Source organism: Rosa chinensis, chromosome 6, assembly GCF_002994745.2.
Source record: "Rosa chinensis cultivar Old Blush chromosome 6, RchiOBHm-V2, whole genome shotgun sequence".
Lineage (NCBI taxonomy): Eukaryota > Viridiplantae > Streptophyta > Magnoliopsida > Rosales > Rosaceae > Rosa > Rosa chinensis.
In genome coordinates this window covers 45,758,988-45,818,472 of record NC_037093.1, presented here as the reverse complement: position 1 = coordinate 45,818,472, position 59,485 = coordinate 45,758,988, and the positions used below count along the sequence as shown (strand labels likewise).

Sequence of the window (59,485 nt, the reverse complement as noted above, 5' to 3'; positions counted from 1 at the left end):
GTGACACTTTTTCTCTTCAAAGGACTTAGAAATCAACCATTTGTCCTTCCATTTTAAAAACTAAATCATAATAAAAGGAAAAAATACAAATAGTAAGTCAAGTTATAATAGTTATGATATGAGATCCGATCTAGGATGGCGCAACGGAGCAGCTCTTTCTTGGCTTGGATCCGATTTGGGATGGCATCTCTCCATGGCGTGATGGAGATGGTAAATCGATGTTGGCAGTCCAGCAAAGGTGGCGGGAGGCGTAGTGGAGATCCAGCGGCAATGGCTTATGTGTTCCTCTGTCCTGGGTGGAGGTTTGGGCCCACCTCTTTGTGGGCCCTATTTGGGCTTGTTTTTTCATTTTCGTTGTTAGTTTTATTGCGCCTTTAGTGTGTAATAAGTCTCTACATATTTCTTTTACGACTAATCGGGCTTAATGCTTCTGTGAGCACTCTAAGTGTCTTGTTTGGCCTAGTGAGGCGACGATCCACTGTTAAATTGTCGCTACTGTGGCAAGATGAAACAAAGTGTCGACAGATTATTCTCCGGTGGCAACATAGTAGGAAAACTATGAGTTTGGTAATTATAGTTCATTGTAATCAAGTTATATTTCCAGTATATCATCGCTTTGTCGAAGCAAATGGAGTAACATGTCGAGCACTCTTTGCTAATTGGTGCTTGTTATAATACATATATTTTATATAGACTCCTAATATCAATTTGAGATGTTCTCTAGATACTTATTGTAGTTAGGGGTTTAGACTCAATGCTGCCCCCTCCCCCCAAGCCGCGCTTCCTCTCTCTTGTATTCAACAATTTTATTAATCAAAACTTGAGAGTAGCTGCACCAACCCTTTATTAAAAAAAAAAAAGTTGTGACAATTACGAGAGCGTCATTTTTGTGCATAACCTCTATCTGGTTGTATTTTGAAGTTTCTAAACTGAAATCACACAACTAAGATAGTATTTTCATAAACTAAATTAAGTACCAGCTAATTTGTATATTTTCAAAGAATAAAAAAGTTATTTTAGATGTCCAATACCATTTATAGCTAGTTTAGGATTGCTGTGACTTTGAAAAAAAATTGTTGCTGCCTGTGTTATGAGAATAATCAGCTGTGAATTAAAACAGTTTCATGTTTGGTAAATAATACTTAAAGTGCTGCCAGTATATAAAACAACTTCCAAGTGTATAATCTAAAGTGACTTCTAAAAGTAACATTTAAGTTGCTTTTAAGATATGCTAACAGTGACATATAATTTTCAATTAAAATTATTTTTTATTTATTTACAAAACATATTGTGTTCTAAAATTTTAGACAAAAGTTGATTTTTTTTTTAAAGCGAAACAATCCCAAATGAGATCTTAGTCTAGTAACATAAGGGAAATTCTAGTGTAGTGGTGGGTATCTCATACCCACATTTACAAAAGTGAGAACAAATTTTGTTGTCAAAGTTGTAATTTGAGTCATACTTTGTGTAATCTTAGTTCTAATAATGGTAATTACACCTCTTACGACATTTTACAAGTTTTTGAACAAATTCGTTGTCAATGTTGTAATCTTAGTTCTAATAATGGTAAGAATGCGGCTATTGCCACCCTACAATTTTCTTTGTTCACCCTACCTACTCATTACACCCTACATTTTAATTTTAATTATTAAACTTACTTATTTAACCCATTTCTCTTTCCAAGAATACCTTTTATAGAAAATTACAAAGAAATGTCACTTTGAGACTTATATGACTCATAAGACCACCTAAATTGTTTTGTACACATAAGGCCATTTTAGGGCCCAAAACTATCAGCTCCTTTTTATGCTATACCTATTTTACCCTCACCTATCTATTATTTAAATTTCTGTTTCAGATTCAGTTACTCATTCTCTCTCTCTCTCTCTCTCTCTCTCTCTCTCTCTCTCTCTCTCTCTCTCTCTCTCTCTCTCTCTCTCTCTCTCTCTCTCTCTCTACCGCGATGAAACTCTCTCTCTCTAGCAAACCGTGAAGCTCTCTCTGTCTCTCTCTCTAGCTCGCTCAGGAAGACAAAGCTCTCTATCTCTCTAGCTCGCTCAAGAACTCTTTCTCTCTCTAGCAAACCATGAAGCTCTCTCTCTCTCTCTCTCTCTCTCTCTCTCTCTCTCTCTCTCTCTCTCTAGCTCCGAAACGAAGATGAAGCTCTCCCTCTAGTTCGCAACAGTCTAATCGATCATTGAGGTTTAATTCCATATCTCTGCACTCTGTTTAGCTTGATTTTTACTTCGATTTCATCACTGTAATTTCATTTTTGTTTTGATTTGATCTCAACCTTCTCTCTCTACAATTTGTTTAGCTTGATTTGTATTTCAAATTTCATCAATGCGATTTCATTTTTGTTTTGCTAAACCTAAATTGTGCGTAGCTTATAGTTAAATTAGCTGTTAAATCATGCGTAGTTGTTCTGATTTCATCACTGTATCAATCATGTGTTTTTGTTGAAAGTTGATTGCACAATGAAACTGTTGTGCAAGTTGATTGTTCATAGCTATCTCTGTTAACTAATGCAGGTTTTAGCTGATTTGTACAGTCAAAGTTACGAATGCAGTTTGTAAATGCTACTGATACAGTTCAGAAAAGCAACTAACAGAATGAAATAATTCTACATTTGCTGTTTTGTTATATATTCTTTGGTTTTTCCTCTTGCCTTTTAATTCATATCAAAACTAGAAGCTGATTGCACAATGAAACTGTTGTGCAAGTTGATTGTTCATAGCTATCTCTGTTAACTAATGCAGGTTTTAGCTGATTTGTACAGTCAAAGTTACGAATGCAGTTTGTAAATGCTACTGATACAGTTCAGAAAAGCAACTAACAGAATGAAATAATTCTACATTTGCTGTTTTGTTATATATTCTTTGGTTTTTCCTCTTGCCTTTTAATTTCATTTTTGTTTTGATTTGATCTCAACCTTCTCTCTCTACAATTTGTTTAGCTTGATTTGTATTTCAAATTTCATCAATGCGATTTCATTTTTGTTTTGCTAAACCTAAATTGTGCGTAGCTTATAGTTAAATTAGCTGTTAAATCATGCGTAGTTGTTCTGATTTCATCACTGTATCAATCATGTGTTTTTGTTGAAAGTTGATTGCACAATGAAACTGTTGTGCAAGTTGATTGTTCATAGCTATCTCTGTTAACTAATGCAGGTTTTAGCTGATTTGTACAGTCAAAGTTACGAATGCAGTTTGTAAATGCTACTGATACAGTTCAGAAAAGCAACTAACAGAATGAAATAATTCTACATTTGCTGTTTTGTTATATATTCTTTGGTTTTTCCTCTTGCCTTTTAATTCATATCAAAACTAGAAGCTGATTGCACAATGAAACTGTTGTGCAAGTTGATTGTTCATAGCTATCTCTGTTAACTAATGCAGGTTTTAGCTGATTTGTACAGTCAAAGTTACGAATGCAGTTTGTAAATGCTACTGATACAGTTCAGAAAAGCAACTAACAGAATGAAATAATTCTACATTTGCTGTTTTGTTATATATTCTTTGGTTTTTCCTCTTGCCTTTTAATTTCATTTTTGTTTTGATTTGATCTCAACCTTCTCTCTCTACAATTTGTTTAGCTTGATTTGTATTTCAAATTTCATCAATGCGATTTCATTTTTGTTTTGCTAAACCTAAATTGTGCGTAGCTTATAGTTAAATTAGCTGTTAAATCATGCGTAGTTGTTCTGATTTCATCACTGTATCAATCATGTGTTTTTGTTGAAAGTTGATTGCACAATGAAACTGTTGTGCAAGTTGATTGTTCATAGCTATCTCTGTTAACTAATGCAGGTTTTAGCTGATTTGTACAGTCAAAGTTACGAATGCAGTTTGTAAATGCTACTGATACAGTTCAGAAAAGCAACTAACAGAATGAAATAATTCTACATTTGCTGTTTTGTTATATATTCTTTGGTTTTTCCTCTTGCCTTTTAATTCATATCAAAACTAGAAGCTGATTGATAGACTGATAGGTTCGCGGTGCAGCGGCACGCTGCTGTCTTCATTTTTCATTATAATACCAATCTTTGTCATGTCTTCATTTTTCCTTTTTGATTACATATAGTAGCTTTGTATAACTGTTATAGTGCCTTTATCTTTCTGTGGTAGTAGCTTTCTTTTCCTCTGCTAGTATTCATTTTCAATCTGATTCCAGTAGCTTTTCTGTTTGATATTGCGAATAGAAGCTAATTATTCTTCCTCTAATGTGTAATTGCAGTAACTTAGCCATGGATGCAGAACCTTATGCGAGGTGCACGTATATGTTTGAGACGATCATGTTCGTTCTTGATATGAAGCATACGTTTAATGATATTGTGAGGGAGGTCTCTATGGGTTTTAATAATTTGAATCTTGGTTCATTCTACTTGAGGTATTCTTTCCCTGGATATAAAAGTTGTGTGTTATCAAGTGATATGGATGTGAAACTGATGTTTAGGTGTATGTTTGATTTTAAATTGAATTATGTTGATATTTTGGTGAGGGATTCTAATGGGAGCACCATTTTGGTGCCTTATTGTGGTGGGACTAGTAGTTTTACTTCTGCAACAACATCTTTGGATGATTTTTCATGTGCTTCTTCATGTTTGTCAGTGGGTTCAAGCAATATTATTGATGCAAGTGAATACTTGGGGTGTTATAGGCCAGAGGCTCCAAAGAGTTATCTCACTCATGAGTGGCAGGGCTTTATAAGGCATGAGGATCAAAAGTTCGAAGGGGGAGTGTTAGAAAGGGAAAAGTTGACCAAGTTTGCACTTGAAACTGGTTTTCTTTTCAAGTACACACGGAATACCTCAAGTCGTGTTATTGCAGAGTGTGCTAAGAGATATTCTGATGGTTGTCAATGGTCTATTCGCGCTTTGAAGAACAAGGTGAATGGCTTTTTCTACATAAAGAAGTTGAATAATGTTCACACATGCAAAGGAGTTCTTAGGCAGCAAAAGAGTAAGCTTTTGGGGTCTCATGTTGTGAAATCGGAGATTGCTAATGAGTTGAAGTCCAATCCTCAACTCAAGCCTAAAGAGATTGTGTCTCGTTTCAAGCATTCTTTTGGTTTAGATGTGTCTTATAGGACTGCTTGGTATGGGAAGGAGTTGGCTAGAAAAGTTGTCCATGGTCATGATGGTGACTCATATTCTCAGCTGCTTTGGTATCGTGATGCTATTTTATCTAGTAATCTAGGCTCTTATTGCATATTGGAAACTGATCCTTTAAGTAATCATTTCGAACGTTTCTTCATTTGTTTTTCTGGTTGCATTGAGGGTTTTAAGTCATGCATTCCGCTTCTGTTCGTGGATGCGGCTCATTTGAAGAGTAAGTATAAGGGATACATGCTCTGTGCTACTGGAAAGAATGGAAACCAAGGTATGTTTTATTTTGTGTCCTCTGCTCTGTGCTCAGTATCTTGGACAGTAGCTTTATATACCTGTGATAGTATATATCTATGCCTATGATAGCATCTTTCTGTACCTATATCAGTAGCTTTTAAAGGGTCAGTAGCTTCTGTTTCAGTTTCCATTTTCAAATACTAATTATTTGTTTTATCTTTTTTTGCAGAGTTCTTCCCCTTTGCATTTGCAGTTGTAGATTCTGAAAATCATGCGAATTGGGATTGGTTTTTTGATCATCTATATAACATCTTGTCTCCACAAGGTAGAAATGTGACTTTTGTTACTGATCGACACAACAGACTGTTGAATGTTGTTTCCAGGGTATTTCCAGATTCTCCTCATTCATACTGCTACTACCACCTTAAGGAGAATGTTAGAGGTGTGTAGCGAAAGCAATCTGAAAATTATTTTGTTGACAAGATTGTGGAGAAATTTATGAAAGTTGCTTATTCACCTACCTTAGCAAGCTATAACTTCAACTTGCACAACCTGAAGAAAGAAGGTGGTCCGCCTATTGAAGAGTTTCTGCGATCTTTGCCGTTGGAAAAGTGGTGCAATGCGTTTTTCAAAGGAAACAGGTATGGTGAAATGGCAAATAGTGTTGTCGAGTCATTTAACAATTGGACTAGAGATTTGCGTGAGCTTCCTATATTTGAGATGTTTGAAGGCTTAAGGGTTAAGGTTATGGAGAATATGTCTGAGAGGAAGGTTGCATGCAAGAGGTGGACCACTATTTTGTGTCCTCCAATGGAGGCTTTGTTGAAGAAATCAATGGATATTGGGCGGCATTGGGCTGTTAGTATGTCTAGTGAGACTGTTTTTGAAGTTCATTTTGATAAATCAGTGGCTGTTGATCTTGGGAACAGCACTTGCTCTTGCCGTCAATGGCAAATTAATTCATTCCCATATTCACATGCTCTTGCTGCAGTCCAAAAGGTTGGAGTGGAACCTGTGTATAGTTACATTGAGCCGTTTTACACCTGTCAAAGCTACATGGATTCCTACGCGCATGGTATTCATCCTATACCAAATATGGGGAAGTTTTATGAAGATGCATCTAGTTCAACTTCTGTTGTTAAGCCTCCATTGGTTAGGAGGCCATCCGACCGGCCAAAATCTGTTCGAATGAAGTCTGCAGCAGAAGGAGGCACGAGGAGGCGTATCAAGTGTGGCTGATGTGGTGAGTTAGGGCGCCACAACAAGATAACGTGTACTGCGCCAATCTGAAAGCTGGCAGTAGTACATGAACAGATGGTGTATCTTTTTACAACATTAACAATAGTTTTCTATAACAATTTGAGTGTCTTTCCATACCATTTGGAGTAGCTGTTACTATACTGTCATTCTTTTACAGAGCAGAGCTTTTACTTGTGTTGGCAACTGTAAATGAACAGAGTATCTTTATACAACATTAACAGTATCTTTTGATCACCTTTGCAGTATCTGTTTATATGATTGGGAGTGGCTTTTAGTGATGATGTAATAGCTTTTACTATATTGGCATTTTTTAACATTGAGAATAGCTTTTGAGATTGATGTGTAACTTATGAGTGTCAATCCATGAAACTTAAAAAATTTCTACATCCACAGAAACTTTGTCTAATGGTTTCGACATAACTTTCAAAACAAACCTGGAAATGGACATTAAAGAAGAAAATTAATGCTGAAAGTAACAAAATAGACATCAATTTCCATCCAACATTAAAGCTGAAAATTAAACATAAGGCTACTGTTAACAGTTCGTAAAGCCACTATCAGTACTTCAAAATACTACTGTCAGCCCGTCGTCATTTTCATAGCCTAAAAAAATCTGCTGTCAACATAAAGGTACTGTCCACATATGAAAATCTACTTTCATAGCCTAAAAAATCTACTTTCATAGCCTAAAAAATCTACTTTCATAGCCTAAAAAATCTACTGTCAGCACTGCATAAAGCTACTGTTTCCGATTATCATCTAATGCCTGTTGCCGCTCCTTGTTCTTTTAGTGGTATACGTGAACTCCTTGTCTTCAGTAGCCTTCCTTTTTTTGTTCTTGATTCGATCCACCATTGAATTTCTGTTTACAGCTTGCTTCTTCCCCTTCTTCAACTTTTTAATTGGTTCTGCTTCAGGTTCTGCTTCTTCAATAGCAGCTTCTTCTTTAGCAGCAGCTTTTTTCACCCGTTCCATTCTCCTTGATTGTTTCTTTGTTTCCTGTTTCTGAGAAGACCTGCCTTCTTTATCTTTTCTTATTGATGTGTGCTTCTTTCTGGTTGTTCTCACCTCAGGTTCTTCTTCTTTGTCTTCATCATCATCTCCACCATCTTCTCCATCAACTCCTTCTCCAGCCTCTTCCTCACCATCTTCACCATCGGCTCCTTCTCCACCTTCCTCACCATCTTCACCATCAGCTCCTTCTCCACCCTCTTCCTCACCATCCTCACCATCACTGTTACTGTTAATCCTCTTGAGAATCCAACATATCTTTCTCCAGTAGCTTTCTTTCCATTTCCAGCAATTCATTTTCCAGATTGTGTATCATTTCTCTCTGCTGCTCAATGACGTCCTCCAAGTTCTTTTTTTCCTTCTCAATGGTTGTAAAAACTTTTCACTTCTTCAACAATTTGTTCTGCAAGATCTGTATCTTCCTTGTTGCTATATTGTCTTCCTCAAAGGCTTTGTCCAACATCTCCCAATATCTATCATTCTGCCTTGCTAGCTTTTCATTCTCTTCGGTCAACTTCTTCAACAAGCCTTGAGTTTTCTGGTTTTCTTCTTGTGAGAGACTCATATGAGTTGTTGCTTCTTCCAACGAGCCTATTAAGTCCTTCATTCTCTTCTGACTTTCTGCTTCTTCTTTTCGCCGTTCTTGGGTGGTTTTCTGGTGCTGTATCAAAAAATAAAAATAAAAAATCACATTAAAAAGCTACTGAGGTGGTTATAAAAACCTACTAACATAGCTATACAAAGATACAAACTTGCTCAGAATTGATTAAACGAAACTGAAAGTTTGTTAGCTACTGATTTGAATACAAAAAGCTACTCAAAAATGGTTAAAGAAAGGGCTACTGACATAATCATACGAATCTACTCACTCATCCATGAAACTGAAAGCTTCTGAAATTTTTAAAAAGCTACTGATGAGCTTAAAAGAAGCTACTCAAACAGTTACAGAAAACTACTAAAATTTTCAAAGAAAATTAATTGGGTCTAGATCACATAGGCAGAGAAAGCTACTAATTAACCTAGGCAGAGAAAGCTAGTAACCTAGGCAAAGAAAGCTACTTACCCAATCTCCAAAAGTTGGAGTTACAAAGTCTTCCTCCCTCAGCTCTTTATCTGATGCTACTCCTCTGTTTCTTCCTCTGATGTTATTCATTGCCACTTCCAAGTCTTCCTCAGTCAGCTTTCGATCAAACATTTTCTATTTTTCATCAAACAAAGTACACACCATGTTAAAGACTAGAACAATATATTTCTAAACTGATTTCTTATTGCAAATTTATTCTTTATTTTTCTTTCTTTACCTCTATCTGCTCGTTGGTTAGTTTCTCCATTTCTTTGTGCAGCTCGACGAGTGACCATCTTATGAAATTTGGCGACCCTAATTCATTTCTCTTGATTGCTCCTCCCATCTTTGTCTTCTCAGCTAACCAATACTGTTACATAACAATAAGAAAAACATTAATTTTGAGGGCTAAATCTACTGATATGTTAATGAAACTAACAGTAGTCGTTACTTACCATGATTAGCGGCAAACAACCTAACAAATTGACATCTTTGTCTTCCTGCTTCTTACTTAGACCATTGTGCAGGTGGTCTAATACTAAGGTTGCCCATGAATATCGTCGCCAAGAATTCCATTCGGTGCAAATTTCTACCAACTTCCAGGACAATGTAGAACCTGAGGTGCAGAACAAGAAGGATACGAACAGACTCATGACGATTAGCTATGCCACCTCACTTGCGACTTGATTCCTTGTGTCTTTCAAAGATTCGGCAAGTGCACTATCGACCATCGCTTTTGTCACTTTCTTTGCATCTCCAAAATACTTGTCGATGATGCGATTCTTCGTTGGCTTCTGGTGATGCTTGTTTAGCTCGAATGTGACACCTTCCAATCGCATTCCAAGGCAGATAGCTACATCTTCACGGGTTATTTTCAGTATCCTTTCCCCAAGCAGAAACCCTTTCTGATTGACGTCGTATGTCTTGACCATTCTATGAATGTCCTCATCTACTTTTCTGCATTCATTGTCTTTTAAAAGCCCATGATGGAAGACATAAATGATCTCCCAGAATGGTGTCCTATTCAACCTCAACATTACATCTGGACTGATAATCCCTTTGTAGGTTTTCATCTTGTCATTGAATGACTGTAGACTTGCTCTATACTGTGGTGTTCGGTCTCTATGTTCAGCCATTTTTCCTTCTGCAAGTAGATACAAACAAAGCTACTGAGGCTACAAACAGAAAATTACAACACTACACCAATTTTTCAATCAGACGACAGTTTTTCACTGTCGTTTGAGTATAAGGTTTGATGTTGTCTATCTCAATGCCGTCTGATATATGAATCAGACAATACCAGAAAACTGTCGTCTGATAAAATTTAGTACAACAGCAGTTACTACCCAGTCTGTTGTCTGAATACCACAAAGAACAACAGCGGCTTATATACTTACTGTTGTCTGAATTATGCCAGACAACAGGGGCTTATATGCTTACTGTTGTCTGAATGCTGTGCCAGACAACAGGGGCTTATATTCTTGCTGTTGTCTGAAGGCTGTGCCAGACAACAGGGGCTTATATGCTTGCTGTTGTCTGAAGGCTTAGTCAGACAATATATACTTGTAAATCCCATTGTCCATCTATTGCTGATACTATAGATTTCTCTAAAAAACTGTTGTTTGTTGTTTTACTGGACAATGACTTTCTCGTTCTTTTAGTCCTTATAGTATTATAGTTAGATGGCTCATACAACAGTTTTTGTTAGGCATTTTGCGATTATCAATTTTGTTAAACATCATCTCAAACAAATAAGTTCAATATGCTTATTCCATATTTCCATACAACAAAAAATAAACCTGGTTGAAAATTGGAATAAAGTAGCACAAATCTGGACGGTATAATTTCAGAGATGCCAAAAGACTTGCACCATACAAGATATGGTATACAAGACATGGACTTGTATAAATATAACAATTGTTCCATATATGGGAAGCAGTAAGCTTGCAGGGCTTGCTTTTCCTCTATGACAAGCAGCTTGCTTCCTTGGAAGAAATCATCTGCCAACAACAATATCCAGAATTGTGTTATTCATGGAAACAAGAAAGTTCTACTCTGTTAACTTTTGCAATGAGAAAACTAAAAGAAAGAGTGTAACAGGGAGTGAAACATGAGCTGGATTTGACAAATGAAAGGTGTATCCAGTTATGTTTTTTCTAGTTTATTTGCAACTGACAATTCTTCTTGAGCAGAAACCAAAATGAGAATAAAAACCTATCTAAAGGAGAAACTTGCAAGTTACCACTAGAAGTAATTGTGTTCTTACCATTATTTTGTTCGAGGAAATGGCTCCAAGTTTATGTAATGCTTTCTTCAAGTCATGAGTGCCATTGATGGTGGGCAACTTCTGTTCTCCATCAGTAGCCACCAGAATTGTAAGCTGATCATCAAAATTCAACGAGAGAGAAAAGAATAACATTTCCAAGCCTATGTGCTGAACCATCCTAGAACTAGCCAACTCAAATCAAAACAATAGAAATGATGCAGACTTATCTGGATCTTACCACTATATATTCTTTGTGGATTGCATTAGGTGACTGGCTTTTTGAGCGCTTTTTGAAGTTGTTCACATTGGCAAGGGTCACTTCGTCAAATTTAGCCGCCTCTTCCAAAGAAAAAAGTTTGAAGCATTATCTCAGATTTTCGTATAACCTACAAACACGTGAGATAATTCATTTCATCAACATTTCTAAGATCTAGTTATATTTTCTGTTTTGATCCATACATATCAACGACGGTTTATTCTCAAACTCCAGGAGATGAATTGAACTTACAAATGAATAGCTTGAGATGCAATGATCAAGATTTCGAAGCAAAGCTGTCATTGCCCCTGAAACCAAAGGAGTAAAAATTGCATTAGGAAAGAAAAATAGAAGTAAAAAGAGTAGCTTACTGGCCTGACTTTTTGAGTATGGGACTCCTTATCAGAAACTAATCCTAAAAGCTCCTTGCAAATTGTATTATGTCAATTTTACAAGAAAGAGATCAGTAGAAGTATACTTCAGGGGTTCACATTTTATGGGACTTATCAGTTATCAACAGTGTGCGGTCATCAGATCCATGATATACGTGTCACTACAAATGAGTCAATAAGCTGAAACAGGAATAATGTAGACAGGGAGACAAAACCTTCTGGATCTTCCCACAAAGCAATGAACCAGCACACTGCCACCAGATCTTTTAGCTTCCTCAATGTAATCGAAACACTCATCAAAGTGCTGTTTTATGTTCGTACTTGGTCCGTCAGAAACTACCTCAATTTTGAAAAAGCATCATAAAGTAAAAAGAAATTTCAGTTCCAGAAGTCCACCTTTGCTTGAAACAATATCAAACTTATGTTTTAAAGGGTTCAGAAACTCTCATAGGTTCAAGGCATTAGATACTTATATGGAGTTCTGAGGGATTGTCATGATGTAAAGACTGGTGAGAACGGGCCATAATGAAGTGGGAAAAGTACTGCAGAATGCCTTCTCATGTGTGAGAACAGACTATACCAAAGGAGAACTATTTATATTTTATAGGAAAAGATATGATGCAAAAAAATTTAAAAGCTAAAGGATCATCCCAGCTATACAAAACAAATGGTTAGATAACACGAGTAGTAGACTGAGTGCAAGAAATAAGAAACTAGGAGACTAGACTAAAGGAAATTATCTCAAAAACGTAGACTCTGGTTTAAAAGCCAAAAGACATTCCCAGGAAATAAAAAACACGAAAAGAAGATAATTAACTTATTCACCACAGCACAGAAGAATGTTCCCATCTTTTAAAACCTTATAGACAAAATCATTTGGATATGCAGGAGGCATTGCACTACCCACTGTCAAAATGTGAGTAATGTTCAACCTGTTCAGTTCTTCCTCGTCATTTGCAGCTCCAAAAGAACCCAAGAAGAGACCCTACAAATTGAAAAGCAAGAAGAACAAATGATATCCTAGCTGCATAAAACAGTGCAAAAAAAAACAATGCAAAGCGGTATCAATACAAGTACTCTTTGTTGTGAAATTAAAATCTAATAACCTCTTCAATCTGGCAGGGGATATTGTCCTCTTTATAGTATCCCCCATTCATAGCTTGCAACTAAATAGACTACTGATCGATATCTGATTGCAGTTAAAGTAACTGATCACAATCTCTCACCCTGATTCCCAAACCTTCCTCACAATTTATCAAAGAAATGGGTTTGTGACAAAAAAAAAGGCATAGAAGCATCCCAAAATTTCGTCGCAGCTCACTAAAAAGAAGTAAGTTGTAAAAATTTATGTTGGCTCTTCTATCCTCCAATCAATCAATAGAGAGAGAGAGAGAGAGAGAGATAGAGAGAGAGAGAGAGAACCCTGAAAACAAGAGATTAGAGTTGATGAAACATTGCTTCACCACTGGGGCCTATAGAGAACAGTGACCAATAGCAAGGATCGAAAGCCTTCTGCTGGAAATCCTGCAAATATATTTACTGGAATGTCAGAAATGTTCACAAGTTAATATATTCAGTCCCCAAATCCTGAAAATTAAGTAGAAAAACCACCAGAAAAGTTCAATTCTTTTCTGTCCCCAATCATAGATATATCAAAATTATATGAAGCAAAACGAAATGAAAACAATCTAGATCTCCTTATCTTCTTTAAAAATGGAAAACATTCTTAGCAAAAACTCAGATATTACCCATCAACAATCTAAATCCAAAAATAAAACAGAGCAAAGTCACTGCAATATTCACAAAGTCACAACGAAATACAATTGAGGGAGAAAGAGTGTCAGTACCAGGCCTTCTGATTTATACAGCCAGAAACGAAAGCAAGGAAAGGTTCTTTACCCAATTTCTCACAAAGAGAAGCAATATGGCAAATTTCAAGCTTCAAATATTGAGAGTTTCCTCCTAGTTGAAGACCCAGGCATGACTCCATCTCCAAACCGTTTTCCATCTTCGAGTCCATCTCCAATTCGACTTGGCAAGAGTGCAAAGCCGAGCTCGTGTTCTAGCTGGTCTTCGATATGAAATTCTGGGTCTCCTAATTAAAAACCCCCAAATTACAAAACCCACATCAGAAATCTAGGGTTTGGAGATTTACTTACATTGGGAGTAGAGATCTTCAACCAGTTTGTTGGGCTTCTGTATTGACCCTTTCATCTGAAACATAAATTGATGGGGCGGCGGTGAGAGAAAGCTAGGGTTTTGTAGAAAGGGGCGAAGAGAAAGAGTAAGAGAAATTTGGGTTTCGATTTCTCAGTCATCGTCTATTTGGCGCTATATGTTTTCTTCTTCCCACTTTCTCTGATTTTTGTAAAGGCGAAGGAGAAAGATGGGAGCTGTGAGAAGAGAGAGGGAGTTTTGTTGAGTGGAAGAGAGAGAAAGCTGAGGGGGAGAGTGGAAGAGATAGATGGCTGGTGAGATCGGGAAAATGAAAAGTGATTTTGAGAGAGGGAAGCGCGAGCTCGGGTTTTGGTCGAGGGAAGTGAAAAATTGAAAATTTGGCCGAGTGTTAAAGTCAATTAAGAAGGGCGCCAAGCATATATTGAACCCTAAAACTCAGACAACATCAACTCAAGAACATTGTTTGAAAGAGAGTGGCACAATAGAAACCTAAAAACTGTTGTGTGAATTAAAACAATCAGACGACATCTTTCAATAGGCATTGACTTAAAAGATATCAGACAACAGACACCTAAAATAAAATAAAACAGTTGTGTGACTGAAAATAATCAGACAACAGCAAAAATCAACCATTGTATAAATGAACCTTGGACAACATCACATAATAACTGTTGTCTGAATTAATTCATTCAGACAACATCAAAAAAATCAACCATTGTCTGAAATGCTATTGCACAAGAGCCAATAAAAAACTGTTGTCTGATTCAAAAACTCAGACGACATAATATTTCTTGCTGTCGTCTGATTAAATCAGACGACAGTTAAAATGTTTGCTGTCGTCTGATATGTGTTGTCTGATTCCGAAATTGGTGTAGTGCAAACAACAAAAATGCTATGTTACTGCGAAAGACTATGAAACCTACTAGCAACGAACACAAAAGCTACTACCATAAACTATGAAACTTACTAGCAACAATCACAAAATCTACTACCAGAAACTATGAAACCTACTAGCAACAAACAAAGCTACTAAGGCTACAAAAGATACAATAACAACAAAAAAAGCTATGAAATGTTACTGCAAAAGCCCACTAGCAACAAACACAAAATCTACTATCATAAACTATGAATTCTACTAGCAACAATCACAGAATATACTACCATAAACTATGAAACCTACTAGCAACAATCACAAAATCTACTACCAGAAACTACGAAACCTACTAGCAACAAACAAAGCTACTAAGGCTACAGAGAGAAAAAAGCACAAGAAATGTTACTACCAGAGAGAAAGCGCCGACGGAGTTGAGATCGAGATAGAGAGAGAGGCGCCGATGGAGAAAGCTACTGAGAGAGAGAGGCGCCGAAGGAGAGAGCTACTGAGAGAGCGCCACCGACGGAGAGAGCGCCGCAGTGACAAGTCGAGTCGAGATCGGGATCGAGAGAGAGAGAGAGAGAGGCGGTTTCTGATTCCAAATGACCTATAATGTGAAATTGGCTCTGTTTAGATAGCAGCGGCAGAGCTGTAATTTCTTTTAATTTTAATGTTTAGAATTTAGCACCATTTCTAACCTAGTGGCCTTAAGAGAAAAAAAAATATTTGGTGGCCTTAAACATAAACAAACATTGAAATATTCACTTATCTGTAATTTTCTCTATCTTTTAATCCTTATATGACATATCCAATTAAAAAATAAATATTTTTAGCGAAAATCTCTCAAATAATTTATACTCATAAAAAAATTAAAATTTATTAAAGTTTCCTAATAAAATCATAATCTGATTTACTCCCATTTTTTTAATTTTTTCTTTCAATTTCAATGTTCTCTATTTCAATTTATGTAAAAAGATTAGTAAATTTACAACTATGATTAATGAAGAAGAGATTGATTTTTTTTTCATCGTGTTTTAAATTTTTACTTTCAGTATTCACAAAAAATATTGCAAAGATTTTGATGAAGTTAAAAGTAATGGTTTTGTGAATTGAATAACGAATTAACGATGAGGAGGCAACAAAAAGACAAAAAAACAATATAAAGATTTATGTTATCCAATGAGAAATTAAGTAGTTTTTGTGTTTAATTAATTACTTATATATTTATTTATTTTCTTACATATTTGGATTTTAGAAAATTAATGTACTTATTAGTCATTTTGCATTTGGGTAATATAGTCTTTCAATAATTCAAATGTTTGTAGGGTGAACTAAGAAAATGGTAGGGTGGCAATAGCCGCACCCTAATGGTAATTACACCTTTTACGACATTTTTACAAACTTTTGAACAAATTCGTTGTCAGTGTTGTAATTTTTGTTTAACTATATGTAAATAGTGTAAATGAATATGGTAACTTTTGTTCTCAATGTTGTAATTTTGGTTCAAATACTTGTAAATTTTTGTTCAAATAGTTGTAAATAAGAATATCTCATACCCACCAGTACACTAGCTTGTCTCGTAACATAAATCTTTTCTTCGTAAGTGAGATCTTCTGAGTCTGACCTGCACAAAATTAATCACTTTAATTCTCAGGGATTAATGTAATAAAATAAAAAAGGGAGTTTCTATTCATATCTCTTAAATTGGTATTTGGACCTCCCATTCTAAAATTTACACAAAACTTCCAATCATGCCCTTTTTTGTATCCACGCAATTTTTTTCAATACAAATCTACTAGTAATATCTTTTTTTTCATCACTTAAAACTTAGTTCATAGCCATGACTTAACATCATTCACCTTGTAAGCTTGGATACTCTTATGAACCTCCTTCTTTTTCTTAATAAATCGTGCAATTTACAATACCACAGGAGAACTATTATCAAAATCAATTTTCCTAAACCCAAATCAGGCTAGCAACATAGTCTACTCTAGCAAAAAAAAAAAAAAAACCATAAAAAGAGACCAATATAACAATTAACGACCAACTCCATGAAGTGAAGCAATTAAGCCAAACTAGAAAGAAACAAAAAGAATAGGAAATAGAAATTGTTTTTCGATCATTATTTTCTCGATTGTTCTTCTCTATATTTTTTGTCCTGTATTCCATTTTGCAATTTTTAACATTTTACCTTAATCAAAGTCGCCCAATAATCCTCATGTGTAGCCGTAAGAGAATGAGGGAGGGGGAAGGGGGGAGAAGAGAAGGTGCAGATTTTATTTAATTTTTTTATCATTCATTTTGTTCATTTTTTAGAAAGGCAAATTAAAACTTCTAAAAATTATTGGAGATCTAAATATCATTTTAAGAGGTATGAATAGAACTTCCAACTTCCCAATAAAAAAAATATTCTATCCCATCTTAAAAAAGAGAAATAATATTCTGCAGAGACCAGTGAGTAGAGTGACGCCTGGTCTTGGCCATATAGGATCATTCCCTTTATCTGCCACATTAACATCCTCTGAAGTCTGGAGTTTGAGCTCCGACCTCTCTCGAACTCTTCCAACCCCCATTAAAACCCAAAAAGGAAACACCTTTTTGCCCTTTCACCATTCTGTAACCTAAGCGAACTATTGGGTCCGGATCCCTCTGCCAACGAGTAAGTTTAACATTTTTAATCTCTGTAAATCTCTACTTGCTCTACTTTACAACAAGCTTCGGTTATGAAATTGGTTCTTCGTTTCACTTATGCTTTACTTTTTTCTTTTTTTTTTTGGAAGAAGTCCTCTCTGTTTTGACTGCTGAGAAATTCTTGAGAAACCCAATTCTAGCTTGTTCTTATATTTTCTCAGAAGCCAAACAGAACTTACTGTATACCCAGTATTTCTAACCATGATTAATTGAGTTTCTTTGACCTAAAATTTTGAGCTGATTACTGTATCATGTGTGAATTTTGGTAGAAAGGAATGCCCTTTTGAACAATTAGTTGGCCTTGGATTGTGGTGTCACTTCCCTGAATTCTGTTTTCAGTAGCAATTTTACATTTAGTGTTATTCAGCATACCATTTACATTTGTAAAATGAATTTGATAGGTTTTTGTTTATTTCTATAGAATATATTTCCTCAAAACCCAGAAACTAGTTGATTTATTAGTTTTTGCTATGAGCCTATGACATTGTAATGTGAGACTTTGTAGGCCAGTGTGTCACCTAAAACTAGTTTTGATACAGAAGAACGAATTTTAACTCTTGTAATTTGATTGCCTGAAATTGGCCCGAGTCTTATTAAAATGTGTGTTTGGCAGTGGATGAACAACCATCTACGAGCAAAGATGAAGATATGATAGAGAGTTCAAATGGGAAAGAGGCAGCCACATTTGAGGGGAGTTCAGATATGGAACCGTATGTGGGTATGGAGTTTGAAACGGAAGAGGCTGCCAAGGTGTTCTATGATGCATATGCAACACAGTTGGGATTCATTATGCGGGTTGATGCCTTTCGGAGATCATTGCGTGATGGTAAGGTAGTTTGGCGTAGACTTGTGTGCAATAAAGAAGGATTTCGTAAGACGAGGCCCAAAAGAAGTGAGAACAGGAAGCCTCGGGCAATCACAAGAGAAGGGTGTAAAGCAATGATAGTGGTAAAGAGAGAAAAATCAGGAAAATGGATTGTAACGAGATTTATAAAGGACCATAACCATTCACTGGTAGTTACACCTGCAAATGGTCGCCGGACTGTGATTCTATCTCAAACACCAGTGAGTCCTCATTGCTCAATAAGCTTTCTCATCCTAATTTGAATTTTCTTGTTGGTTTCCTTGTCTAGACTGCATTTGTGATACATAGCTAGGTTGATTTAGTGACATTGAGTATTAATATGCATTTTGCATTCTGTGGCTTAAGTTAGTGGATTATCTAGTTTTCGTCACTTCACTGTTAAAGATTTGAATTTGCACCAAATGGTCTACTATCAACCTAGGATTTGCTGCAGCACGCGGCCAAAGTCATTTGGAGCTTTGACAAGTTGGAAAGTTAGTTTTTCTTTGTTGGAATTTGGAAAGTTAGTTTGCCAATGCTTCTGATGTTCTAGAATAGTAGAATGAGCATAAGATTTGCTGCATCCTACAGCCTGTTGGTGATATGGTGCTTTTACAAGTTGGAAAATTACATCTTCATTTTCTGTTACAATTTGGACAGTTATGCTATAACATCAGATATTCTAGTATGAATGTAAAAACTTGCTGCAGCCTTTGTGATCGCTACAGGGCTTAACAGGTTAGAAAGTTAGTTTACTTTTCTTTGGCTACAATTTGAAAGTTAGTGTTGTTAATGCATCTTACATTATATTAGTAGGGGTTCTGGTTCAGCGGACGAAGTGTAGATCCCCTTGCTTCGAACCTTATGTTGGAGATTGGATTGTTTAGATTGTTCTAATAATCTAGTTCATATCTTCATATCATTCTCAAGGGTTCATCTTAAGCAACTCATGTTTATTCACTTCAAAATTGTGAAAATAAATTCAGGTGTTCAGTATAAAAATTCTTCTTTCAAACATCCGCCAGTAATAGTGAAGAAATGAATAATTAACTTCCCACTTCAGTAGTAAGCAGTAACTGGTATTAGAATTCTTGTGAGTCCCATCACGTGCCCTGTTTGCTTCTAGGTCTCCAGATTCTAGACAACCCACTTTAGTTAAAAATGTCTTTTATTTTGGTATGGATCCATGAGATTCTTCAAAATGCCTCTTTGAGCTGTGGTTTACAATAATTCTTTTCTGCTGACTAGAGTTTCTTTGTATTGTATTACCATAAACTTTCTGGTCACAATGGCTATTTACTATCTTATGGGTTTTCATTCTTTTTTCCCCTTTCGTGTACCTTCCAGGATGAAAAAGATATGAAAATTCGAGAGTTGACTGCTGAGCTACAGCGTGAGCGAAAGAGATCTGCAGCTTATCAAGAACAGCTTGACATGGTTTTGAGGGAGATGGAAGAGCATTCCAATCACCTCTCGAGAAACATTGCTGATATAGTTCAGAGTGTGAAAGAGATTGAATCAAAGAGGATAGCCTAGTACCCTCAAATACTCGAAGTCGCAACACTAGTACAGCTTATCATTTTTGTAAATTTCCTTCCGATTTGCTGCTGCTGTTGTTGTATTTTAGACTATCATTCACATCTTTAGCTTGAGCTGCAACTGAATTATCCTGTACTTATAAAATGTAACATAGCTAGAATTAGCGAGAAATTCCAGCTCCATTAACTCAGTCACCCCTCATTTTGTTCTTATGTTTCATCTTTACCATACTCCATCATGAACCATCAAATAAACACCCAGGTCTAAATTTTTATTTTATAAACACGGGTCCTGAATACAAATCATACAACATTCCAAAATACTTCAAGGAAAATGCTAGTCGCTTATTCTCACTGAATGCCCGGTCAAAATTGTTCTCTAGCCAATTAAGGTGCCGGAGAATCCAGAGGGCACAAATTCGGGTTCCAAATATGTTGGAGCACACCATCCCTGACCCTCGATGCCATCACGCCTCAGCTTCACAATCCCATTGCTGTTGCTCTTATCCTCTTGGCTCTTCCATAGATAGATTTACGTGTAGACAACTTATTTCTTTGCTTCTAGGTTTTCTGCCTTGAGCGTAATGCCTTCTTGCAAGTTGTAGTACTTCTGCCCCAGAAAATAATAGCACGAATAGTGTTCTACACTCAAAAAAAAAAAGAAAAAAAAAAGGGGCACAGAATAGTACTCTGTTTGGTCTGACCAATCCAAAGTATGTAGAACCAAGAACCCATAAACCCTGAACTGGGTATACAAATTTATGAGAATTGAACAAGAAACTGGGGTTTTGCTAGTGAAGAAAAGCATAGATAGCAGTAGAGAGATAGACCAAGAGCGCCGAAGAGACCAAAACGATAAGAGCCGCAACAGAGTGGACAGCAGATTTGCTCCCACAGGACAACATCCCCAACCGGATCTGGATCACATTGACCATCGACAACATGAGAAAGACGCAACCCATGACGGATCCGAAGGCCGACCCCAACATCCCGAACCTCAGCACCTTGATGTTGATGTGGGCCCGGAAGGCCTCGTCGACTTCCTTGCTGTTAAGCAAGTTGATGGCGAGCTTGAGGCCCTGGGCGACCAGGGACGAGAAGAGGAAGAAGCTGAAGGAGACAACCTCGAACACCAGAAGCTTCTTCGCCACGTCATTGCCGGCGTCGCAGGCTGTCCGGTTCTCGAGGCTCTTTTGTCCCGGTACGGTCAGGGACAGGCCCACGAAGACCGCGATGGTGAAGAGGGAGTTGACGTTGACCAGACCGTCCAGGGCGGTGACGTGGACGCTTGTGGTTGATGAGGACGACATGGATGTTTGGCCTCCGTAATGCTCTTTTGGGTACTCGTCAGATCTGAAAAATCAACGAACAGAGACAAGAAGATGGTCAATTTTGTGGGTTTGGAGGTTGTGGCTGAAACCCAGAAATGAAAAATGAGATGAGGCTTTGTGTGTAATAGTACTCATTCATGGTACGTGGTCTGAAATTGTCACGTTGCGCACTTGGGTTTCTCTGCTTCTTGTAATAAAAGGAGAGGGGTTTGGGGTTGTTGGCGACTGCGATTTTCTGTTACTGTTTTTTTTTTTGTTTGCTGGGAAGGGTTTTTGGGAGATAGAGAAGGAAAGCGGAGGCAAAAGAAGATGCTTTGCTTTTGTTGTTGTGGTCTGATACTGTGCCTTTTGAGATGGTTTTAAAGTTCCCAGATTCTCTCTTTGTTTTTTTTTTTTGGTGTGTGATGTGGGTGAGGGAGTAAAGACATTGAAAAGGGTATGGTTGTTTCAATTTATTGTCCCAAGTCCTAACCTAAACAAGATGCAATAAAGACATTGAAAAAATCTCAGAAAACGACGTTGTGTGTTCGGCTTAAAAAAAAATATCAATCTTGGGTTCGAAGTTTTAAACTGTTCACCAAAACAAAAAAAACTCTTGGGTTCAAACTAATTTTTTTTTATAAGCATAAAACGGCACTGCCAAATAACCATTTCTCAGAAAAATTGTAGAAGAACAAGTTTACCTATTCGGATGAATGTACAGCGTGAAAAGTTGCACACTCAAACTATATAGGGTTATTATCACAAATGGTACCTGAACTATACCTCAATTTCATTGATGGTACCTGAACTTCAATTTTGATCACAACTAGTACCCGAACTTTTCGATTTCATTTTAAATGGTACCTAGAGCCACCTCCGGTCACTATTCCGACTAAAAACGACATGGGAGGTGATCATAGTGATGATTTTTGATGATTTCGAGGGTTGCGATTATATATAGTGATGATTTTTTGGTAATAGACTTGCCTTGAACTTGTTTTTTTAATTTTTTGTTTTCTTAGATTTCATTTTTTTGGCCGGAATAGTGACTGAAGGTGGTCTTAGGTACCATTTAAAATAAAATCGAAAAGTTCAGGTACCGGTTGTGATCAAAATTGAAGTTCAGGTACCATCGATAAAATAGAGGATAAGTTCAGGTACCATTTGTGATAATAACCCAACTATATATACAGAGGTTCTGAAGAGGATGTCTGAAAAATGAGCAAGATGGCTAGCTCAACTTATATATTATGAGATTTTTGTTTACACGAAGTCATGGAATTTCCTCATATACTATAATTGAGTGCATTGAAGAAAAGAGATTCAAGAAATTTTATTTTATGTGGAATGACTTCATATAGTCATGTAGGCTTGAAATAATTGGGTGTCATTATAAGTGAATGAAAGAAAGTTGCTATAAATATCTTGCGCTGTTTTTATTTTTATTTTAATGAAATCTATTTTAACTAAAAAAATAAAATAAAATAAAAATAAAAACACACACAGCACCCCCCTACTCATAAGTGTGAATCATCTTCTTCCTTACTCGCGAAGGATCGCATAGCTACGAGAATGCCTTCAATTACTCCACATTCCATCTCATTATCTATCTAGGTATAGGAAAGAACTCGGAAGAAAGCAACTGGGAGAGAGCAAACATGTGATTCTCGAGTAAACAAAGCCATGATTAGAAAGAAGGTAGCTACTAGCTAATTTGATTGACTGGTAGCTAAAATCTGGCATTCAATCATTGATAACAAATTTTCCATGGCCTCTTGCCCAAAAATCCTTCTCATTGACCTCAGATATTATTTGTTGTTCTTGGACATGCGTCAAAGTTTCCATGCCTCAGACCCAAATTTCAATCACGCAATCTACAATGCTTTTATACAAGTGGCAAAAAGAGTTGAGAGACATAGAGAGAAGTAGTATACCCTACGGAAGATGAGGCTACTTGTCCAAAACCTTGTTTTGAGACATAAGACAACCTTAGGAATGATAGGATCACTGACTAAACAAACCAAGGAATAACAAACCAAGATTATCAACCATAAAAGAAGACTATGTAACTAATAACATATAAAGATTTTGTCAAGGCTTGATTATATCAAAGGGTGTGTCTCAATGAAGAAAAAATAACTTGTCAATGCTATGTTTTATTATTTCTTAGTTTTCATTTTTTGTTTTGGCTTTTGAGCTCTCTGTTTCACTTAAAAAATAAATAAATAAAACGTTTGTAGATACGTAAGATTTCTCTTTATATCATTTTTTTATTTATCTTTATTGTGAAGTCCATGCCTTCTTCTCTGTTTATTGAATTTTTATTATTTGCAATATTTGTGCTTTGATCTGCCGACACTAACAATTATGAATTATAAACTTATATTTTTCATATTTTGAAGGTAGTTATTCTATAAAAATATCATCTCTTCAAAATATCATGAACAATTTTGGCAACAACTAAATGAAGAGTCATCTATTTAATTTGGGGGACGGGTTAATGTCGGACGGAACCGACCCGCTGGGGTAGGGCTTTTTATTTTTGTCTGCCCCGACCCGGTTCAGGGCCCAACCCAAATTTGTTTAACGAACGCCATTCCAATTCAAAGAGGGAGAGAATCAATGTCTTGTTCGTGGACAAAAGAACCCTGAGCAACTGTGACCGCAGTCAACTAGCAAAAAAACTGTGGCCAGGCTAGGGTTTTAGGGCTCTGCCGTTGTAAAACCCTAGCTCCGGTAATGGAGGGCTTGAAGGTTTCCGATACCAATATGAAAGTGTTTCTGCACCCATCGAAGGGCGGCGACATCGACGGTGCAATTCATCACCAGCTGAGCTCCATGATTTTCAAGTACTTCTCCATCACTCTTTCTTTGGTTTATGTTAAATTTGATGATTCTAAGTTTTTGTAATCTTGGTCATATTTGTTTGGTTGGTTTAACTGTTGCTTACTTAAATTGCTCATAAAGATCCTTGCTTTCTGTATTGGTTTAGTTGAATTTCCTGAAAACAATGAGATTTTGGAGACTGTGTTTGCAGAAAAACGATAAACTATGCATGTGGAGAAGCAAAGGTTTTTCCTATATTTGGTTTTAGGGAGGTTTTGCCAATTTTTTGGAAAAAATGAAAAATTTCCTTGCAATGAACAAAAAATTTTCAGTGTTTCCACTGTAGGTATAGCCCTGGTTTGGTCTCTTTGCAACGAATAAGTTTTTTTTCAGTTAAAGATATCCGCTTTCTGTTGCTTTAGAGGCTGCAAGGTACAGAAATTAGTGAGCATTACTTTGGTAATCCACTGAATTCATCAGTTGGCTCTTGTATAACTCTGTCAGCCCGTTTATGGCCCTTGTTGGAATATCTGAGTGTTACGTATTGTGATGATTACAGTTAATCTTGGACAATGTAGTAGCTGCCAAGTATTTTTGCATTTAACAGTCTTTCTCTGCTGTCCAATACAGGTTTGATGATAATTTGGATGGTGTCTTAGTTGCTTATAAGTTTGACGTTTCATCCAAGGATGCAAAGATTCTGAATGGTGTTCATCCTTATTTTACTGTGAGCATAAGAGCGACTTTGTTACTTTTCTCTCCAAAGCCAAATATGCTTGTAGGTAGTATTTCTTGTCCTTTATGTTGACTAATGCAGCAACATAGATACAAAATTTTGTTCCTTTGAGGGTAATACTTTGAGTTGTTAAGTCTGAAATTGATTTGTACTGTCATTAAGGGGAAAAAAAGAAGAAAAAAAGACATCTTTTTCAGCATCTTGTTATTGTATCTGGCATACATGCGCTGCACTGTTCGTTGAACTTACTACTATTGATATTACCATTATTACTGATTTTTTTCTAATGTGATGTAACTTCAGAAGGCAAGGTGGTGAAAGTCACCCGAGGATCCATATCTGTCATTGTTCTTGGCTTTTCATGTGCCTTCATAAAAGATGAAGATATTCGCGAAGAGTTTAAGTATAAATATGTAAGAGGATTTCTTCATTACTGTGTTCAATGTTTATCTTCTTAACTGTACAAATTCATTTGGCCTCTCTGATATGTCAATACTCCTTAGAAACGTGGCAAGCAAGTATATATTAGCAGATATCAGAAGCGGCATGTGATAAAAGTTGGAACCATGATACGACTTTCAGTCAACAGGTGACCTACACTTACTTTTGCTTCTTTATTATTAAATACAAACATAGCTGTATATATCTGGTGGTGTCATCTTCATCTGATGGAGGAATGTTAATGGTTACCAGAGGACATGTCATGGGTATCTGGATCAGGCCTTTTGAAATCGATATTTCATATTTTAAACTGATTTACATGTGGCAGTTTTAGAGCTAAAGTAGGCGAATTGCCATTGGCTATTTGTTCTGCATATAAACTTTTAGGTGCTACCAACATTAAAGCAAAATTCACAAGCATTTCTGGTATATGTTTGTTACTCTGTTTTTGTTTTGGGGCTATTTTTTTTTTTTTTTTTTTTTTTTTTTTTTGGGGTTGGGGGTGGTGTGTGTGTGTGTGGGTGATCTTACTTTTTCAATTAATAATCAAGTAAAAGTAATGTTAAATGATTGTGTGTAGCTGTTAGATTTGATGAAATATTGGGAGGGTTTGAATAGTTGACTTAGTCTAATCTTCATCCTCACCACTTTGGCCTCCTGTTTTGAATTGTTAATGATTGTGAATGCCTGCGCATATGTTCATGACAGTGTTTCACCTTTGAATAGTTGACTTAGTCTAATCTTCATCCTCCCTCACCACTTTGGCTACCTATTTTGAATTTTTAATGCTGGAAAGTGCCTGCACATATGTTCATGGTACTATTTCACCTTTGCAGTTTGGATGTGGAGACACTGCACATATATGGTTCTTTGCGTCCAGCTCACACTGGGAGCATTCGCTTTTTAGATAAAAATGTGGAAGATGATGGACTTACAGACAGGTTTTTACTAATCTTGGAATTCTATAAGTTGAAAGAGTTCATTCTTTGTTTTTTTTTTTCTTTGATCAATAAGTTTAAACTTACTTTTCATTGAGGAACAAAAAAAGGTACCAAGTGGATTCTGCATTCTAATTGTTAAAAGAATTTGTAGGAGTAATAAGAGGAGAAGAGAAAATGAGGGGGAGTCAGTTATGCAAGAGCCCAGTACAACAGTTATTCAAGGGCTCAATACCAAAGTAAAGCCTAGTTCAATCGGTACTGAAGCATTTTCTTTCAATAATGACCACTATATCAAGAAGTCAAAGAAACACAAGACAAGGTAAAGAGACTTTATAAGAGTGCTGCGTGGTTTCTACATTCTTTTGTGGTTATTTTTTGATTTCCAGTAGCATCAATGTTGTATTTCTGCACAAGCCAAAGTCATGTTGGCTACACCCAGATTCTGAAGCCTCAAAGTCCCAAACAGAAAAAAGCGTTAATGCATATTAGCTATTTAGTTCATCCCAGATAGAGATGCATCTGAACTTTTATTGTAATGTTCATCCCAGATAGAGATGCATCTTAACTTTTATTGTAATTGGTTTTAGCTTTTTAGGACTAGTGTTCTGTGATGCTTGTAACTTTGTGATAAATTATCAGTCTTTGAGGTTATGTGTAATGCAACATTTTCCTTATAATGGAACTGAAGCTCAGTTGATCATTTTGCTGAGTCATGAGACCATTTTCATTTTTCAAACCTGAGGAATAAGCTTACTGAAACTGGGACATTTATTTTTGTTTGCCACTGCTATTAATTCGAATATTATTTTGGTGGAAATCTAATTTTCGAGACCAAAGAAAAGAAAAGAAAGAGCAGGGTGAACATACAAAATATACTTTCACGTTAGATATTTGCAGTATTTTTTCTTTTACCAGTAATCACCACAAGAACAAGCTCCATTCTCGAAATGATGGAACCTATGGCGATCCCTCATTATTATCTTTCTCTTAGTAATCTTAGCTATCAACTTGATCATTGAGTGGCAGTCATTGCAAACCCTCAAATTTTTCACAATCCTTAAAGTGGTACACGGTTTAGTAGAGATTAGTCCGTAGCATATGGCAAGCCTCTCACTATGTATTGCTAGAGCCCATTCCTTTTGCCTTTCCCCAATATCATGCAAAACTACCTCTGTCGCCGGCGAGTATCCTTCCCTTTTTAACACAGGGTTTAGCTCCTCTAACTTTCTGTAGATATTTTCTTTCTGTGGGTGTCTAATGTCTCCCAAAAGGAACTCATGGATCTCATTGTTCACTTCAATTAAACTACAACCAGGCTCCTTTGGAGTTCCAGCTTCCTTGGTCAAAGCTCTGACTCGTGCAGCCTCTTTCCACTTCCCTGATGCAGCATACACATTTGACAGTAAAGCGAAAGTCCCTGAATCTGCATCATCACAGTTTACCAACATTTCGGCCACCCTTTCTCCTAATTCGAGGTTTCGGTGGATTTTACAAGCACTTAGCAAAGCCCCCAACATGATATGATCTGGTGCCATTTTCGTTCTTTCAATGAAACTGTACGCCTCTTCAATCCGTCCTGAACGAGCTAGAAGATCAACCACGCATCCATAGTGTTCTATTTGCGGTTGAATGCCGTGACTATTAGTCATGGAATGAAATATCTCAAACCCCAACTCCACCAAACCCCCATGGCTACATGCATTTAATACTTTAACAAAAGTGATGCTATTTGGCTTAAGTCCTCGTTTCATCATTTCCCGGAACATTTCAATAGCCATGGTGCTCTTCCCATGCATAGCAAGCCCCTCAATCATGGAATTATAGGTACTGACATCTCTCTTTTTCATCCTGCTAAACACCTCTACTGCCCCATCAATATCACCACACCTTGAATACATATTAATCAGAGCACCACCCACAATGCAATTGCATTCAATGTTATTCTTATCTATATACGAGCAAACCCATCGTCCGAGCTCCAAAGCTCCCAAATGCGAACAAGCAGATAGAACACAAACCAATGTAACTTCATTAGGCCACACATTCTTCCTCTGCATATCCCTAAACACCTCCAAAGCCCTATTCATCTCCCCATTCTTAACCAACCCATCAATCATCGCAGTCCAGCAAACCGTATCCTTTTCCCTGAGCCCGTCAAAAACACCACTCGCCTCCTCAACTAGTCCATACTCAGCATAACAAGTTATCATGACGGTTGCCGCAACTGCATCTCCTTCAGGCATTTCATCAAACACCTGGCGTGCACTTTCAAATTCACCACACTTTCCATAAAGACCCATCAGCTTCATCCTTATTGATCTATTCGAGGACAACCCAAGCTTCAAAGCCTGGGCATGGACTTCTCTACCCTCCTCCAAAGCCAACCCAAAGCCACAAGCTTTCAACACAGAAGTGATGGCATATTTGTCCGGAAATATAAACTCATTGACCATCTGACAGTAAAGACGAATCGCATCAAGGTAATAGCCAGACGACACAAACCCATCAATGAGAGCAGTGTAGAGATACACGTTTGGGGATTGGGTGCGTCGGAAAACCTTGGAGGCATAGTCAATGGACTTGAGGTTGGAGCAGAGACGAAGAAGCTCGAAGACGACGAATGGATCTTGGTCCTGGCCATTTCTTATTATTTTAGCATGTATTTGTGGGATCTGATAGTGTTTGCATTTCTGCAACAGGGAGATGACTTCTCTCCGATTTTGGGAATTTCTGGATTTTGAGTTTGAATTTGGCGGGAATACTGAGTTCCCTATAGCCACCGTGGTTGAGCAACTCATATTATTGGCGGCCAATAATGTGGAAGAGTGGCACAACCCACTTTGCATAGACGTGCCTCAAGTTATGCCATGGCTATATACAGTTTGCCAAGAATATGATTAATGAGAAACACAATGTCAGCTGAAGTGGTGAACTGTGGCCCGTTAGGAATAGCCGATATCGTGGAGCTTACAAGTTCAAATCTCACTGACATTATGGAATGAAGATTAAAAAAAATAAAATAAAATGACACATAATGAGTCACATTCCTCAGTTTTATATTAGTCAAGTATGATTTTAGTTCTCTTTTAAGTTAGTAAACATAAAATTAATTAGGATTGAAAGTGATTATTCTCTTTCTTATTCTCATTCCATGTCAGTAAACAATACTAAGTCTACAAATAGTATGATCAGTAAGGAAAAGCATAATAAACACCGAAAATGTGATTATGTTTTGAGAGAATGTGATTCACAAATTTACAAGCTAAAAACTTCACAACGAAGTTGTAAGTTGTGGGAAATGCACTCACAATATAAGTCTTGTAATGCTTGAAATGCAAAGCCAATGACTGCGATTTACTGATGGTACGTAGTAAGAACCAAGTAAAAGTAAAGTGTTACAAGACTGATAGAATAAAAAATTGCTAAAGCATACTAGCATAGAAACACTGAAACACAAGAAATTCATGAACTTGTATTACTATAAAGTTCAATGAGGCTGCAAAAATTGAGTCACCAATCTAGCTCTACGATAATACTAGAAATTAGATAAGCATGGCAGAGAAATCCCAAATCCCACAACCAAGCTTGAAAGATCCAAGTCCCAGTCATGCGCGGACGATGTTTAATCGAACTGGAAGATCTAGTATGCTTGCTAGCTACCACAAGTATCTGAGCAATGAGTTCTGTATATGCACAGAGCTGATTCAGGAAATCCAATTCCCGGTAGGGTTGCTCAGGCAGAAGATGAATGGGAATGGAGAAAATGCAATACCAAGCAAGAGATAGTTGTGGATGGTGACATCGTAACTCCTAGCCTCGGCATACAAAGTTAGCTTAATCGTCTTAGCCAAGAAGATACCTGAGCACATGGATGTCCATATGACTATCAAGTAGTACGCATAGCTTAATGTAATTCTCCCTACAACAGCCACGCACAGCCCCGTGAATGTATACCCAGCATATGCTATCATGTCCAACAATGGTGCCTCTCCACCGCCTAGCGAAGTCAATGATGCCTTCAACAACATTGCTTGGAATAACCAGCTTGCCATTCCTTTCACAAACTGCCAATTTAAGGCTTCTGGACTAAATCTGGCATGGAATAGAAATTAAAAATGTTGAAACTATTTCATGATACTATGAAAGGATCTTAAGTGAGGCAATGGGTCATATTTGAAGGAAAACTTAAAAGGATGCTGCTTAGAAATTGGATTTAGAGGATGTCTGAGACTTACTTCCCAGAAAGGCCGAGAGAGATGCCAGCAAGAACCAAGTATGTTGCAAATGTCATGAATGGAATGTATAAATCTGGAGCATTTATATCATTAATTGGAGGATTATAGGAAAGCCTGCCTCCAATTGGCTCTGTTATCCTGGTCCAGTGTCCCTAAAGCAAAGGAGACATAGAATGTAAACAATGCTGTTAAAATTTATCATGAATTTGAATTTATTTGGACTTCATAAGCATCCTCTTAACTTCAGACTTCTACATACCCTGTGAAGAAATGGAAATAGAATTATCTTCAGTTTGTTCCTGACGTAGTGCGCATTCACTTGGAAGTAGTATTGAGGATCCGAGAAGCACTTAATTATCTGCTCATTTGAGAGTACATTTGAGCGTACATGGTAAAGAAGTGATAAAACTCGAAGCAAGAAAACAATGCAAGATCATGCCACTTTTCTAAATACATTGAATTGTATGGCGGATCATGCCTTTTTTGGGGCAACTTCAACATCATCACAACAGGATTAAAGTTGCCCCAAAAAACGGCTTCCAGGTGTGTCACATCCAAAATAGCAGAGTCTGAAGACAATAGCAAGAAAGATATTCATTCATACTTGCATTCTAGGCTGATCATCATAGAAACTGGAGTTGATTTACAATTAATTCATAGTTCACTCCTCAGTTTCGGATTAGCGCTACTTACATTGCTTTGCACATACTGTGAACTTGATCCACAAATTCTCTTCCCATAAGCACCCAATCCCTCTCGAATGAGTCCCGACCCAGCTCCACAAAATGCATTTCCAAACTGATTTGATGGAGGATTCAGTCCCGGTATGGGAACTCCAGACTGGAATCCTAGATTCTCATCCGTAGCTGCAGTATAACAGGTGAAAGTAATTTAATATAAACACACACATTTTTCTCCAATCTAATATAAAGGTGCTACGTACATGTGCAGTATTTTGGTTTTCTTTTTGGGTACGTGCATTGGTGTCAGACACTCAATGCTTGGATTGGTTGAGATTCATTCTAACAATGCATGATTTGGGTGAAAAGCATTTGTTTTAATTGAGAAATCCCATAAGAATGCAATTCAGGAACCTAAAAGTGGTGACAATTCAACTATTAAAGCCAATCCCTCAAATGGGGATCACATATATATTGCTTTGACCTCTGATTCTGAATGTGCGTAAGATCATGTATGTGAGAGAATAGAGATGGAGTGCCTAATGATAGCTTGAAACAGAGTAAGTAGATGAATTTAGATAGAGTCATCGAATTATACACCTGAAAAGTGTCCCATGGTAGCACACCAGCTCTGTGATCGTGTTGCTGTCTGGAAAAAGAGGAGAAAGAGCAATGATGCAGTAGCGTAACCTGTATTTTTTTTCTTTTTTTGACGTAGGCAGACAGACAGTAGCGTAACTAACTAATTCATTTTCATATATACCACGGACAAGGTAAAAACAGTAAAAAAAAGTAAATATACAGGTTTAGAAATAATAAAAATATATTTTTTCTTCATGGTATTGTTAGTGTCATATTTGTGTAATTGGCATTTCCTAGCTAAACAATCAAGAGTCATATGTATTATAATAGTTCTTAATTGTGGAACTCAGAAGCTTGGATCACATACAAGACTCGCTACTCAACTCATCTCAGCAACTTCAAATGGTAAGCATGCATTCATGTGTGTTTTGTTACTTTTAGGAGTGAACAAGCTCTTCTATCCTAGATTAGGATAGCATAGTTTTCTGTCTACTAAATTGTTGAGTCGGACGTGCTTCTTAGTATACAAAATGGGCTTGCTATAAAACATTGTTTATTATCCATGCATATTAAAAACGTTTTTAAAAGCCCATGCACAATAGAAACCCTAGTGTTGCTCCAGTGTCTCATAAGTATAAATACATGTTTATTGAGCAGTCTAGGGTTACGGCTTCTTTGGAGAGAACCTTGAGCTTAAACAGTTTGTTTCGATAATTCTTCATGAGTTGTTCCATGTTTAACTCTTGAAGGATTATCATCATCTCAAATACCTTCTTTCAAAGCCTTGGTTTTATGCTTCCGTGTGTGCTGCATTCATGCATGGTTCGTGCCTTGAGGTGATTGACAACCGAGTCTAGTGTTGTGCCATTTCAAGATTGACGAAGGTGATCAGATCCACTTTCCAGATTCAGTAGCAAAGACAAGATCAAGCTGCCTTTCTAGTAGGGTTCTAGTAAGTAGAGTTTGTGTGAATTCTTTATGTACTAATCTTTTATTAGTGGATCTTTTACCCGCATAGTGCCCGCAGTTGTTTACCTCTTAGGAGGGTTTTACTGCGTCAACATATCGTGTGTTGTTGATCTTATCTTTCTTGCTTTGTGTTGACTGTTGGCCTATTGACAACATCCCATTAGGCTGGGTAATTCTGTTCTTGTAATTACAGGTATCCGATTTGCTCTTCATGTTGGCTTCAGAAATTTAGAAATTGAAGGTGATGTCTTATATGTTATTAGTGCTTTGCAAGTTGAAAGTGATGATCTAAGTTCGGAGGGTCATATTTTAGACAAAGTCTTTAATTAAGTTTTTTCATATTTGTAGTTAGCACTTTGTGAGACATGATGATAATAAAGTTGTTCATCGTCTTATAAAAAAAAAAAGCCTTGAAGTTAGGTATTTTCTTTATTTGGAGTCAGAGCCTATGTGGCTTGGTGGCTCAATCGGTCTGTCAATATAGACTTTTTAATCTGAAGTCTAAAGTGAGCAAAAGATATTTCTATCTCTTTCTTATTGAAGAGTGGTGGTTATTCGTTTGCACCTTACTCACTGTAATACTTTATTACGAATGAAGTTATCTTTCACTTAAAAAAAAAAAAAAAAATTCAGCCATGCTCAGTTTCGTATATTCCCAAAATTAATTCAGTTTACTGTAAGAAAAGGTGAGTCTGGTGCGGCTAGTCAAATAGATTAACGGCGCGGTAAATTAAGTTGGTGCTGCAAAGAAAAAGGAGAGAAAGAAAGTCCCAGCCTCCCCGATCTCGTCATAATAAGCAGAGAGAAGAACTGGGCATTTGAAATTCAGAAACAACTCTCAATCTCTATTCTCTCCCTCCTCCTTTTAGGGCATAATGCGTTGCTGATCTGAGCCCATTGAGCAATCGTTTTCCGATCCATTCCGATCAATGTTGCGGTTAAGAGCTTTCCGGCCGACGAACGACAAGATCGTCAAGATTCAGTTGCATCCAACGCATCCATGGCTCGTCACCGCCGATGCCTCCGATCACGTCTCCGTTTGGAATTGGGAACATCGCCAGGTGCACAATCTCGCCCCTTTCGCTTTTCTATCCTCCTCTTCTTTTTGTTCCTTTATTCAACTCTGGTTGGCTTCTCAGGTGATTTACGAGCTCAAAGCTGGCGGTGTCGATCACCGGCGTTTGGTCGGAGCCAAGTTGGAGAAGCTCGCCGAGGGTGAAACAGGTACTGAATCAGTTAATTCAATTCCGAGTATTCAATTTCGGCGACTGCTTCTCATTTTCTAATACCTAATTATGGAAATTTAGCTCCGGGAGTAGTACCTAAAAGCTTTATGAAGAATCGTTAAGAATTTCTCTTTTGTTTCATTTCTGCAAGATTACATACATGATTCGTTACGATTCAGCTCAGAACTTCTGTACTATAATCAGCTTGGCCAGTTGTGTTTCCGTGGTTTCTAGTTTGAAAATTTCTGATAGACATATTTCATAACAGAACTTTGATGTAATTGAGACGATACACATGCCACAATATTTTGCTTGAAAATCAATGCTCAGTTTTACCAGTAGCTTTGAATGCTGCGCCATCGTTGACAATGTTTTGCTTTAGTGTGGCTCAGTAGGATTTCTAAACTTGCATCAGTAAACCAAAGAACTTCATAACATGTAATTATTTCTTATTAGTAATTTACTGGTACTAATTTTATTTTCTTAATTGTGTTGTTTGAATGTGGTTGATAGACTCCAAGGGGAAACCCACTGAAGCCATTCGTGGAGGGAGGTAATATACTGCAGCACTTGCATTGTTCTGTTTGTTTTCTTTTTGTTGAAACCTCAACACGCACTGAGGCCTGAGGGCATGTGGTGTCACAAAAGTGTTAAGCAGGTAAACTTCTATGATGATGACGTGCGCTTTTGGCAACTTTGGCGTAACCGTTCTGCAGCTGCTGAGGCTCCATCGGCTGTCAATAATGTAGCATCACCATTTAATTCTCCTGCTCCAACAACCAAAGGAAGACACTTTCTTGTCATCTGTTGTGAAAACAAAGCCATATTTTTGGACTTGGTGACAATGCGTGGCCGTGATGTACCAAAGCAGGAACTTGACAACAAATCACTTCTCTGGCAAGTTCACATTCTTTTTCACCTTATTTTTGTTCATGTTGTTATTCACCAAAAGAAGTAGCTTCCATAATTCCTTGAAATTGAATCTGGTGTGATTATGACATAATCTGCAAGCCATAACTTATGTACTTTTTGTTTTGTTTTTCTCTTCTTGGAAATAACATTTTTGGTGCTATCCATTTCTTTCTTTCTCCTCTGGTTCTTGTAGTATGGAATTTCTCTCTAGATCTGCTGTTGGTGATGTTCCTCTTGTTGCTTTTGGTGGATCAGATGGTGTTATTAGAGTACTTTCAATGATGACATGGAAGGTTTGCACTTTTCTAAATTTTCCATCATTGTTCGCTATGAAAAACCATTGCTTTGTCTGATATGCTTGTTTCATTCAGCTTGTAAGAAGATATACCGGAGGTCATAAAGGATCCATAGCTTGTTTGATGACATTTGTGTCCTCTTCTGGTGAGGTATGTTCTTAACTTATAATATGGGAAATCAAGTTACCTTCTTTTCTGTGTTTATGTCAGCTTTGTTTTCAAACATTTTTATCATCTTTCAATTCTTGTCTGATTCTGAATGTTTCTGTTGGGTTTCATGTATGATATTGATTGACCTCTGAAGGTTCATACAATTTTTACTGTTTCTTCATTCTTAAGATTCATTTTGATACCAAGTTCATGGAAGTGGTTCTTCACTCAATCATCTGTGATGAAGAAAAATTGAAATGGGGAAATTCAGGTTCTAGGAATATGCAGATATGAATGTTCATGTGTTAGAGATATAAGTACTGTATATACATACGCCTAATGTTTTTTAGTGCTTGTGTTTTCTTTTACGTTCTCTTTGTGCTAATTGAAATTTGATTGCAGGCTCTTTTGGTCTCGGGGGGTAATGATGGTTTGCTTGTAGTTTGGAGTGCAGATCATGCTCAAGATTCAAGAGAACTCGTACCCAAGCTCAGTATAAAGGCAACTATCTTCTTATTCTCTTGTACCAAGCCTTGTAGATGTTGTAATTTTATTAAAATATATTTAAGGACAATGTGACCGCATGTTCGGCCTGCATTTTCTGATATAGATCTAAAACACCCAATATTGTGATTTTGCACACCTTATCTTGTCCATCAGAGGAAATATTTGACTTTGGGATATTGGGTTTTGATGATTTTGTTTTGTTTTGTTTAGTTTAGTTTAGTTTATTGAATTAAACCGTTAGTTTCTCTTTGGGCATCTTTGTTGGACCATTTTTAAAATAATACTTCTAGTTTGTTCCTTCTTGATGGAAGGGGAAGTTTTGAATCGATAGTTAGTTTTTATCGTCTGGAGTTAAGCTGGATTTGATGGACTTCTTATCCATATTACTGATGTTTTCCACCCTTTTATAATAAAGTATCATTTAGAATAGACTGTATGTTTGTGGCTGAGGATATTATGCTGGATCTGATGGACGTGTCCACAGTACTTATGTTTTTGACCTTTTTTTAATGAAGTATGCAAATCGTTCTTCTAGTAATGTATGGATTGACATGTTATTTCCTTTTTCAAGTCATTCCTTTGTGTGCACATGAATGGTAGGAACTTTATACATCCACATTTTGTCTGTTGTATAAGTGCTGTACGAATTGTCTTTCATTGACCTGCAGAACTAACAGAGATGGTATATCATACAATTCTTTCCTGATACTTTTAGGCACATGATGGTGGGGTTGTCGCTGTTGAACTTTCTAGAGTGATCGGAGCAGCTCCTCAGCTTATCTCAATTGGTGCAGATAAGACATTAGCTATATGGGACACAATTTCTTTTAAGGTACTCAATATTTAAGACTATATCTGAGAAGTATTTTTCTTAACCAGAAATCTGTTGGAGCTTATAATTTTCCTATAACTGATGTCTTTTTTCCTTTTTTTCCTGCTTTTCTCTTTATTTATGTCTCAGGAGCTGCGGCGCATTAAACCTGTTCCAAAAATGGCTTGCCATAGTGTAGCATCCTGGTGCCACCCTCGTGCTCCAAACCTTGATATACTGACTTGCGTTAAAGATTCCAATATATGGTATGGACAAAATTTGTTTCTAGTGCTATGCCTTCAAATTTTCCATCCATTCATCATTCCTTTTAGTTCTCAAGTGTGCCTTTTTCTTTAATGAGAATCTGTGTTACTGACCAAGAAAAGTTAGGTATAGCTTGCTTATGAGAACTGTGATAAAATAATGTTTTCTTTGGTTCTTTGTGATGGATATCAACAAGAATTGTTTGGAAATATTCTCAGGGCCATCGAACACCCAACTTACTCTGCTCTGACAAGGCCGTTGTGTGAACTTTCTTCTCTGATCCCTCCACATGTGATCGCTCCCAATAAGAAAATTAGGGTAAGATTCTCTTTTATAAAAGTTATCAGGAGTTTATGTTTTTCTATATACAAAACCTTGAAGATTTACATCCAGGCTGTCATCTATTTAAAAAGTAAAATCTCAACCAATTGTTTGATGACCTGTTGACTTTCCCAATGTTAAAAAATATGATGGTGCCGTTATTATGGTGGATTTTTTTACGGACCATTTTGCAGAGGTTGTCCTTTTATCTTTACTCATTTTCTGTACTAAATATGACATTTCTATTGTTGCCTAAGAACTTTTGGGCATGGAGGGAACAATTGTCCGGAGTTCTTAACTTTCTTGTTGGGTAAACAGAACTGTTTTCATCAAATCAGAATCCTGTAATACGACACCTTAGACTTAGAGACAAAAATAAATGCAGACTCTTGACTCGTAAACCATCTTTATAAGACAGTTTGGGTCTGTTATAGTTGAATTTAGAAATTGATATTATTTCCTGCAACTCTACATATTGCCTGTGTTCAAATGACCAGATTTTTTGTTGTTAATCATTCTAGAGGGTAATGCTTCTCTTTTCTGCATTTTCTTTTGGAAAATCCAGGAAGCCCACCGTTCTTTTTTTTTCTTTTCTTGATCCATGCTTTTTCAACCTGCATGTACGATCAATTTGTCGAGGTGGAAGTCATGTTTTAATGCATTATTGTTTTTATGTAATAACTTCATAGGGAATCTAAAAGAAACACAAAATTTTGTTTCGTGTGAGACCTGCTTCAAAGTAGAAATGGTCAATTGTAAAATGAGAACATAGAAAGCTGGAATTCCAAAGAGAGATAAGCCAGTTGCCTTGTACCTAAAGAACATCATTCAGTTCTGATCTAAGTACTAAGCCATTCCTACATTCTTTCCCTTTTTTCAGCAGTTACGTTCATAACTTGTCAAATATATTTGTCAATGTTCCAACAAATGTTGTCAAGTTTCTATAATAGCCAATTTCACTCATCGGCTGTATTGCAGGTTTACTGTATGGTTGCACATCCTTTACAGCCTCACCTGGTTGCTACTGGATCCAATGTCGGTATCATTATCAGTGAATTTGACCCCAGATCTCTTCCAGCTGTAGCTCCCCTACTAACACCATCAGGAAGTCGAGAGCATTCTGCTGTGTATGTTATTGAAAGGGAACTGAAGCTGCTAAACTTTCAGTTATCCCAGACAGCAAATCCAACTCTTGGAAATAATGCTTCTTTGTCGGAGACTGGAAGGCTTAGGGGAGATTCACTTGAAACATTACATGTCAAACAGATTAAGAAGCACATTAGTACGCCTGTTCCACATGATTCATATTCAATTCTTTCTGTAAGCAGTTCGGGAAAGTAAGTTGCATCAGGCGCTATAGTTGTTTTATTTTAGCTACCTACATTTCATGTGCTGCACTGGTCACCTTGTTCAATTGATAGCACTATTAAGTTCAATTAGCAATTCATGGCCTGTTTATTGAACATTCATAGCAGCAACAAAAAATGCATCTTGTTTACGATGCCTGTGGTTAATCATTCATCTATATGTGTTTTGAATTTCCGATATGATACATGCCAGGTGAATGGAAATGTTACGTAATGAAGTGTGAGAACATATGCTCTTTTAGAAATAAATGGGTGTAGAGTGAGCCCATGTTTGAAATAAATGAAACACTGCCACTTCATTTGGTGACTATTGGCATGTCTCGGCTGAAATTTATTATGGTGTTAGTCCAACATGTTGTGGTTTGGAGCTTCAGTTCTAACTTGGTAATAAATATTTCTACATATGTTTTATTGCAGGTATCTTGCGATTGTGTGGCCAGATATCCCTTACTTCTCTATTTACAAAGTTAGTGACTGGTCCATCGTTGATTCAGGCAGTGCAAGGCTTTTGGCTTGGGATACATGCCGTGATAGATTTGCCATACTGGAATCGTCATTGCCTCCTCGAATTCCTGTAGTTCCGAAGGGCAGTTCATCGAGAAAAGCAAGAGAAGCAGCTGCAGCTGCAGCACAAGCTGCTGCTGCAGCTGCATCAGCTGCTTCTGCAGCCAATGTACAAGTTCGTATCTTGCTGGATGATGGCACCTCAAATATTTTAATGAGATCCATAGGTGGTCGCAGTGAACCGGTATGTATTATGTTCTGCCTGGTTTGTTGTTAAGAGTAGTTTAGTTCTAGCATGCGAATGTCTAATTAGATATAGAGGTTGATATTTTAATATTTTTTGGCAAATTGCTTCTGGGTTTCAATACAGAAGTGGCTCCTCATGGCATTGTTTTTACAATGATGGCAATTAGACAAACCTTACTTTCAGGTTAAGATACCTGTTGAATGTTATCACCCTCTTTGGTTCCTTTGTTTTTGTCTTCCCTCAATATTTATGCACACACACTTGTATCTATGACACATGTCCCATATCTATGACATGTGTGTCCCTAAACACATGAACATTTAAATGAAGCATGCTTCTTTTCTAGTAGGATGTGAATGCGATATGGTGCAGACCTGTTAATTTTACTTACATCAAGCTTCTTTCAGATTAAACAAGGGTGGATAAAACATGTTTCCCTTCTGTTTCATCTTATATTCAACTCCATAAAAAAACATTAAAAAAAGAAGAAGAAAAACTGAGAAACTATTGTCTGACGGAAGTTGGCCAACAATCCCTGATTCCTGTTAAGCATACCACATGGTAAATAATGTCCTAGATTAACCCAATCAATATATAGCAAGCATGGGCCTTGCTGTCGTACAGAAATGAACTAGCCAAAATGAGAACCCTAGGACTGGAAATGTTAATCTGCAGCACAAACTCTGTTAACTAGTTGGATATATTATGTGCCTGAACCCAATTAGTGCAAATGCATCAATGATGGACTCATCCATCAAAATATTGGTGTATAACATTTAGTAATTCCTATAACTCAAAATTATATTTTCCAGGTCATTGGCTTGCACGGAGGGGCACTTCTTGGTGTTGCATATCGAACATCTCGGAGAATTAGCCCAGTTGCTGCAACTGCTATTTCAACAATTCAATCTATGCCCCTGTCTGGATTTGGAAGTGCTGGTGTTTCTTCTTTTTCCACTTTTGACGATGGCTTTTCTTCTCACAAGTCTCCAGCTGAGGCTACACCCCAAAACTTTCAGCTATATAGGTAAGGATTTTTGTTATGTTACTTTTTCTGCCAGTACTATACAGGTGAAGATATGAATTTGCATGTTATTTGTTTCATTTCAATGAACTAGGAAATATTGTAGTCCTGTAGCATTTCTTCGCCCCTTTATAGTTTATAGCTTCTAAATTGTGTTTTAGATAATTTGACAATGTTTAAAACAAAAATAATGTTAGTCGAGCTTTTGCCAACTTCATCGATTTACCCTCGGTGTGTTCAGTACTCATACTCGGATAGGATGCTTGAACTTTCCTTCCAATAAGTTGTTGCCAAAATTGAGAAGCTACAGACTTCTAAATATTTTTGGCTACTCCAAACTTGTTCACATCCAGATATTTTCAATGTGGATTGCTAAAGCGTACTTTGTGATGTATTTGCATACATGTTTTTTATTTATTTTAAATAATAATAATAATAATAATAATAATAATAATATTAATATTATTATTATTATTATTATTATTATTATTATTAATTTTTTTTTTTGACTGTATGGCTATAAGATCTTGATAAGATTTCCCATTAACATTAAGTGGTTCTAACTATGCAGTTGGGAAACTTTTCAACCTGTTGGTGGTCTACTTCCTCAGCCAGAATGGACAGCATGGGATCAAACGGTTGAGTATTGCGCTTTTGCATATCAGAAATACATCGTCATATCTTCTTTGCGCCCACAATATAGATACCTGGGCGATGTTGCAATTCCTTATGCTACTGGTGCTGTATGGCATCGGCGACAGTTGTTTGTTGTTACCCCAACCACCATCGAGTAAGATACACTATTTGTCCCACAATTTCTATCTTTACACTAATGACAGCTTCTAGATTTATGTGATTTTATTGGTGGGTAAAGCATTGTTAGCTTTAGTCTTTTAAATCAATTACCCAATTTAGAAGAGCTAGATTTCTAGTACCTTAGACTTGTTCATATGATGTTACATATGGGTTGCTACAATGTCATAATTCTCAAAACTGAAGTCTTTGGGTCTGGTTCCGGTTCTTCATCTATAAAAGATCTCTTAGGCAGGCTACTTCCCGTATTCTTTCTTGACCCCTCCTCTTCCCGGACTTTCGGATCACATTGTACTTTGCATAACTCCCTTTACAACGGATACCGTTGGCTTTCTTGGTTCAGAACTAGCTGAGCTGGTGCATAAATAACTGAAAACTATTGAAAAAGAAAAGTTTAATCATTTCAAGCATCATCGTCCTTGGAGAAGACACAAACTCCGGTTTAAGTTATAACTGTAATGAATGTCAAGAACTTGGGAGCCAACTTAACTTTGCCCTTGCAAGCAACAGTACCATTTATCTGGAACTATGTACATAGAAGACTCATACTGGTTGGTAACACTGGTGTTAAAAAAAGTTATTGTTACTTTCAATTCCATCTGGCTTTTCATGCATACACTGGATTCATTTGTTTCAGCAACAATGCAGAATATGAATTGTAAACTGAATTGATAATATGCCTGTTAAAAATATCCTAACATATAAGCCTGCCTCTTTGGTTTGCTGCTTTTTGCAGATGTGTTTTTGTGGATGCTGGAGTTGCAGCGATTGATATCGAAACAAAAAAGAGGAAAGAGGAGATGATGCTGAAGGAGGTACAAGCAAAAGCCCTTGCTGAGCATGGTGATTTGGCACTAATTGCGGTTGATGGTCCTCAATCTGCTACCCAGGAAAGGATAGCATTGAGGCCCCCAATGCTACAGGTAAAAAGAGTTCCCCAAATGTATGACTTAGTGCCGACCTTTCATTTGCCATGATAAGTGATGGCATAAATACCATTGGGTATGCATAACCCTCTACCACGCTCTCTTCTCCCTCTGTTCCATCCTGTAGGAAGGGGAAGGGGGAGGTTGATCGTGACTGGCAGGTGTCCAGCTGGGTTTTTGTGTATCCATAATTGGCATAGAAATTAATCAAGTTTTCCTTCAGTTTCTTTGGAGTTGCTGCCTTTTTTTGGCATAAGCATCAGATGTTTATAACAAACACTTTTGGAAAACTTCTTCATTAGATATTTTTATTATTATTATTATTTTTTTTTTTTTATCTGATTGAACAAATACTGGTATACACTAAAATTGGGTTAACATGGTAGAATTCTGTTTCTGGATTCTGAGAATTGGATTACTCAAATTGCACACCGAACTATTAAGAAAATTCCAGTAAAATGTTTTCTTTATTGGTTACGAAAGATTGTCTCTATTAGAACCTGTAAGTTCTGTTGTTCCATCTTTCGAACTTTTAATCCAAGTAGTTGTCTTCATCTTAATATGCAGCTTGAAAACCTTTGATTTCAAGTCCTTTTTAACTACCTATTATGAAGAACTTCATAGAACTATAGTAGCTGGAAAATTTATCGAAGTTGCAGCCAAATGCTATATATTAAATTTGTATCACTGTTTTGATTGAAATGTTCGGAATTCTCTTAATTTTTTGTCCTGTTTTAGGTGGTGCGATTAGCCTCATTTCAGCATGCTCCATCTGTGCCCCCATTCTTAACCTTGTCAAAGCAATCTAGAGTTGATGGGGATGATTCTGGGATTGCAGAAGAAAGAAAGGTTAACGAGGTGGCTGTTGGTGGTGGAGGGGTCTCAGTTGCAGTTACTCGTTTTCCATTAGAGCAGAAACGACCTGTAGGACCTCTGGTTGTGGTGGGTGTCAAAGATGGTGTTCTTTGGCTAATTGATAGGTAATGGACCCCCTTTTCCTTCAAGGATCAGCTGCTAATACTTGTATGTTGTTAATATTCATGCCCATAAAACATATCATATCTAGTCTTTCAACAAGTACATGAATGTTAGCACAAGCAATTTCCTTTCTCTTGTTCCATTATTTATCATATACAATATTTAGTATGAACAAAAAAGGACTCCATGAATAGTAATGTTTGATGTTGCTTCATAGATTTGTGAGTTTTATCATAAAGTTTTATGAGTTTTTATTTGGATCCGAAAGAGGTTACGGACAGGAAACTTTAAAAGAAAGTATCCTTTGATTCACTGATATCTTTAAAACAACTTGGTCAGTTGGTTTGCCTGGTTTTCTATCCTCATTCCTCATTCCTCGGTGCTCTAGTGCAGTAATTTGCACTTTCTTTTTTTTGTTTTGACCGGCTACCGAGTACACTGGTCTGAGTCTGATTATTAGTGGATATAACGGAGTTACTTTCATTAGTCATTGTAGCTGAAGTTTTGATTGGAGAAGAAATTTATGATTGAATAACTGCTTGAAATCATTCTGGCAGATACATGAGTGCTCATGCCTTATCCCTCAGCCACCCCGGTATCCGCTGCCGGTGCCTTGCTGCTTATGGAGATGCTGTTAGTGCTGTGAAATGGTATCAGTCACTCTCTACAGTTTTAAATGAGAGATTTTTTTTTTCCTGGCCTAATGTTGTATATGAGATATAGCATTGATTATCTGACGCTACAAGTTATTCTTTTATGCAGGGCAAGTAGGCTTGGTAGAGAACATCATGATGATTTAGCCCAGTTTCTGCTAGGGATGGGTTATGCTACTGAGGCACTTCATTTGCCTGGAATCTCTAAGAGGTTTACTATGAATTAATTCAGGCGCTTTGCATATTTGATGTCACAGACTCTGTAGTTCTCTGTTTTGCATATTCATAAATTTCCATTTTGATAGGCTTCTTCTCTTTTGTTTCCAGTATAAAATATGTATTACCCTTTTGGTGCAATAACTGTGTAATAACCTGACCATATGTAGATACCTGCATACCAGTTTATAAGGTTGATTCAATGATTGATGGGTCTGTCAGACTGAAACATTATTTTTGTGTTGAATCGTTTTTCTGAATTATATGATAGAAAAGGCTTTTAAGCATCAAACAGCTTACATTTCATTTCATTTTGAAACTTACAATGCTATCCTCGTTTTGTAGGTTGGAGTTTGATTTGGCCATGCAGAGCAGTGATTTGAAAAGAGCTCTCCAGTGCCTTCTCACAATGAGCAACAGCAGGGACTTGGGGCAAGATAATTCAGGATTTGATTTGAAGGACATTCTTACTATAACAACTAAGAAAGAGAATATATTGGAAGCTGTCCAAGGAATAGTGAAATTTACAAAGGAGTTTTTGGATCTTATTGATGCCGCAGATGCTACTGGACAGGCTGAAATTGCTCGGGAGGCTCTTAAGAGGTTGGCTGCTGCGGCTTCTGTGAAAGGAGCTTTACAGGGTCATGAATTAAGAGGACAAGCTCTTCGGTTAGCCAATCATGGAGAGTTGACACGGCTTAGTGTATGCTATCTATATCTGAACATGCTTATTTTGCTTTCTGGTGCTTCCAATTATTTTGGTTTGCACGTAATAGTAATATCAGACAAAACCACACCTAAAAATTAATACATATGATATTGTTGTCCATATTCATAATTGAAACTGTGATTTCTGGGTGTTCTTTCTCTGAGCAGTATACAAATAAAAAATGGGAAGTAGTGCTTTTTTTTTGTTTTTTCCCTGAAAAATAAAAACTATGCTTTCCTAATATACTAGTTCCTGACACCTCTGTTTTCCTTTGCGGAATATCAATGGTCTTCTTTTGTCTTAGCGGTGTTCCAAATTACTCTTACTGATAGGATTTCTTCTCTCCATTTCCATATCATACTTTCTAAAATCAGTGACATGCAATGCAGAATTTGGTAAACAATTTAATATCCATTGGTGCTGGACGGGAAGCAGCATTCGCAGCTGCAGTTTTGGGAGACAATGCCCTCATGGAGAAGGCTTGGCAGGATACTGGAATGCTTGCTGAGGCTGTGCTTCATGCCCATGTATGACATTTTACATATGCTTGTACATATAACTCTCGAGTCATTGCTGTGAGCTGACCTCATGGATATTGCAGGCTCATGGGAGACCAACATTGAAGAACTTGGTTCAGGCATGGAATAAAATGCTGCAAAAGGAGGTTGAGCACACCCCATTAGAAAAAACGGATGCTGCTGCAGCATTTTTGGCTTCTCTGGAGGAACCCAAGCTTACAAGTTTAGCAGATGCTGCCAAGAAACCACCAATTGAAATTCTTCCTCCAGGGATGCCATCTCTTACAGTTGCTATGGCTGTTCAAAAGAAACCGCCTCCAGGGGCCCAGAATTCACAGCAGCAACCGGGCAAGCCACTGCTGTTAGAAGCAGCCCCTGCTACCACACCAGCCCCTTCAAGTCTGCCACAACAATCTGAATCTGGTGAACCAACTTCAGACAATAATCCCCCTGTTTCATCAACAGACAGTAATCCAGCTCCAGTTGCTTCTGGAGAAAGTGTCCTGGAAAATTCTAAGAATGATGTGGCACTATCAGACACGCCATCGGATGCGCCACCTCAAACCTCACAATCTGATGCCGCATCCCAAGGCCCACAACCTGATGCAACCCCATCCGAAGCGCCACAACCTGATGTCCCATCCCAAGCGCCGCAACCTGATGCCCCATCCCAAGCGCCGCAACCTGATACCCCATCCCAGGCACCGCCACCAGAAGCCCCATCCCAGGTGCCGCCACCAGAAGCCCCATCCCAAGCTCCGCAACCAGAGGCCTCATCCCTGGCGCCGCAACCAGAGGCCTCATCTCAAGTGCCACAACCACAGGTCCCAATCCAGACACCACCATTACAAACCCAACCCCAGGTGCCAGCGATTCAGGAAACCAAACAAGCAAGATTGCCAATAAGTGATGATTGGCTTAATTAATAGAAACCTGTTGTAGCTCAGGTGACTGGCAGATATCTGTGATTTTTTCCAGAAGCTCCATGGCATTTGTCGTATAAAGGAACCACAGTGGTCTCACTATTCAGTCTGGTGGCATAGTGAGATACCATTTTGAAGTAGCAGTAGGTTTGTGTATAATTTTTGTTCATGTAAGCTTTGGCATGTGTGTGTATTATCCGGTGTACTATCGATTCGTTAGCATCTTCTCTCCTTTTGATGTTGATAACAGATAAATGAGTTGATGAGGTTGTAAACAGGCATTGCATTTGGCGGCTTTATCCTTGTTCCAAAATATTTTTTTTAATTTTTTTTTTGGTTGAAATTTCAATAGCAATCAAGACAAGGTGAAAAGTGTCCTTAACTTTGGTGGACGAAAAACAATTATAAAACAAGAGAAATTACAGTACAAGCCTTTAGTTGGAAGCCCAGAGTACCACCTTCAAAAGGGTGCCAACCAAATTCTCTCAACATATTGCAGAGCTGTTGGTAAAAGGACGTCCATTCTCGTTGTGCTATCTTTTAAATGTTCAATGAAATTTAGAAATATTGTTGGGTCTCAAAAATTATATGAAAGTAAATTTTTGCATGAACCACAAACCTATAGAAAGTTATCTTGCTATGCCGGTAAAGAATTTCCTGCTATGATTTGATGGAAATTGCATGTTAAGAAAGAAGATTGTTAAAATTCTAGGGAAAATTTTTATATGTTTTTGTTTAAATTCTCAAGTAAAGCTACTAATCAAAAATAAAGTAAAGAAAAAAAAAATATTAATTCTGAACATCATTTTGTTCGAGTACGTATTTTGTATGAACCCTATTTTACTTTGGCTTTCCAGAATTCCAGCCCTGCTATTTTACCATTTTCCGTTCAAAATTGGGATTTTTACACTGTTTGAACTTTTAAAACTTGGGATTTTTGAATTTCAGGATTTTCATATTCTGCATTGAAGGGTTGGAGATATGGAATTCTCCCTTTTTAGTTCAGGTTACAGATTTTGGGACACTTGGTATTGGAAAACATAACTCAAGATTCCCGAATATAGAGATGTTTACATGCCATAAAGTGCGTTCCCATCCGTACAATAACCTACAACTGGATGCACTAGGTATGGTCCCAAGGACGTTTAGTGCATCCAACGGTCACAGTGTTCCATCACAAGATTGTCATCCAAGATTAGAAAGGAAACCTGTCCCACGGCTGCATACGAAACCAGACAAGATGCAAATATACTTGAAAGGCTGAAAAAGTCTCTAGCACGCCTGATATCCTTTAACTTGGAACGTCCGTGATATATTTGTACCGGGCATGTTTGTCTTTGTCTGTCACGTTCCTACTGTTGTTAAACTCCCGCCGTTTAGACAATCATCCAGCATGCACAAAAGACCTTTAAGCCTGGGTTTCAGTTGGGATTAGAATTCACAACCATGCATTGCTGAGGAACAAGGATAAATTAAAGGTGTTAAAAACAGGGTGGATTATTCATCAAAACAAATAAGGAGACAACGTCCACAACCTTGAACAGCAGCTTCCAACAAATGTTTTATAGGGAACATTTCCATTTAGATCCCATGAACACTGAAGAAATCCAAAACCTGAGGACTTATCAACTAAGCTCCTGTTAAGAACAGAAAAGAAAGCATAAATGAGAAACATAAGGGGGTTCGTAGCAAAACCTGACTTGAAATAAGGTATAGTAGCAAAATCTATGCCTACTTAAAGGATCAATGATTTATCTAAATACGAACATTAACGAAAACAAAAATAGAAGTTTCTGTAATATAAATTTGAGGTCCAGCCCATTCATTTAGGTAACAGCCCTGGTTGTGAATGAGTTGCAAGTGAATTTGGCTTCCAGATATGCATGGCTCATGCCTATGGAAATAAAGCACAAACACTACTTGAAATCAAGATTCTAAGAGAATGCTTAGCCGAGGCATTTTTGTCTAAAAGTAGGAAGTGTTTTCTAAATGCGCAAACCCTTTGTAATAAAATTATAATAATACAGAAGACTCACTACTGAACTACATCAGACTTGCATAATTGCAAGGAGCCTGAGTTCTACATCAACTGAACTACAGCAGCTTTACTACCAAAAATAAAGACATGAGAAGATAATTAAGATAACTAAACATCCAGAAGAAGTGTAACTGAAGGAAGAGATCGCATTCATCACTCAGTAACTCATGATTAATTATTTATTTTTTCAGGAGAAAAGAAAAAAAAAAAAAAAAGAGCCTTGGCTGCACCTGAGGCTTAAGCTTTTCCCTCCTCCTGTGCAATTTTTGTGCCTGCTTGCTTTTTACCAGAGCCATCACTGCATTTAGCCTATGCCTAGGCAGAAAGCGTGCCTTAAGGTAGCCTTTTACAATCTTGCTTGAAATATACAGTTGGAGATAAAAAGAATAAGTTCGATAATAGGAAAGAGGGCTTTTTAATAGGAATAATTAGATGCATATACCTCTATATGGGAATATCACTATGAATTTCAGCTATTTAGAGAATTCAGGCAAGAGTTTAAATTTTTGTTATCACCTATTTCTGTCGGTCCATAACTTAACTTCTCCTCAAATGTAAAGAACAATAATATTGAAAAACAAGTTTTAGCAAGTACAAGGATCAGTAGTCATTGCATTACATAAAACATCTGTGACCGCTATATGTAAATGAATCAAAGTATTAACTACTTGACAATGTAGTATCATAACTTTCCCATCCTTGCAGAGCAATATGTATAAATGCACATATGATCTTCCCAGGAGGTTGATAACTTCCTTTGCAATTCGATAGTTATAAGCATATTTTCTCTTTATCTTAGCTTGGAGTCTAATTTTAATCAAAGATCTAAAGCATCCCAAAAATAAACAACATGCAACTGGATAGTTATAAGCATATCTTCATTTTTCAATAAAGAAAGTCTTAAGGCCTTTAGTCATTCATTTTGTTGTTGAATTAGCAATTAGCAACGCATTTGAGCAAAGCAGGAAATTTAACTTTATTATTTTCTTACCAAACCTATGGCCACTGGTTGCAGTTCTAAGAATAATAGTTATACACTAATGAACCACAGACACTTAGTAAAGATATGATAAGTACAAAGGTCTATTATGTTAAATAAACAAAGGTCTATAATATTCACCAATTGTTATGGAACTTAACATTTATGGTGTATACTATAAGCTTAGTAGCCAATTAGGGCCAGCTAGCACTTCTTCCGTCCTCATAGAAGTACTCATGGGCTCCTGGGAGAGGAGTATTCTTGCATTGCCCACCATACCTGTTTGAAGTTTGAACAACCTAGTACCCTGATGTTTGTTTTTGTAGTCAATAGGGAAATATGAATTGCACAATCAACCAAGTCTCCAATTTTTTAATGTCTTGCAAGCTTATAGTCACACATACCAGACTGTTCATCAACTTAATCTCCGCCACACCTCACCTTTGCCAGTCATTTGTTCTTATTCCTTAAAAATGATTACATAGAAATGTTAAGAAACTTTTGATTTTTCAAGTGATAATAGATTAGGCAAAGGTTTGATGAGTTCAGACAATTAGTTATGTAAAAAGTAATGACTGAATGTTTATATTGAGGCAAAATATTTTGCTTTTCCTAAAGAACTCATCCATGTGGATTGATCTACTCAGAGATCAACTCTAACCAATGACTGTTCTCTAATTCTTCAACATTTAAACTTTATATCAGAAAAAGGATATCGACCATGAAAAGGCAAATGATGAGCCTTTATGAAAGGAACATTGAGATTGACACATATAAATACTAACTAGCACAATTTATGATCACCAACTAGTTAGTATGCGAAAGGCCGGTGCACAAGATTAGATCGATTGTATGACGATGAGAGGGAGCACGCTCGTAAACACTCATGACTGTTTCATGGATGCTGACAAGCGTGCTCTCTCTCATCGTCAAACAAATCCAATCATAGCTTGCCTCAGTAATGGCAAAGAGCCAGATTAGAATGTTTTCAACAATCGAGATAAAATGTTTGCTGGCAAATTCCACACTTGTCATGTCAAAGCTAAACAAATTTGGGAGAAAGCAAATGATATAAAATACGAAAACTGCAATCATCACCACTTAATTGACCTAGATTTAGGCAAAAGAAAATGACTACAGCAGTGCATACCTAGAGAAACCCCCAAACTGGACCACTGTACTTTTTTTTAGTCACAAGGCACATGGCCAAACAACAGTTCAAGGGACACAGCCCAATACAGACACTCTGCAAAGCAAGCAAAAGAAGACTAGAGAAATCAAAAGAAAAGAAACAAACAGCCAAAAACAGAAAGCAAAAGCAAAAGAAGAAAAAGATGGAAATACCATACTTGGTTGATATAATCAGATAAACATAGTTAAGACCAATAGTAAAATGACCACAAAAAAAAAAAACCAACAGTACATCACACATCAACCATGATCATAAATGTACAACTACATATAATGTACTACCAACTGGTCCTCAAAACCCACCAGCTGCAGGAAAAAAAGTCACCAAAACCACCACAAGAAATTTACACAGTATATATCACAGGCAAGAAAGTCTCGAGTCACAACATCAACATGCAACCTCCAATTCAGCACTTCCCTTTGATGTTCCTCAAGCTCATGACTATCATTGTTTGTAATCATATTAGCAATCATGCTGTTGCTGTTTCCATACAGTCTTCTGTCTGTTTATTACTTGTATATATATAATAATTTAACTATATCCAACACAATAGTTTTGAAAAACTTGGCAAGCACATAAATTCTCACGTATAATATCGCATACCAGTTGTTTAGCTCAAATGAACTCTAACGTTTGGTTTTGTGGTCAGCAGTGAAATATCAATTCCATACTTCAAGTGAAACAAAGCCGACTGTTGAATGTTTTGCATCCCTACTACTCATACCTGAATGTTGATCTCTACCTAATCTAATCATCTTATATCACTGCCACACCTCATGTTCCAGGCCTATTGACATAGTTCTTACAAAAGAAAAGAAACGAAAAAACAGAAGATTAAAAGTACATAGAAATTTTTATTGAAATTACTTTAGTCAAAATTTTATTGAGGTCGAAAAATTTAATTATGTAAAATTGAATTGCTGAACACTAGCCAAAATATTTTAGTTTTCCAAACATACGACTGTAATGTAATTAACAAGATAATGCATCCATGTTGATGTACTAAGAGATTGATCCATGAACAATGACCACTCTACTTCATCAACATGTAATCTCCATATCATTACAAGACATCAACCAACAAAAAGGCTAATGGCCGGAAACCATTCTGGAATAAATAATATGATTGACAAAGATAAATGACAAATTACACAATGTTATAAGCTTATCAGCTAGTTTACATCCCAAAGATGCAAATACATGAAACATAGCATCGAGGATAGACCTGGACAAGAGCAGTACGATGACAAAGAGAGGGGTTTTCATGGATGCGGACAAGTGTACTCTCTCTCTCTGTCATCCAAACCACCAATAGCTCAGCTCATAGTCATATATACACATACAGTAACTGCTAAAAGCCGGATTAACATGTTTTCCACTAATCACAATACAATTATGAAGAAAATTGACATACAAGTTCCGCACATTTCATGTCAATGCCTACAAAATGTAAGACAAAAAGAAAAAGAAAATAAGGGCAAATGATATAAACGTATCAATGTTCCAAAACTTCATCATACAAATTCACCTATTCAGGCACAAAAACAGACTTCGAAGAGCATCAACATTCACCAAGAAAAAGTATCAGACTGAGCCAATTTTACTTTGTTGATTAAGATCAAATATGACATAGCTAAGACCTACAGCACTAGAATCACAAATCAACAACAATTACTAATATATGTTCTCGTAGCTAGTAACCAAAATCTGCCGCATGATACTAACGAACACAATATCACATGCAAGATAGGGATCTCGCTCCATGGATTAAAGGTACACCAGGGATGACAGGCTGATACGAAATTTATCTAGTACCCCAACATCAACAATATGTAACCTTCCATATATAGAACCTAAGCTTGTAGATCAAAGGAGTTAAATCATATTGTATAGACCAAATAACTGGGAAAACATATGGGTTGCAAAGTTGGTGATCATGGAAACTCCAAATCTGAATAGAAATCTGACAAGTGAAAAATCAAATTCATGGACTTGTGAAAGCCATATCAGTAGAAAGTGCTTCAAGAAAAATAATAATGTTGGAGCATACATACTATTAAAACCAATCTATACATGTAGAACAGCCTTGAATAATTTGACAGTTGATCGACTGAGAACAATCTGGATACTAAGCTTTAAATAATAATCAAAATCCTTTGAAGCTTGAAACTTTAAACCAAGAATTTTTGCATATAAGGTTTAAGAGTTTAAGCCAATATTAAGGAACGGTCAAATTTTACAGATGATAGACTAGTGTAAAGAAAAGGAAAAATCTTCCAGATACCTCTTCCTCTTCCCGGCACATCAGAACTGATCGAAACCCCGCTACATACTTGGAGAAAAGAAGGATATCAGGAAATTTTCAGTAGTATTCCAATCGTTTCTTTAGCCGATGCATGAAGATCGACTTTGTAAGGAAAACCTAACATTCCATGTACCAGGCAGATCAACCACACAAAAACTCTAAGCACAGGAACAAACAAACAGATAAACGGAAACCTCAAGCAAAAGAGTAGGTTCCCAAACCCTAAGATCAGACTCAAACTGCAAACCCACACCAAGCTGCAGAAGAAAAAGCAAGCATGCAAGAGAGTGACAACCCAATAGTTTGGATAGGATATTGGAAGAAGCTAGAAGAAGGCTCAAGCTTTTGTGTCTCTCAGAAAAGTAAAGGACTGAGTTTTAGTTTTGTATTCTGTTTGGCCGAACTCCAAAGACCAGAGCTCTTTGAAAGCAAAACAAAGCAATAGTTAGTCTGCAAAAATTAGCTACATCAAATCATAAACAGCTTCACCCCACCCTGCACGCCTACACAAATATCACAAACATCAACAAGATAACAAATTTGAGACTATTTATTTGTACTATAAGAGAGAATGTCATTGGAGCACCGAAACCAGAGCCAATGGCCTTTCAGATTAAACCTTAATTTTATATTTTAATTACTATTAAGTACTACTAATGATGATTAAAGGTACATCCCCACTTGTCTTAGTACACGTGATTAACGTTCCACAGTCTTCCACTTGCCTGCCGACGGATAAGCTAAAACTAAAAGAACCGAAATTTAGAAGAAGAGGAGGGCGTACCCAGTCACGCGCGTAGTCAGGTCTCACACACATTGTCGGGGATTAGGAGGTGATGAGCACGCGCAATTAGTGGGTGTGGGGCTGGATTCCGAAGTGGATCGTTGAGTTTTGTGATAAGATTTTGGCTGTCCTTGGAGCCTATTCCTTGTTTTTTGTACGGCGGCAGATGCAGGTGCTAGGGTTAATGCTACCGGCCTCGGCAACAGTGGCCACAGCAAGTGGTGGTTGAATTTGGTTTTGGGCCACCCAACCGTATAGCCCTTAAAAGAAATGCTTCTAAGGTTTTCTATGCATTCCCTGATCAAATATTTATAAGATTATCTTAATTTTTGATATTAATACTCAAATTTTTTTTTTAATAATCAAATAACGTATTTGATATAACTAATCATTTGTGTTGCTGCAACTGCACTTCACTGCTCTAAATCATCCCTCGCTTTTATAACTTAATAAACACTTTTATGTTTATTTGTCAAACAATTTTATAACTCAAAAACACTTTTTAGATAGTTAAAAGCAATTGTATTAACTTTTGAGGCAATCTTAAATCCCTTATGTTCTTGCTCTAACTTACATTTGCCATCAATTTTGAAACATGCCATAAGAGCTGACTAAGATAATTGATTTTGTAAGTTTAGTAAATCGTTCAAGTTAACCTTATAATTCTCAATAATAATTCATCATGTCAAAACAGTTTTGTTCCACATCGATTAGATCTCTAATAAATGAGTAAAATCATGAAGATTTTTTTTTTTTTTTTTGAATCAAGGCAAAATGCCAATATATTGATCACAAGCCAAAATGACATACCCTCCTGTTACCAATTAGGTGTTGGCAAGAAGTTGTGCTAGCACCCACAGTGGTACGTAGAAAATAGGGCACTCATTTGACATTAATTACATTCGAAATAACATGAATCTTCCTTCAGTACTACTCCAGAAGATCAGCTAGAAGCATAAAAGTGCATATATTGGTCCCTAAAAAACTTAGGGAATTATTGAAAGTAAACTAAACTACTAACATAATGCAAGCCTAAAACAACCAGGCGCAATTTACTTAGGCCCAAATGGGAACAGTTCAAGAACATCTTGACCCAAGCCATAGCAACCCATCCCACGTCGTCATCTTCATCTATTGCCGCCGCCCATCACTGTCTCGCCTAACATTGCCACAGCCATCGTCGCCGCTGCTTCCTGAAGCCCCATCACAACAACAACAACCACCTTGAACCCCAAACGGCTGAAAACCAAGCAAACTCGAAACACCATTCCCGGAGTTTACTCAAAAACCAGCTGATGCAGTCCACCTAAAGCAATTGCGTCGGCACTGACCCCAGATTCACAACAGTCCAACCATGCACACGGAGATGCTGCACCGAACCGCCACGAACACATATATAGATGTCGAACCGAACTTCCACCAAGGCACAATCTGCCAAAACTTCGAGCAAACCATCCAAATCATTGCTCCCAAGCTCGACCTTTAGATCACCGTTCCGGCAACTGCACAAAGATGCCAACAGAGCATGGAGGCCCGCTAGGCGTCGCTCGCTCCACCGGACGAGTGCTGTTTTCCAGATGGTCTTTAGCCCTACTTAGGGTTTAGGGATGCCTATAACAAATCTTGAATTACTATAAAATCATGAAGATTGATAAAAGACTTGTGAGAGATATTAACCATTTTTACATGTTCAATATAAATTATACTGTTTTCATACAAGTAAAACTTGCTTGCTAGAAAGTGAAGAATATGATGAGAGAATATATGAGGAAAGTGGTGTATCCTTCTCATTAGTTCTCTTTATATAGATATAGAGCTACTTGGCAATCATTCACATGGAAAATTGGTAATCACTCATATGGTTACTTGGTAAGCACTTACTCTTGCTCACTCCCATAGGTTACTTAGTTAGGAGGATTGGGAATTGGTTTAGGATTGAGGTAGATCATGGGTTCATTTTGTGGCGACCTCAATTTTTGATAGGTTCGAATTGTTTCTTTTGTCCTTCTCTTTTGTGTGTTTTGTTCTCTGCCTAAGATTAAGTTTTGTTTATCTTGTGCATTACTAGTTAGAGTGTCAGATTGAATTTTATGTCTATATTGTTATTTATTTAATTTATGTTTGTGTATAAATTACACTAAAACATCTAGTCACCTATTTAGACTAAAACACGTGGTCTGCTATTCTCCACCCCTCAAGTTGCTTTTGTACTCTGTACCTCACTACAATATATAGCAGTCTTTCTTGCGTACTCTTCAAAACATATCGATGTCTTCTCTCCAAGCCAAAAACTAAATTTGTAATAGCTCAAAGGAAAACAGAGAAGTTGTTGTGGCTGTCCACTACCCAAGAATCTGAAAATTTTTCTTTCCATGCAGCTATCTCCAGTAAGTTCAAACTTCCCATCTTCCCAAATCCATTCATTCTGGTTAAGCTTTTTCAAGAGTTTAGGAGTAGTTTGTCGTACATTTGGTTTAGGTGACTGGATTTGTTGAAATATAAAGTGGGTGTTAGCATTTGGATTTGATTGTCGTTTGTAGCTGTTCAGTGTGATTGTTGAGATGCTTTCTCTAGGTTTCTGTACTAAGAGTTCGTATATGAATGCACAATGATTTGTCAAGTTTGAGTTTTGATCAAACTCTTATGGGTAAAAGTGGTTGCCTTTGGATCATTGGTTTCGTTCCTAATTTGCAAATTTGAATTGGTTTGTCAGCCAACTAAAACATGGTTGACGTTCAATTACTTAATTTCATTGTTCTGATATTTTATCTTTATCATGTATGTGGAACTTGTCTCTGAGTATAGTTGTTGGTGCTTGTTGAATGCATGCACAAGGAAAACTTTATGATTGTTTTGGTTTTTTCTTATAAAGCTTTGGATCTCTACATATTGATATTAATAAAAACCATGTTCTGATTTTATTTTGACATTCCTTTTTACCTAGATCTTTAAAATATGCAGCTGAACTATGTCATTATCTTGTCATTTTCACACAAAGTTTTACAAAGCTTGAATCGATACTTATTAAAGATCGATTTCTTATCAAGTTTTGAAAAGAATACGTATCTGTGTAGTTCCTTAAAGCTTAGTTACATTGTTGAACAACCTTGTTGAACATCTTTTAAGCATATATTGATAGCCATATTCATTTCTTTTTTGTTTTTCTTCTTCTCTTATAAGGATTTGATTGCAGCAAAGAGACTTTTTTTTTTTACTTCAATAGACTACCATCTCCAGTTTTGCTTAATGAAAAGATTGTGTTCTTTTCTGTTTCATTGTCTTCTTGCCAACTTATAATTGTAGTAGAGAATCCTTAAATTTTCACGTTTACCCCATCTTTAGTGTCATGTTGAAAAGCGGTTTTGCTTTACCTGGTTTCAAACCAATAGACTATGATTACAAATGAAATTTAAAACTTTTGTATGGCTGCACCTGAGCCTATTTCTGGCCTTTGTTTGCTGTCCATTCGTAAAGCTCCTTCATGAAAACTTCCTCAAGTCAGTCTCTTTATTCTCTCCATTTATTTACTACTTATGTCTAGTAGTAATGAAAGTAGAAGTTTATTCATATGCTTACTACTATGACAGATTCCTTCCTCCTATTAAAGCTATGGTATGTTAACATTTCTCATACATCAACTATTTTTACCACTTTAAGGACTCGTGTTACCACTTTGAGGACTAATATTACTATTTTGAGGACTCATACTGTAAACTAAGAAAATTTACCACTTTAAGGACTCATGTTACCACTTTGAGGACTAATATTACTATTTTGAGGACTCATTTTACCACTTTTAAGGCAATTGTATGCATGTCATACGTTAACACATTGTAGAATTTTCCCTCCTATTAATTTTGTTACGGAGCTATTCTATTAGAATTCAATTATGAAACTCCTTGGAGGTGCATCCGAAACCATATTTAGTTATTTACTAAGGTCTGATTTATATCAAAAGAATTGTTATATGCTTCTTTTTAATGTCAGGTTCAGTTTACCAATCAAAAACTGATTTACACTACTCTGCCACCAACCTTGTTTGATCATCTGCATATTTATATTTTGTTAAGGTCTGTTCGATCATCCCATTAATGACTAAAGGTCTATAAATTTTGCAAATATGTTTTATTTTATACTGTTGGTCATCATAGATGGTTTAGTCTATCCAGCTCTTGATTTTTATCAACAGAAAGAGCTTTTACTTAAAGAAGCTTTTCTTGGACTAAATCTATATTTTTCTTTTCTACAGAAAGTGAATTCCAAGCTTTTACTGAAAATTCTTAAATGTTTAGTTCTGTTTGGAGAAACAAAAGGTTTTGTGGAAAGACCAGATTTGGTTTTTAATCGTTCTATTTGGTTAGGCTTGGAAAAAAGTTAAGTAGGGATTGTGCCTCCCTAGGGTGAAAGACCCAAAACCTAATCAGGATCTGCTTGTACGGGGTGTGCTCGGTGGCCTTAATGCGAGTAATGGGCTCTAACAGGAAAAAGAATGATTTTCAAGGATTTCGTTGGGATTTGAGATAAGAGTTTGTAAACCATTGTTGCTGAAACATACAACCAAGGAAAGAAAAGGGTTTCTGGACTTTGATTACAGTAACCGAAGCTAAAAGACTTTATGGTCTTGTTGCTACTCTCGTTGGATTTACGACGAGTTTTATTTTCCCAACATATTTGAATGTTTATCAAGAAAGTTTTGGATTTCAGCTTGTTCTCCTTTTCTTGTTCAGTTATTTATGGAACTGATTTAAGTTAAATGGTGTCTGTGAACCAAAGCAATTCCTTGAGTCTTAATATGTGTAATTGATTTCTTTATAAATATTGCAGCAGCAACTTCAAAGCTTAATTTCTTCTACCTGTAATGATTTCCTTATACAATCTAGAAATACTAAAAGTATATTTACTCTTTCTTCACATTCTAAATGCATGCTAGAATAGAATATTTGCTATACTGATCTATTTGTCGTACCTACTGAGTTTGTGAAGCTCACTTCCCTCTGTTTTCTATTGATTTCAGGAAAGAAGTCCTTTAGTACGTGGATTTGTTTCTAATATTCCAGAGTTATCTTGAGCAAAGGTCTTTCCAAGTTGTGCTATTTGGTTGTCGATTGTATGCTAACTTTGTTTTGCTTGCTGAAGATATGTTGTTGCTATCTTATGTGGAATATCTCAGTATGTCATTTTGAATAGAAGAGTTGGCCTTTGTTGGAATTTGTCTATGAAGTAGAATGGATTAATGTCCAGGAATTAATCTGAAGTATTTTTGATATTAATGTGGTGGAATGTTTTGAAATGTAAAATGGGATAATGACCATTTACACAATTTTAGTCTAAAAATTGCCCACTTACTCCACTAAGAGTTTTTTACTCTCATTTACCCAATTTAACATGTATTGATAGTATTGCCTTCATTTTAATTAATAAACTACACTCATCTCTCTCTCTCCCCTCCCCTCTTCGATCTATTCTCTCTCTCCTCCCCCTCACCAATTTCTCACTCTCTCTCTCTCTCTCTCTCTCTCTCTCTCTCTCTCTCTCTCTCTCTCTCTCTCTCTCTCTCTCTCTCTCTCTCTCTCTCTCTCTCTCTCTCTCTCTCTCTCTCTCTCTCTCTCTCTCTCTCTCTCTTCCTTCCCGGCCGAGTCGACTCAGCGACCACCGTCAGCCTCGAAGATGCCAGATAAGGAATGGACGGCGATTGACGCATGAGGCACCGTTAGTGTCGGTGATTCGCCAGATCACAGTGCTTAGGCTTCCACCTCCACTTGACGAGATCGCGGCCGTTGAATTTGTTGCTGGAAATGCAACTCCAGCCCTTGAAGATCTCCTTGCAAGTGTTGTCGTACTTGGGAGAAGCATTAGGGTCGTAGATCCAGGCTCCATCAGAGTAGTGGCAGGACTCGACCGGCTCCGTCAGGTTAGATCCTGGGCATTTCAGAAATTCGAGGGAGCTATGAGGTTGGGAAGGAACGGAGGAGGTGTTTCCAATGCAAGAGAGTGACAAAGATGGTGATTGGGTGCCCAGAGCTTTTCTGGGTGCCCAAATCAATTTCTAGCTTTTTTTTTTTTGCTACCCACAACATTTTCTGGGTGGTCAAATTTTATTTTATATTTTTTTTGTGGTAAACTGTGAATTCTGAGAATGGAAGGGAATTTTTCCAGTAGTGATTTTATTTATTTATTATGATTGGGTTGGCAATAATAAGATTATTGGGAGACAATAATAAGATTACTGGGGGGCAATAATAAGATTATTGAGGGGCAATAATAAGATTATTTATTTGGATAAACCTCCGAAAGCTTTAAAAATTTAAAACATCTTCATTTTTCACTAATTATTGATCCCCAATAAACTTGTTATTGGAGAGCAATAAATTTTTTATTGGGG

The 59,485-nt window shown here is 37.0% G+C and overlaps 8 protein-coding genes and 1 long non-coding RNA gene across 9 annotated transcripts; 4 read left to right on the top strand and 5 right to left on the bottom strand.

The window, feature by feature from the left end:
• Positions 1-5,842: 5,842 nt before the first annotated feature.
• LOC112171419 lies at positions 5,843-6,583 on the top strand. Its single transcript, XM_024308605.1, has one exon. The coding sequence runs from the start codon at positions 5,843-5,845 to the stop codon at positions 6,581-6,583; it is 741 nt and encodes a 246-aa protein (XP_024164373.1).
• Positions 6,584-7,363: 780 nt separating this feature from the next.
• On the bottom strand, positions 7,364-7,912 carry LOC112171418 (spore wall protein 2-like). Its single transcript, XM_024308604.1, has one exon. It carries the CDS (start codon positions 7,910-7,912, stop codon positions 7,364-7,366), a length of 549 nt encoding a protein of 182 aa, XP_024164372.1.
• A 9,175-nt stretch (positions 7,913-17,087) lies between these two features.
• Positions 17,088-19,908, top strand: LOC112172321 (protein FAR1-RELATED SEQUENCE 7). The gene is made up of 3 exons (XM_024309613.2): positions 17,088-17,303; positions 17,949-18,400; positions 19,527-19,908. Coding segments are annotated over exons 1-3 (642 nt in total). The 5' UTR covers positions 17,088-17,302; the 3' UTR covers positions 19,716-19,908.
• Positions 19,909-19,980: 72 nt separating this feature from the next.
• LOC112172322 lies at positions 19,981-21,481 on the bottom strand. Its single transcript, XM_024309614.2, has 2 exons — positions 21,180-21,481; positions 19,981-21,070 (listed from the first exon to the last, which is right to left on the bottom strand). The coding sequence occupies exons 1-2, from the start codon at positions 21,185-21,187 to the stop codon at positions 20,509-20,511; spliced, it is 570 nt and encodes a 189-aa protein (XP_024165382.1). The 5' UTR covers positions 21,188-21,481; the 3' UTR covers positions 19,981-20,508.
• A 2,165-nt stretch (positions 21,482-23,646) lies between these two features.
• Positions 23,647-26,695, top strand: LOC112172505. Its single transcript, XM_024309873.2, has 6 exons — positions 23,647-23,879; positions 24,487-24,638; positions 24,896-25,005; positions 25,096-25,181; positions 25,870-25,974; positions 26,126-26,695. The coding sequence occupies exons 1-6, from the start codon at positions 23,770-23,772 to the stop codon at positions 26,295-26,297; spliced, it is 735 nt and encodes a 244-aa protein (XP_024165641.1). The 5' UTR covers positions 23,647-23,769; the 3' UTR covers positions 26,298-26,695.
• Positions 26,696-26,838: 143 nt separating this feature from the next.
• On the bottom strand, positions 26,839-28,854 carry LOC112173741 (putative pentatricopeptide repeat-containing protein At5g59200, chloroplastic). Its single transcript, XM_024311425.2, has one exon. The coding sequence runs from the start codon at positions 28,818-28,820 to the stop codon at positions 26,883-26,885; it is 1,938 nt and encodes a 645-aa protein (XP_024167193.2). The 5' UTR covers positions 28,821-28,854; the 3' UTR covers positions 26,839-26,882.
• A 457-nt stretch (positions 28,855-29,311) lies between these two features.
• Positions 29,312-31,602, bottom strand: LOC112171417 (protein YIF1B-A). Its single transcript, XM_024308603.2, has 5 exons — positions 31,490-31,602; positions 30,903-31,075; positions 30,469-30,567; positions 30,210-30,361; positions 29,312-30,066 (listed from the first exon to the last, which is right to left on the bottom strand). The coding sequence occupies exons 1-5, from the start codon at positions 31,503-31,505 to the stop codon at positions 29,679-29,681; spliced, it is 828 nt and encodes a 275-aa protein (XP_024164371.1). The 5' UTR covers positions 31,506-31,602; the 3' UTR covers positions 29,312-29,678.
• A 1,583-nt stretch (positions 31,603-33,185) lies between these two features.
• Positions 33,186-46,104, top strand: LOC112169847. The gene is made up of 21 exons (XM_024306906.2): positions 33,186-33,501; positions 33,580-33,664; positions 34,180-34,219; positions 34,315-34,563; positions 34,772-34,871; positions 34,950-35,024; positions 35,427-35,525; positions 36,247-36,363; positions 36,493-36,608; positions 36,825-36,924; positions 37,906-38,264; positions 38,712-39,042; positions 39,858-40,072; positions 40,641-40,859; positions 41,619-41,805; positions 42,547-42,788; positions 43,344-43,436; positions 43,549-43,650; positions 44,001-44,358; positions 44,754-44,891; positions 44,966-46,104. The coding sequence occupies exons 1-21, from the start codon at positions 33,370-33,372 to the stop codon at positions 45,806-45,808; spliced, it is 4,200 nt and encodes a 1,399-aa protein (XP_024162674.1). The 5' UTR covers positions 33,186-33,369; the 3' UTR covers positions 45,809-46,104.
• Positions 46,105-46,739: 635 nt separating this feature from the next.
• Positions 46,740-52,940, bottom strand: LOC112169590. Its single transcript, XR_002924760.2, has 3 exons — positions 48,074-52,940; positions 47,341-47,442; positions 46,740-47,259 (listed from the first exon to the last, which is right to left on the bottom strand). It is a non-coding gene; the product is annotated as an uncharacterized LOC112169590 (long non-coding RNA).
• Between the last annotated feature and the right edge of the window lie 6,545 nt (positions 52,941-59,485).

What these genes read in the sequence shown, in the direction of transcription:
- LOC112171419 (XM_024308605.1), top strand. Translation starts at nt 5,843, where the DNA reads ATGAAAGTTGCTTATTCACCTACCTTAGCAAGCTATAACTTCAACTTG.
- LOC112171418 (XM_024308604.1), bottom strand. Translation starts at nt 7,912, where the DNA reads ATGAATTGCTGGAAATGGAAAGAAAGCTACTGGAGAAAGATATGTTGG.
- LOC112172321 (XM_024309613.2), top strand. An exon ending in TGATTCTATCTCAAACACCA is followed by an intron (nt 18,401 to 19,526) that starts GTGAGTCCTCAT and finishes TGTACCTTCCAG; the next exon opens with GATGAAAAAGATATGAAAAT.
- LOC112172505 (XM_024309873.2), top strand. Translation starts at nt 23,770, where the DNA reads ATGGAGGGCTTGAAGGTTTCCGATACCAATATGAAAGTGTTTCTGCAC. An exon ending in CTGAGCTCCATGATTTTCAA is followed by an intron (nt 23,880 to 24,486) that starts GTACTTCTCCAT and finishes TGTCCAATACAG; the next exon opens with GTTTGATGATAATTTGGATG. An exon ending in AAAGCCAAATATGCTTGTAG is followed by an intron (nt 24,639 to 24,895) that starts GTAGTATTTCTT and finishes ATGTAACTTCAG; the next exon opens with AAGGCAAGGTGGTGAAAGTC.
- LOC112173741 (XM_024311425.2), bottom strand. Translation starts at nt 28,820, where the DNA reads ATGCAAAGTGGGTTGTGCCACTCTTCCACATTATTGGCCGCCAATAAT.
- LOC112171417 (XM_024308603.2), bottom strand. An exon ending in CACAGTATGTGCAAAGCAAT is followed by an intron (nt 30,568 to 30,902) that starts GTAAGTAGCGCT and finishes TCAAATGAGCAG; the next exon opens with ATAATTAAGTGCTTCTCGGA. An exon ending in TCTCTCGGCCTTTCTGGGAA is followed by an intron (nt 30,067 to 30,209) that starts GTAAGTCTCAGA and finishes ATTCCATGCCAG; the next exon opens with ATTTAGTCCAGAAGCCTTAA.
- LOC112169847 (XM_024306906.2), top strand. Translation starts at nt 33,370, where the DNA reads ATGTTGCGGTTAAGAGCTTTCCGGCCGACGAACGACAAGATCGTCAAG. An exon ending in GCTCGCCGAGGGTGAAACAG is followed by an intron (nt 33,665 to 34,179) that starts GTACTGAATCAG and finishes TGTGGTTGATAG; the next exon opens with ACTCCAAGGGGAAACCCACT. An exon ending in TACCCAAGCTCAGTATAAAG is followed by an intron (nt 35,526 to 36,246) that starts GCAACTATCTTC and finishes TGATACTTTTAG; the next exon opens with GCACATGATGGTGGGGTTGT.